This window comes from Lates calcarifer, linkage group LG6, assembly GCF_001640805.2.
Source record: "Lates calcarifer isolate ASB-BC8 linkage group LG6, TLL_Latcal_v3, whole genome shotgun sequence".
Classification (NCBI taxonomy): Eukaryota; Metazoa; Chordata; class Actinopteri; family Centropomidae; genus Lates; species Lates calcarifer.
In genome coordinates this window covers 2275699-2345672 of record NC_066838.1, presented here as the reverse complement: position 1 = coordinate 2345672, position 69974 = coordinate 2275699, and the positions used below count along the sequence as shown (strand labels likewise).

The following is a 69974-nucleotide window of genomic DNA, read 5'->3' as shown; positions in this document are numbered from 1 at the left end:
AATATACTGATTTTTATCCATGGATTACAGCATTGCAATTTGACAGCTGATTCAAAATTACTCTTTGTGGACCCTCACCTTCGTCTTATCATCTTAACATTGAGAATACTCTGATTTATCTTGCAGTGTCATGTTAACTAAAATCAAATCATTTCCTATAAAACAAACCATAAACAAAAGAAATTATGAGCATACTCAAAGTCCACTAGCTGGTAACAAGAGCTGTATACAAACAGTAGTACTATGGTTACTGTTGGATGCCTCAAGCCTGTGAAAAACAACTAGTAGTCTTTTCTTGTCTGATCCTTACCATGGAGTCAAGCAGGTAAAGGTGTTCAGAAAGTCACTCATCCCGTATGGAGGATCAACCATTACCTAGAAGAAACTGGCGACAAGATTTAGCAGTAACGTGTACTTAACCCATTACACAAAAACACATGCACATTCAGCAGTTCTTAAGTAATCTTAAATTCAACAGCGTTCATCTGCCCTCAAGAAGTTCAGCACACTGAGCCATATCAAGTTCAGTCTCAATACCTGGAAACAGAGATGAGTACTTGAGCCTAGGTTTTGAGCGATGCGCTTGCACGCTCTGCACACTTAACACAGAACTCCACTGACACGAGGTCCTTGTCCACATGCAGACACACACCACCAGGTGTCTCTTTCTTCTCCACTTTAGCATGCTTCCTGGGTAAGGCATAGTTGTGGTCGTTTGGGTCAGCACCCTGGAAAAGCGAGGAAGAGATCTTCATCCCATTCACACTGCTCAAACTGGACAAGACCTCAGCTAATGTGCTCTCATTAGCCAGCACAGCTCTCAGGTACCTGGTCTCATCTTCCAATTCTTCCACTCTCTTGGTCAGTTGATCATTTTTCTGTTTGAGGACGTTATTTTCTGTTGACAGGATGCCAACTTTCTTCTCCAGACTGTTGACGTATGCTTTCTTCTTGAGACGGTTCAATCTGGCAGCGATAGCATTTTTGTTTATCACTCTGCTTGACTGGCTTTGTGTGTTCTTGACCCTCAAGTTGGATGATCTCTCTGGAGATGAGACTGTTGAAGCCTCAATCCCAGAATCCTGATCCTTGGCACCATTCACACCAAAATCAGCCAAAGCCATATCTAGCAGCTGCCCATGGTGTCCTGCGGTGTCTTTCGCAAGTGTCCATTTAAAGTCTTCAATTCCAAACAGGTCATCTAGCTCTAGGCCACCAATGTCGATATTGTCAGCTAGGAACTCCATAAAATGACTTGGGAGATTCTCTGCAGTTTCCATTGCATCCACCACTTCAACCTCAGGAGACTCTGTGATGTTGATGACGCGGCTTCTACTTCTGGTTCGCATATTGTAGCTGTAATATTTTCTAATTCCTCACCTGGGGAGACAAAAAAATATACTGTAAATGTGTAATCCCAAAACAATTAACTGCTACATTTCTACACAAAATAAATCAATTTAATATTAACATTAGTCTGGATGGCACAATAAAAGCTGGGTGCACACAGCACACAGGTACTTTTCTCTGTTTAATTATTAAACACACTAAGCAGGAAGCTATGCACTTTCACTTTGGACTTTGAACAAATCTATGATTCTGTGGTAAATTGTAACAAGTATTTGCCACTCTTGTACCCTCTTCTACCCTGTACACATCGGACTTCAGACACAACAGAGACAGTTGCTATCTCAAGAAGTTCTCCGACGACAAAGCCATTGTTGGGTGTGTCTCTCAGGGGAACCATCTGGAGTACAGGGAGGTCATCACTAACTTTGCTGACTGGTGTGGTAAGAACAATCTGCACAACAATCTCCCAGCAAGACAAAGGAGGTGGTGATCGACTTCAGCAGGAAGTCACTTCTCACTGCACCGGTCAACATCCAGGGTTTGGACATCGACAACGTGGAGGAGTACAAATACCTGGGTGTTTACCTCAAAAATAAACTGGACTGTTCTCACAACACCAACGCCCTGTACAAGAAGGGCCAGAGTCGTCTCCACCTGCTGAGAAGACTGAGGTCCTTCGGAGTGTGCAGGTCACTGCTAAGGACCTTTTATAACTCTGTGGTGGCCTCTGCCATCTTGTATGCAGTGGTCTGCTGGAGCAGTGGATCCTCAGAGAGAGACAGGAAGAGACTGAATAAGCTGGTCAGACATGCCGGCTCTGTCCTGGACTGCTCTCTGGACTCCACTAAGGAAGTGGGTGAGAGGAGGATGTTGGCCAAGCTGACATCTATCATGGACGAACTGTTCCACCCCCTGCATGAGACTTTGGGAGACCTGAGTAGCTCCTTCAGTAACAGACTGCTGCATCCACGGTGCAAGAAGGAGCGCTACCACAAGTCATTTATTTACAGCCATCAGACTAACCTACAATAAATCTGCACTCTGGACTCACTGCACATTTATGTTTATTACAGAGTTTTTTAATGCTGATTGCTGCACTTTAATTTTTTTACCCTTCTGTGCCCTTTTTATATTATATTTTTATCTTTTCTTTTTCTATTTTTGTCACTCTTGTTTCTTGCTGCTGTAACATGTAAATTTCCCACAAGTGTGATAAATCAAGTCTGTCTTATCTCTTCCCATTGAATAGAATACATGCACATACACTAACATTTTCACAATTAACTTAGTTCCACTAAATTGTAACCTCACTAGCGTCAGTTACACGTGATATTCTGGCAAAAGTGTTCCCGATGCACGAAACACTGTGTAAACGTGAGTGAATTATTTAGACCGTGTAAGCTACTCAACATAGTATGCTCCCGACATCCTCCATTTCTTCAATGGCGCAGAAATGGCAGAGGTGTGTGTTGGCTAAACGTACTACGAACGTAACTGACTTGTAGCGTAACCCAGGCCCAGTAGCATTAGCATTAGCATTACAACATGTAACGCACCGATTTGGTCTACAATTCGCTCTACCACAAATATTCCTCAGTGTACACGTCTTCCCACCGTTACAATTTATTACAGTTCGATAAGGAATGAAAAAGTTATTTATAACATTAATCGTTCCAAGGCTATCGTTAGCTTGCTAACAAGGCCTTGTTGCGTCACGCTTGCTTTAGCGGCCTGCAAACGTTAGCTGAATGTAAGATGACATTAACTCATATTTAGTTATCCCGCTGGATGTACTTCTTCATTAAAACAGTAAGTCGACGGCTACATTATTAAACTATGGCAGGCGCCCGCTCAGTTTTCGCAAGCGGCAGCTAGAGGAAACAACAGCCATGAGGCGTTAACATAAATCAACAGAGCACATATATGACGCAACAACTTTTAAATACATTTCTTAGGTTTGACACCTGGTTCTAAATCACGTTTTAATCCAACTTACCCTCCTGTAAATAAAGTAGAAAATTAGAGGAATTGAGTCCCTCGCTGGCAGGGACGATTACCGAATGCTTTCTCCACAGCAGAGACCAACGTCGACTTGCAACACCACTTCCGGGAAAAACCTTAAAAATAAAAGTCCTCCTGAACTTTACTCAGTAGACGAGAACTCCATTTTATTATGGCGTAGTTACACCACCCAATAGCTTAGAAATAACCAGAGATAAGTGAACACCTCTAACACTGAGTCAAACATTATTATTTAGTATTTTCACATAAGCAGTATTTGTCACATTATTATTGTGTTGCATTGTATTTCATTTTATACAGGTGTTATAATTTTTCAGGTCGCCATGAAAATGCTGACAATCTCTCCTGTTAAATTGTGCTTTATGCTTGTTTTTTAATCATTTGTACTGTCATTTAACTACTTTGTCCCAATAATCCAATCATAGCTGTGTGCCATTAAAGAGGTGTAATAAACAAAAGATGTATCATTTTTTTAGTGTGTTCTCTTTTACCATTCTCAAAAATTCTACAATTGTGGATGTATTATATTGCATGTACACAGACACTTGTTTTTTGATTGCAGTGCTGCTTTCAGTCTGAGTCAGTCACAGACAAAAACAGAGTGCCTGTTCATGCTGCAAATAGTCATTCTCACATTAGACATCCTTTCCAATTTCCTGCAGTTCAGCTCCATAGATTCTACACTGTAAAAGAACATGATCATCCTTCAGTAGAGGAAAGTTTTTATTGAATACAAGTGCACAAAATAAGAAGCATCTCACAAAATCAGCAAAATATCCCCTTTCCCCAGGTTTGATACCTACTCCAAAACCCTTTGTAGGGACCATCAACTGTATTAATAGAACAAATTAACTTGCATGGCAGGTGTGAGAGAAAAAAAAAATTACTGTACATCAAAATGGTGAATTTATCATATGCCTTGCAATGTGCAGTATATGATGCTCCATAGGATGTGTTAAATGTTTGCGCTAGTTCCACTTTTGTCATAGACACATATTGAAAATATTGTAGACACAGTATACAACCTGAAAAGGCTTTTACAAATGCTTTACATTAGGACTGCAACTAACAGCTATTTTCAATAGCAATAAATCTGCTGATTTAAAAAAAAAATGTATTCACTGCTGAATCTTTCAGGCCTAAAACGTGGACAGACGTGAAAAAACTTTTCAGTCTGTGGACTGTTGGTCTGAAAAAAAAAAAAAAAACTGAAGATGTCACTTTTTGCTCTAATAAATTATAACTAACATTTCTGGCTATTAATTGAGAAAATTAGCAGTAAATTATGATATAACAGAGAAAGAGGAATCTGGAAAAAGTGAATGTTTGGCATTCTTGCCTGATAAATGATTTTTATGTTGCTCAGATAAACCAGTTAATCAACTTACTTTACATACTTGCTTTGTCACACAACAAACTTCAGTATTTAAGTTAAAATGTTTTGAACATTACTGTTTCCCAAGTGTCAAAACAACAGAGCGCACAAGTCTTTTATGTTACAATATTACAATTTGACTCAAAAAAGTTGCAGTCCAGATTTCAGCTTGTTAACATCACTATGGTTCCAAAGGCCATCAGCTGTTCTCATTGGTGCAGAGACTCCTGGAACGCTGTGTGCTGTGTTGCTCTCCAGCTCCACTGGCTGATCAAAGACAGTCATTACTGGAGTAGTTTTCCACCATGAGGCAAGAAGGGTCATCTGACTGTCCAGGGACTTTACCAAGAGGATAGTTCTTCCACAAAACTTTATCAACACACACCTGCCACGGAGAACCTCTGAGCAACTTTGCTTTTTCAGCCTGAACATCTGACCAATTGTACTCCTGCGAGGACTCGCTCCTCTCCGTGTCAGCCCTTGAATGCCAAGGATGGCTGTGGCGCCGTGAATGTTGCAGCTTCTCATGCAAACTCTCCAGTGTGTATATGGGCTGTTGTTTCTGCTCTGGAGAGGGATCAAAGTTTGAATGTGTGTTCTGTGTGTAGATGGAGCAAAGCTGGAGGAGCCTCTGTCTTGTTTCCAGAGGGAGAGGATGCTCCATGTCATCCAGGATTAACTGGACTAAGTGAGGTGTGCTGTTACAGGGAGCATCCAGGCATGCTGAGAGCAGCTGCTGCCACCTCAGCTGAATGCGGTTTACAAAAATCCTGTCCTTCATTCTGGCCTTTTTCTGTCCCTTTGTTTCATAATGGTATTCAAATTTGTTGCTGTTACACAGGATGACTTCTGAAATCCAAGCGGAAAGGTAGAAAGCCCGGTGATTATTCTGCTCTTTGGTGAGCAGCTTCAATTCAACAAAAAGCTTCTCCAGTAGGAGGTGAACAAAAGGTGGTGAATTGAGCATTTTCAGGAGGGGCATCCAAAACCTCAGGAACTTTTGAGGGAGTCTGGGTTCAGTGGGACTGGAACTGGCAGAAGTGTCACAACCCAATGTTTCCAGCTGTTCAACAGTAGGAACCAGAAATCCATCCTCCAACAGCACATCGATCAGCAAATCACTCGACTCCAAGGCAAACTGCTTGATCTCACCTAGTAACCAGCTCATGTCTGCAAAAGGAGCTGGCCACAAGTTTTTGTCTTTGTCCTCAGGAAGCCCATCAAAAGCCTGATACTGCTCCTTTTCAAAAGAAATCAGAAGTTCCCGGGCATTCTTATAGGCTTCCATTTCTTTTTGCTTTGCAATGAGCTCATCATCTTGACGTTTTAAGTCAATCTCCTCATCGTCCTCTCCATCTGACTGTGATTCCCAGTCCTCATTAGGCCCTCCTCCCAACTGCCTGGACCAGTACTCGTGCTGGAGCCACTCCAGAACCACCGTACATCCCTTTCTACACCATTTCAGGGTGGGGAGCTTCCGATGTGTGAAATCGTGCCTCAGGTCTACAACCCACTCCGGGATGTTCAAGTTCCCAGCAAGCCGCCTCAGTGGTCGGGCTGTTCTTCCCTGCTGTCGCTCGGTGATTAAATTGACAAATCTCACCAGAGCCGCTCCATAAAGCAGGACCAGATCACCTCCGTCCAGCTGTCCCGACCGGTCCAGCACCTGGCACCGTACCAGGTCCGCTGTGCAGTCCACCGCCACAGGACAGCTGTTGGCATATCTGCATTTCCAAGCTGATATCCTCTGCAGTGCAAACCTCTGTAAGGCGGAATCCTTGGAGTAAAGATACTCCAGAACCTGGTCCCACTCAGCTTTGTTGACCCATGCTACCACATGGCGTTTTTTCTCTGAGCTCCTTTTCTTCATTTTGGTGGAGGAGGTGTAGGTAGACTTACGTTAACACCTTATACACATAGAAATTACTCTCTCCTGACAGACACTCTCTTAAATCTCTCACAAAAGTAGCTTTAAGTCACAGCGTGGGCAATTACCAAAAGCTACAATTTCGCCAGGTACCGATAGTATCGCATCCCGGAAATTACGTTTCTTCGTCGTCTTCTTCTTCATGTGCGGTTGACAAACAAGGACATGGCGCATTACCGCCACCAATTGGACTGGAGTGTGGATCGGGACTGGACTTCAGTAACACACATTAAATACGTAATAGCAGAGTGTTATCGAAGACAAGTGCACAAAAGAAGTGTTAACACAATCAGCAAAATATCCCCTTTCACCAGGTTTGGTACCCACTCCAAAACCCTTAACATTAACACACGAAACGAGACAAGACCTTAAAGCAATCTTCACAAACAAGCTTGGAAATTCAGTTCAGCATTGAAGGGCGCAGGACTAGAACTACTACAGTTCGCCAAGATAGAAGAAAAAGAGAAGTCAGAGATATGTATTTATTTATTTGTTTGTTGCTACCTGCAACCTCAAGTAGAACCCTGAGAACCCTGATTACACGCTGCGATACGGTAGGTGGCGGTACGTGTATAAAGGCACTGATTTGAGACCCCACTATTACACTCAAAGAAGAAGAGGATCGTTTGGGAAATGGCGGGTGTTTTGGAAGAAAAAGAACGTTTACGACTTGTTTATGCTTCATTGCAGGTAAGAGACGTTAACTGAAGAGTAACGTTAAATGACATTAAATAGGGCGCATTTGGTTATATTGTTGCTTTTTGTCCAAAACTTTTTGTCACATTTATGTTGTCTGTTCATCTCAAACACTCCGCACCAAAACCTTAATGATGATTAATAAGGCTAGCTTAATTTATATTTAGATAAAATCATTAATAAATTTAAATTGAATAGGGTATGGGTTGCTGCATATTTTGTTTTATATTTTTACATGAATCCCTGGCATATTACTGTCGTTACTCTTTGTTATAATATATATATCTAATTAAAAAGATTAAGGTAGTATATATAATCGATTATTCTGTTTGTGTTATGTCTGTGTTGAGGCTGCCTCTTGCCCCTTCGTGGAGGGCCTGAACCTACAGGAGGCAGACAGCATGCTGCAGCTGCTGTGTACTCCCTCTCATCACCGCACCGACATACTGGCATGGATCTGCAGCAGGTAGAATAAACTACATCAGCCCTGTTCTCATCTGTCGTTTATTATTTTTTCTTTAAAAATGAATAAACACCTCTGCCCTGTCTTGACCTGTCACTTTTACAGTATCAACCCAAATTTTGCCACTTCCAAGGCGATGTCAATGATATCCAAAGAACCAGACGTTTTGACTAAAGGTAATATTGTTGTCTTTCCTACACAGTACAGTGTTGCACGTCTTTTGGTAGACCTTGTGGAAGAGAGGAAAACCATCTCTGAAAGTCAGTGTGCATGCACAGAGTAGGTTATATCAATAGCTGATTTTCTCCATCATACTAAAATAACCTCTTACACCACTGTGGCTCTGTGTCTGTTAGAAATGGCTGTGCTTGGGCAGGAGCTGATGCTGTGCAATGCAGGTGACCTGGACCTGATCAGGGTGAGAGGAAAACTTGTATGGATGTAATCAGTTTACAGATATGGACATTAATTGTCACAGTAGACATAAACTCAAATGTCCCTTTTTGTCTGTGTCATTTGTTACACCATTTATCCAGGGCAATGCGAGTCCTCGCCGGCAGCTTCAGTTCATGGAGCAGCTTTTGAGTCTAGTCCCAGGCTGCAAGAAGTCTGCTGAGCACAGAATGGATGAAGAGATGCTAGTTAACAAGATCTTCGCTGCTGAGAATCTGCCTTACCTCGCGCAAATGCTCAAACCCACATTCAACCCCTGGCCCGCACACCTCAAGTATATATGCTGTCTTTGAATATTCTGTGAAACACAAGTATAATCCCTCCTCTGTTTTCATCTGCTGCATGAAAATAGAGGGAATATCTGTCTAATCACGACCTGCCAATTTTATATCTACTTACTTGATTATTCCTGTTGTCTTGATATTTGTCGCCACTCCAGCCTCTCTAACTGCTCTTCTTATCTCACAGGGCTTTATGCAAAGGAACCAAGTCATGTTATAAGCCAAGTAAAGAAGAGGATGCTGATGTTGCCACCCTTCTACAGTTGACTCAGTCAGCACTGAAACAACTAGAGTCAGAGGTATGTGTTGATGTGGCCTCAGTTGAAACAGGATGTCCTTGCCAAATTATGACCACATGAATAAACATGGTCATCATTACTACATGAATGTCAAGGTAGTAACGAGAGCTCTGTTCTCTCCTCAGTGTGAGTTCCTGAATAATGAAGCTCAGAGTCCTGGCATATTCTCTCCAAGTTCATTGCGCGTGGCGGCGTGTGACCTCCAGCAGTTGATGGCTACTTTCTGCCATGTTTACGAAACTGACCTGAGAACTTACTGCGGCAGAGACCCCCCCAGCTTCAGCACAGAGACCGATGTCTTCCGGAGAGTACACCAACTACTGCTGGCCTGTAACACGGTACACACACAACTGTAGGAAATAGGTGCTGACGTACATGTGTAAAAAAAAATATGTCTCAACATGAGCCTGACACTTCTTCCTCCTGTGTGTGTTTTGTTTCTCAGGAGTTGGAAATGCTAAATGAAGTATCAGAAGCTTCTGCGTCCATGAATGAGGAAGTAAACAGGCTACAAACACAGCCTCGCTACTGGAGGAGAGGAGAGAAGCACACGTTGTGTAAGTGAATATTCTTTGACATCCACACTCAACGTAGTTTGTTGCATGCTGTTTATTTGTTTCCTGCTTTTTAAATTGAATTCAATTTTTACCCCAGCAGACCAACTGGAAGAAGTTAGCAGGCGAAGTAGAGAGTTTCTCTCTCTGCTTCATTCCTGATGGCGAGAAGTTCAAACCATCAGGTGAATGCTGATTAACTGCTGATCTGAGTAGAATAATGCAGTAACAATGGAAGGAGAGTCTGACCCATACTTGTGTTATAATATTGAACACAAAAGTGACTGTTGTTTGATTTCACAAATGTTAACCAGTCAGATCCACTGTTGCTCAGATACATTTCAGCAAAACTCACTCATCTCTCTGTACCTGCGTCATAGTGAAAATTTGGATGTTGCTTACTGTGTTTTTTTTTTTTTTTTTAAACTTTAAATTCACTATGTTTAAGATGTTGGGCAAGTTTTGTCCTATCACATAAATTCACATAATACTAGCAACAGTATATTCCATGTAATTATGAGTAGAATGGATGTTTCAGTGGATGGGTTTGTTAGGATGATAACTATATAATCAGAATTAAACATTCATCCTTTTCCACCCTATTGTCCTTTGCAGAAGTCAGTATAAATGTGTATATAGTATTACTAAATAAATATAGATACTATAAATTTCGAGTGTCATTCCAACATGTTTAATACTGTCTAGTGTCATTTATAGTTCTCTTTTTCTTTCATTCATTCTGGGATTATTCTTAAGGGTGCAGACTTGATGACATAAAACTGTCAGCAATTTTAATAAGTGATTAATTGTTTTAATTAGTTTAGCCAGAAAAAAAGCTTAACACATACTGGTTTGGGATTTGCCTATGTAAGGATTTGTAGCTTCTCTGCTGTTTATCATTTTAAATGGAATAGCTTATGGGTGGATAAAGCAGTTTCAGTGCGTCACATGTCAGAGTCCCAGAAAAGCCAAACTATCTCAGATAGAGAGGGAAAAAATCTAAGGACTGCACTGCTGGAGAAAGTTTGACATTGATCTTTAAAACTTTAGATATAAAGTGAAACAAAGCTGGTGTTGTGTGAACATCTGTCCCTGCTGCTCTGACTGGTTCACAGGAGTAATAACACAACAGGAAGTGGGCTAAGCTGTGACATTTAATGTTCCATTCATTACATACAAGTATGTTCAGCATCTAACACTATGTGATCCCATAGCTTCAATATCTCTGGTGTGAAAGAGTTAATTGAAGGCGCAGTAATCAAAAGTTGTAAAGTTGAAACAGCTTTGTAAGTACTGAGAGAGTGTTTCAAGGTTTTGATGAGCCAGCAGATGCTAAGTTGTCCTCTCCATCATCACATGGACAGCTGTCCTGCCCCCAAACTCAATGCTGTGACAGTCCTGGCAGCTCTGTGCCACCTCACCACCCTCCAGTCAGAAGCCTTTGTTGGCCAACCATTCCTTCAGCTCCTTATCGAAGTGACCTTTAACCGTCAGGGTCATGGTGACCTCATTGACCTGTGTGGGCAGCTCCTTCCCTGTCACCTCCTTCAGGTACTGCTTCACGTCCTTCTCCAGAGCCCAAATGTCCCCCTCCACTTTTCGTACGAGCGTTGTCCTGCGGCTTCCGTGGGTCAGGTCGGTGTAGACCGGGATGTTGTGCATGCGGGAGCGGCGGATCATGTACGGCAGAGACGGGAGGAGAATCTGCAGGAGGGGTCCAGCCAGACGGGGTGGGACCGGCGTGTTTAGGAGGAGTGGGAACCCGTGACGGTGGGATGAGCCGCTCTACGAATTTGTATTCCTCCGTAGACTCTAGTATCACCGACTTTTTTTCTTCTGCGGCTGCGTTACAGACCAACCTGAGCCTGGCAGTGGCGTTAGGAAGTCCCGGTGTATGGCCGTGCAGGCTGAGAGCTCCTCGCAGCGCCCTGCGGAGCACGGTGGACCGGAGCGTAAAGCAGGCCGCCATCTTGTGTAATGGTGTAAAGCAAGTGGCCCGGAAGTAGTTAAGGACTTCCTGTAGCGTTAGACAATCTCATTTGATTTTTTTCAAAACGATAATTTCAAAATGATAATTATGCTTGGTATTGGTATATTTAGAGCCACTAAGTCACTTACATTATTTTTTCCTTAATTTATTTATCTAAAGGTCACGGCATAGAAACAGAATAAAATAGAATAAGAATATAAATAAAGTAGCAGTTACAATTACACTATACACACACACACACACACACACACACACAAATAAATAAATTCTAGTAAGTGATGACAACTGGAACAGAAATAATCATCTGTTGAAATAAAAACCTTTTTTTCACCATAGTGTGACTAGGGTGAAGTAATGACATACCAGTAGCAGTCCTGTTACAAGTTGATACTGGAAAACTGAAATGAGAGACAAATTCGTTGTGATTCCTGTGATTGATCATTGTTCCTATCAAACTAATTCTGAACTGTTTTAGTATAAAATGTCTTTTTAATAATATTGTGGAGAAAGACTGTGCTTGTAGATCATTTTCCATACCAGGAGAGCTTCCTGTTGAAATTCAGATAATTTTTACTGAGACTTTTTCTGTTCTGTAATTGCACATCAGTTAGACACTGAGCCCTCTAAATTGATCCAAAATATATTTAAAAATGATTCAGAACTTCCATATGGAGGAACAACACAGATTTTCTAATATCGTGTCTGATTTTTCCGCAGACAGCAAAAGCAGTCCAGCAAACAGTACAGTACATGTAATAAATGCATGCACCAGAGGTTTAGCATTGAGGGTCATTTTTGCACATTAAAAAAGAAATAGCTGCTGACATTTTTTAATGCAAACAACACCACTGGTTGTGCTAAAAACAACAATAAGAATATCAACATTTTAACATTCCAGTTTTGTAAGATTAATTTTGGAATTTTATGCAGAAGTCTGGTAAATAAAAGACTTAGATTTTGCTAGCAAAATAGTTTCACACACATACTACGTAGATTTTATCAGTCACCTGCATTTTAAGCATTTGAAATGTACTAGTGTCTTTATGTAGCATGGAGTATAGTGGCCTCTACTGGAAACCAGAAAAATAATAATAGAATACAAAATACAAAAAAAAAAAGAAATGTTGAAGGTACAAGGCTTAACTTTAATACATTTACTTTTGTGAACTTTGTCAGGATAATTATCACATTAATAATATAATATCCAAGTATTTAGACTTGTAGACATGGAAACTAAAAACACACGTCCAAAACAATTCAGCAATGAAGGAGACCAAGCCTATTGCTGTATTAATGACGTAAGCTATGAAAAAAAGTGCCTCTAAAACAAATATTATGTCAAAGCAAAAACATTTTATGATGATTATGAGTGTTTTTGTATGGTGTCAGACAAGGAGGAAACAAATTCATATTCACTCTTAGCAAAAAACTGAAACCCTAAAAACATAAATATTAACACATTGTTTAGAAGTGAGGAGTAAAGTGAGACATGCTGTAAGTAAAGCACTAGAGAGGGAGGGGTCTTTTTCACTGTCCGTGGAGGAGCTGCCTGACTTGTTAGTCCTGTCTACCTCAGCTTTCACTGTGGCTAGTGCAGCTGTGAACTCAGACTACATCTCAGCACGCGTCATTCATCACATCGAGCACGGAGTTATCAAGAAGAGGAGAATGGACAGATTGCATGGAGAGGGTGCAGCTCTGAATAAATTGGGCAACATAGAGGTATGTAAGACAGACTGACAAACCCTCTCCCTTTACTCTTCTGTTCTGGTTTTGACTGCAGGAGAAGTTAATTGTTGCCATGTATTCCTGCTATCACAGCTCTCTCAGTTGATGGAGACCATTTGTAACATCATTTACATGATTTTTGGGGGGTTTGGAGTTATCATACATATTAGACGTCCAGTACAAAGTAAAATGTCTATGTATATATATAGAAATAATGAATTTTGAAAAATTAATATATATATATATATGGAATGAGATGTGTTATGTTTTTTCCTACTATAAAAAGGGTGTCCCTCTGTTTCTTTGAAACATTATTTTTTGTTTGTTTCTTTGTTTTTCATCTTGTGACCCCCTAAAACAAAGTAGTGTGTTCTGGTGCACCCCTGGAATTAGTTGCATATGTATCAGTGGTGACCAATTCAACTGAAGAGGGATTTTTTTCTCCCTCTTTGTTTTGTTTGATTAATTGTTATTGTAATTATCCACTAATACAGAGAAAAGTCAGAGAAAATCTCACAACCACTTGGATTTAACTTGTGACCCCTCGGGAGGGTCCTGACCCCTTGGTTGGGACTGCTGCTCTAGAGTGTATTTACAGGAATGTCAGTGGTGACAGGACTTCATGTGAAATCAGTGGGCTTTTTTCCATCGTTGTCAGTTGAATGAAAGCTTTCTGACTCACAGAGAGTTGCACCCAGGTGTGACATCTTATGGGTAAAGTCCTGAGAAAATGCCTTTGCCAGCGATGTTACGAAACAGTTCTCTTTCTCTGAGTAGTGCAGGGGGAGATGAAAGTAGAAACATTGTGACCAGGCTGATTTTTCTGTCTACAACAACAGTTTACCTGCTGTCAGATTTTAATGTATAAGAGCACCTCACATACCCCTTCTCACCTACAGAGACAGTTTCAGTTCACTATCTGCATGTGCTTGTATCAGTTCATGTGACAAATTAACATGTTTCTAGATTTGTTTGAGGAGAACATCTCTCACCCACAGTATGTTGTGTCTTGTTGTTTTTCTCTCCAGCCCAGGTGAGTCATTGCCTTTCACTCTGCCACTCCCATTTCTCCTCTTGCAGCCACACCTGAGTACATAGCAACAAATTACATAACGCCTCTCCGTTTTTGGGACATGTGTGGAGAGAACAGCCAGACCTGTGAAAGAGAACAAAAGACAAAACACTGTTCCTTAGTAGGAACCCAAATCATTCTGTCCCTTACTGTCAAAGGTGGATCTGTGTTTCTGCAACAGTGACTTTGTTGTGACTGTTTCTCTAACCTCCCTATACTTGCAGGCACTGACAAGCCCTTCTGGAAAAGTATATCGCCCTATCAACATAAATCACTATGCCACTAAGAAGAGTGCAGCTCAGAGCATGCTGGACGTTGCCTTACTGATGGCCAACTCATCCCAGCTGAAGACCGTTCTCTATGTGGGGCCTCAGTACCGTTTCTACATCCCCCTCATTGTCCTGCTGTCTCTGTCCATCACATTACAGGTCATGGTTGGGCTGCTGCTAATCTTTATTGGCAAGTGACTCAGAATTTTTGCATCTCCTTTGTTATCATTCCTCCTTCTCTGTCTTTTTTGCACACTTCTGTGAGTTTGGAAGGTGCAAAGAATCAAAGCAGAAGAGAACCTGAAGAGGTTTACCGATTTTGATATAGCACAAGAGGACAAGACATCCAAAGTGGAGACAAAATCATTTGGCATTTTCAGTGAAATAAGTAGTTTGATTTATTGTAAATGGAATTGTTTATAATTTTATTTGATATTTGCTCTCTTGTTTTTTCCCTGGATGAAGTAAATTCCAGGAGAAATAACATGTTAAACGCTAATGACGATAATAATAGGCGGATTTTGTCACCTTCGGATATATCCAGACCAACTGTTTCTTTCTGCTTCCTGTCTTTATATTTACCATACAGACATCAGATTAAACCCTTCACTTTTCAGTGAAATCCTGAACTGAACCAAAATTAAACTTCCCCCTGAAGTCCAACATCCTGTACAAAGTTCAATTCTTTCTTCTCCCCATCTTTATGTCTTTCTTGCTTATTTAGCTTATTTTCTTTTTGTTCTTGTGCGACTCTGACCAGCAGTGAAGTACGATCTGAATGATGTGAGGAAACACGCCAAGCTGAACAGGATGAACAACATAGCAACAGTCTGTGTCTTCTTCACAGTCCTCATCAACATCTTCATCACAGCACTCGGCTTTGAGGGACATACTATCAGGTAGGCCAGGACAGAACACACACTTACATACAGCAGGCTCTCTTACCACTGTAAACTCCTGTGACTTTTTTCTTTTTTTATCTTCAGGTCATCATCACCTGTGATAGCAGTATCAGAGCCTCAGCTCTTCCCTCTGCCCGTCGACCTTAATATAACGGGTGGCGTTTAGACCAGACCAAAATAAGACATCTCCTTGTTCACATCATCTTAGCCTTGACATCTACAGACCTGTCATGGGACAGCTACCGTTGTGTAACTTCTGTATAAGCTCCCTGGTCAACTGATGACTGGTATGGCCATAGATTCACCAGCTGGAACAAACCTTTAATTCCAGAATGGATTTAATAGGTATACCATCACATTAGTGATGAGAGACTTTTGCTGAAGAATCACCAAGTAAAACTTCATTCTCAGTGAACATCAACTAATCTTCAACTCAGGATCACAGCTGTTAAATTCAACTGAACCAGACTGACTGCCAAAAAGCCTCAGTTTGAATGCATTACCACTACGGTGAGTTGACCTCTGACCTTTGTAGCGTTGATCTAATCTGTATCTATCAATTTTTTGCCAATATATATATATATATATATATATATATATTTTTTTTATATATATATATATATATATATATATTGTAAATATAACAGTACATGATATTGTTTCTGTACAGATGTTGGTGGAAATAAGCTGGCTTATATCTGTGTAACTAAATAAATTGATTACTTTCACTGCATAACTTTTTAAAAATCCTTTAGGAATTCTCTCATCTCCAGTGTCATCTTTTACAAAAAAAAAAAAAAAAAAAAAGTCTCTTAGGAGCTGGACACCTGATTTCATTTTTATTTATGCATATAGAAAACAGTCTTTGGATTTTGATTGAACATGATGTGGTGGGTAGCATGGACATATGAAAGAACCTCAGTTCACAAATCTGTTGTGCATCATGACATCATCATGTATAGCTCACAAATAAAAACAAATCACATATTAAAGAAAAGCTGCATAACAGAAACCAGATACACAAAACTCTGCATGGCTGACAAACATAGTGCAACATTTTATGAAAGAAAGCAAAGAAATTAAAGAGAGAAATAACATTTTTCTTCATTTTTTCTTACTGTCAATAAATCCCATAAGACTGGTTCCTACTCAAGACAGAAGTCTTCAGTGGCTAATATATATATATATATATATATATATATATATATGTGTATATATATATATATATATATATATTATATATTATATATATATATATATATATATATATATATTTTATTTCTAAAAAAGAATCAGTAATTTCATTAAACACCTGAGCACTGTATTTTCAGCAAATGTTACAAAGTGCATTTGTTGGGGACTATTTTCTGCAGTGGATTAATCCACATTTTGTGCTCTAGTGAATATTTGGGGCAGCAGAGGGTCATCTGTCTGTTTTTAATCTAATTGATTTTTTTTGTCATTTCATGGTATTTGGTGACACTAAGAAAAATAAAATATGGCCAGCCTTTAAAAGTCTGTGGAATGTGGTATTATTAGCGTTTCTAGGGGCCACAATGTTCAAACTGTGAACTGGAATGAGAAAACAACAACAACAACAACAAACAAACAAAACCCCTAGTAATCTCCACTGAAATATTAATGGAGAAGAAATGCCTGATGAAAAAACTCCCTGTCATCCTAACAACAAATCAGATCACTGAATCCCAAAAGGATTTTCTTCACCGTTGATCACGCGGCAGTAGGCGTAGTAGCAGACAGCTGCTAACACAGCCAACAGCAGCAGCAGCCGAATCACCTTCCACATGCTGCGGCCTCCTGACTTTTTGACTGGCTCCTTGGATCGCACTGCACTGTGATTGACTGTTCTGCTGGTCATCTGGATGGGGGGCCTGAATCACAGGGGGATAGTGTAGACTTAGACCAAGTGATGAACTCATTTGATCAAAGACTCCAATAGTTTATACTACAAGACTCACTCTGAATCTGTATCCTGGTCGGATTCATCGTCTTCATCTGGCTCAGTGTTGCCTCTTCGTTTCAGCCTGGGAGGAGACACACACTGCACTTAAATTTCAATCTAACAATGCAGTCAAAGACATTTATACAAATTAACCACCACTAATGACAAATAATGGACCAATGTGCAGTATATTCCCGGTGTTGGAAAGTAGCTAAGTACATTTACTCAAGCACTACTGTTTACAATACTGATGTATTTGTAGGCTACTCTACTTCAATATTTGTTTTGTTACTAGTTACTTAGCAGAAAGTTAAAAAACATTGCCGGTGCACATGTTAATTGGTTGTGTTGCTCATGAAAGGAAAAAAATGAAGCACAAAAGTTTTTTTGCTGCTGAACTGGTTGAAGACAGGACATTTTTGGAACAAATGGCCATTCATCTCACGTTAGACTGTCAGGATTGACACTGTTCTGAGCTATTAAAAATCAGGCAATGTGTGTGTGCGTGTGTAAAATACTGAATCTTTTAATTTGTGTTTCTCTCACACTCTCTCTGCAATAGTCCCTCTCCCTCAGTGTATTTTTTCTGTTCAATGAACATAAAAGGGGATACAAATCCTTAGTGAAACTGGCTTAGTCTTGACAAGTAAAATGAATTCTTCCACATACTGAATATTCCCACACACAGGAAATTAAGCAAAGAACATCTGGGGCCAGATAATCCTGTACCACAGGAGAACTGGTTGTTTCCTGAGTCTCAGCACTGCACTGAATTGGAACATGGATGTGATAAAGTTCTCACACAGAGCGAGTGAACAGGGGCCTGAGAACAAATTTTGCATGCTAACAGTTTCATTGGGGCATTATCTTGTGTCCAACAGTTTATATGCCTCATGCTGTATGTGTGTGTGTGTGTGTGTTAAAACTGTACTCACATGTCTCCATAACCCTCATGTCTAACCTGTGAAAATGAAAGCAAAACGTTTGTGATATTATTTACAGTCACAGAGTTTGGCACACACAGACAGGAATAAGCAGACAATCAGGACTCACTGGATTGTGGTATGTGATGTAAGTAATTTCCTCCTCTGTGAAGAAAACAAAAAACACACAATGAACTTTGGATGTCACTGAAATAAGCATTTATTGACTCTTCTGTGCATTCATTAGAGAATATGCTGAGATGATAATAATAGAAATGAAGTGTCCACAGCTGTTGAAGTTTGTGGGTCACATTTACATGTACACGCCTCAGAGACTTTAACAATCAAAAATATAGGCAACAGAATACAGAATGTGAGTATATTCAGGGTTGGAGTAAAGAATACTCAGCAGTCAGTACCAACTTAGGCATCAAATCAAAGACCACATTATTTTGTGTGGATTTGTGTAGGTGTCAATGCGAGTCATGTAATCACTGAACCTTTATTATTGTTTTTACGAATGGCACAAAATGAGCGATCCAGTGAAGGAAGACAGAAAAGTCAGCAGCAAAAGATTAAGAGTTTCATTTATTACATTTTTCCACTTACTGAATGAGAACTTGCACTACTTGACATGATGTGTTGAATATTCCTCACCACTGCTATTAACCCGCATCTATTTCAGTTCTTTTCTTACATTAAAATTGATTTTTAAATTGTGTGAATTAATTGTTAGTTTATTCTTATTTGCAAGGAAGGAAAGAATTAAATATTTTGAGCTGAACTATAATGATAATTCATGTATTGTTTTTTTTAATAACATCATTAACATCAGAGTCAAACTCTCTAGTTCCACCATCATGTTCATGCAAATTTCCTGTTATTCTCTATCTTATGTGATAATGAATTATCTTTGGGTTTTGGATTGTTGGTTGGGCAAAACAACCTTTTTTAGTCACCTGTCACCTGGAGCTTTGATTGAGAAAATAATTTAGTTTAGTTTAGTCAATAATGGAATTATTACTAAGCTGCAACACAAGATCAGAGCGAGAGCTGTACGTCAGCCAATACATCCCAGTATGTGAGCAGCTATTGCATACAAATTTCAAGTGTGATCTTTGCCAGCAGTGAAACACTGTCAGCTTGTAGTTTGAAATGACACTGAAAAAAATATACTGCCACATGTAGATATAAGACATTTATAGACTCATGGATGAACAATGAACCAAGTGACACAGAGTCTGCAGACTGAAGAGCATCCTACCTTCCTCTCTGTAGTAGGTCTTATCAGAGGAGGCTTTCACTGGAGTGTTCTCCATGGCCTTTTCAAGCTTCTTCTCATATAGCTTTCGAGTAGAGTCTGTGGTCACACAAAAATGTTCATAGTGCTTCAATGACTGAACCACAGTAAACAAAATATATGCAAAGTATGACTTGTCATCTAAGTGTTGGAGGGAATTTGGGGAAATCTATGAATTTAACATGATGGAGCTTCATCATAGGAGATGTTAAAATGAATGACTGTTCAAATCAATTGGTAATGAATAAAAAAGGAAATGAAATGGTAATGATGTTTGATTGTTGTATTAAGGTGCCTCCTAATGATATAAAGTCTAACACAGATTAACTCAGAATACTGAAAAAACAGATGTTGGAGCAAATGTTACCCTGAGTACAGACAAAAGTTAACAACTGCTTCACTCTAAATTAAAATAGTTTTATTTTCTGATTACAGTTCTCACTCAAAGATCTACAGCAGTTTAGATATGTGTTGGTTAGTTCAGTAATCACATTGGCAAAGTGTAGAAAAATGCATTTTGTGTGTGTGCTTTTCTTACCTACTATGGGTCCATGTTTAATGCCATACTCCTCAAGCAACTCACCGATCTCCTCATCACTTTTCTCATTCAAAGACATCTGCAGACAGACAGGAATATTCATAAAAAACAACACAACTTTATATTATTCAATATATTCAGTACACAGGAAGGCTAAGCATATAATTGCAAATACCTCACACCCACTACAGCTGCTCCCGTCTACCTGTCAATTCAGGGCCACAATATAGAAGTCTTTTATTCTTTATGCCATACAGACACTGAGCACAGAGTGACTGAGTATTATTTTATAAGACTTGCTTTGCTATTCTGATGGTTGCACTACTGTATGTTGTATATGTTGCATGATTCTTAAAGGGTGTATTGTGTTATGTATAGTGTGTGTGTTTTTGTTCTTTGGGGAAAAGGCTAATACAAATTTCCACTTTGGCAGACAATAAAATCAACCAACCAATAAATGGACCGAACCGACAGACAGACAGACAGAGAGATAGATAGATAGATAGATAGATAGATAGATAGATAGATAGATAGATAGATAGATAGATAGAAACAACATGGAGAGGGAGAAGGAGGAGGAGACTCGTGAAGTGCAGGCAACTGCCCGCCGAGCTGCAATCCAGCAGGAAAACCTTAAAGAAAGAAGCTCTGTACAAACTGCACTGACCGATCAATAGTAAGAGGAAAATAATTATACGTTAAAGCCCGTATTTAATTGGTACGATACATTTATCGCCTTGTGTCCATAATGTAAAGAATTGGCCCATGGCAGGGCGAGGGCAGAGTAACGACATAAAACGGACTTCGCGGCTTTTTTTTTGATCTCGCGCGAACAATTTAATTGAGTCATTTAAGAAAGAAAATGGTAGATTTTGTCGGTCAAAACTGAAATAAAATTATTACACTTACCTTTGAAAAAGCTATAAGAGTTGTAGGATGGAAATGTGGCTAAAAGCAGGACGAGGTTGAGCAGGCTGAGGCAGGAAAGTAGGCGTAACTTCTGGCAACATCTGGGCGACGTAACTTCTACTACTGGACTACATGTGGGTCAAATTTGTAGGTAGCGCAGTTGTTTAATGAAGGTCGGTGTTTGTTTATTCTGAATACGTAGGGAAATGTCCATCCCCTGAAGAATATACTGTTCAATGTAATATCGCTGCGTATGTAAAACTATAGGAAAGATATTCTAAAAGTGACCAATAAATTGTATGATGGCTGAATTCCATTCAGCTACTTCAGTTTCTGGGTCCTGGTAAAGTGCGTGTTTGGACCTCTGTCATCATTAGTGTTGATGAGTTACACCTGGTGTTACAATGAGTAAAATACTCCAAATTCATGTGAGGTACAGTCAGTGTTCAGGACAGATATTTTGTTACATTGTATCGACACAAAGGATGAAAATGAAATAACAGATACGCCAGGCTGGGAGTAATAACGCTCTTCAATATTAGCTGTCTTGTTTTTCTTTAAAAATTGAAATTCATCAGAAACAAGTTTCCATTTCTTTAATGATTATATTTATGTAAAAGGAAGGAATGATGTATTTGAAGCTCCATGCGTGTGGGACTAAGGTTAATTTCATATTAAAAAACCAAACACCAGTTCAAGCCCTATCAGCTTTTACCAAGTTTTATATTCATTTCATTTATATTTACTGTTCATTTGTTGTTTCTCATAGTCAGTTTTATTTGGTATCAAATCAGATGTTATCTCAGGACACTTTTCACACAGACCAGGTCTAGACTGTACTCTTTATATTGTTTACTGATACACAACAAACCATTTTATCCTTTGTGGTCATGGAGGAGTATAATAAAGCTGGAAAAAGTGCGACTAGCTACCTGCTTCTCCTACTACTAAAATGAATTATTACAATGAAAAAAGTCTGTATCAGCAACAATTTATGTAATCTTGATACTCTCCTTAAAATGTATTTGATAGTTCATATAGTTTCTTCCTGAATCCTTAGTCTTAGCACAAGACTCTGTTGGTCTGAATTAGGCTAGAATTTAAACAAAAGGCTTCATAAATGAGGTAGGCCTGATAGTCAAAGCTTTGCCTAAACAATGGTATGGAGTTATGAAGTAAGACTTTCCATTAGATTCCTTCTGCTGCAGCGGCCTCTTGAGGTAGAGAGTGAGTCAGGCCTAATAAGGAGTTGAAGTTTTCCAGGAAGGGCGTTGGCTGCAGACTCCAGCAATGTACACATTTTCCACTCACTGGAAACTTGTCTGCATATACACTTCCATGCTTACTCTGTGCTTTGTCAAAGTTACTGATGAAGCACAGAGTTAGAGTTAGGGTTAGAGTCATGATTTAGGGACAGGACAAAGGTTACTCTTCAAGGTTTAAAGACACAAAACACATTAGACTGACAGAAAAATACTTAGACAACTTTATTGTGTATCAAAATACTGTCTTAAAAACACTTTTAAAGCCTTTTATTTAGGACAAAATTCATTTTTCTGTTGTTCTGAAATATAGATTACGCATAAAGCGAGCTGAAGGGATGAAGGGAGGGGGTGGGTGGCGGCTGAAGGGGGTGAGATACAAACACTGAGCAGAAAACAAAGCAACATCTGTTCTCTTTTGTTTTTGGTTATCGTGTTTTAAGGACATGACAAACCACAACATCATCTTCAACCCTTCTGACCAGCACAACTTTAGAAACTTCCCTTTTTAAACCTTTTAATTTAAGTGACAAAAGTTCCATAGTCAAAGGTGAACCACTGCAAACACATCACATGCCATATTGATGTTATTCTGAATCAGAGGCTTTCTGTATCTGAAGAGGTTTACAGCCTAATGAACATGCAGAGCACATGTTGGTATCACACACACATTAAAACACACAGAAAGCGTTGTTTCCCAGCAGTGGTGTTGAGAGAGCATGTGTGAGACAAACCACAAGTACTGTGAAATGTGTGTTTCTCTTCTCTGTTCACTTTTGTCACCCTATCTTTAATCTTCTGTATTATTCTCCTACTCTAATCCATATTACGGTTTTAAGAACAGCAGTGGCTAAAACTGGATCACACTAGCAGCAAGTTAAACAACTGGGTTAGTTAAAGAACATCATGAACACCACATGCTGGAGCAGACTGGGCCAGGGCTGAGCATTTATGGGCACCAGCACTACAAAGACTACCGCTGTTTAAGTAACAGACAAGCCGTTCATCTGACTTTTATATGGACAATTAAAACATGTGTCATAGTGTGTAAAAGAGTTCTTTCACACATTCTTACATATAAAGCCACAGGTCAGGAAGGCACATTACTTCTGACACTCTTTGTTCATATAAAAGCTCATATTAACTGAATCCATTATTTTCGTATATAAGAGTAGCTCCTCCAGTGTAAACTGTGACCTTCCATCTGATGCGGGGCTCTGCTGGGCCAAAATCTGCTGCTGCACTATACTAAGCTATCCTAACATCCTACACTAGTTCAGACAAATCTGCTAATGTCCATGACAAAAAAATGTAAAATAGCCTAAGCCACAATTGACTGCTAGCTTACAGTAATGAAGAAGGTGCATCTTTCTCCTCCCTAGATTTACTGAATGATGTGATTAACAGAAGAATGAAACAAAAAATGTATTGAATGACCATAAAGAGAGGAATATTCAGTGTGTATGCATTCATCTTTGGGAGATTCTGGACTGGGTTACAGTGAGGATGATGGTTTTGAAATATTCACTGATGGAAAAACACAGAAATCTGGCTGAGGGTAATCACTGATGTGAGAGTTTGTTGTTTGTTTTCTAGTTGGTTAAATATTATAAAATAAAAAGAAAAAAAGGCCAGAAATCTTAATTTGTCACATGGGAGGGGCTTGGAGCTGTAAACAATGATCGGTTAGGTTCTAAATAGATTTTCAGTTGTTTTAAACAGTGGTATTAGTTTCTGATTGTGGGGCTGGGTTTTAGACCGTGATGTGATAGGGGCTGCCAGGGATGTGTTCGTCTCCCCACTTGACCACCAGGATGTACTCTCCCTTCTCTTTGAGCTGGTAGCTGACATTGTACAAGCGGTTGCCCAAATGTTTCACTAGGATCTCCTCACAGGGAACCTTGGGACCGTCCACACCAACTAAGAGCATGTTACGACCTGTGGATGGAGACAGAACAGATGTGAATGTACATCAATATATAATTATTAACTTAGTACATAACTAGGAATAAATGAGACCACTGAGATGATTTAAAACTTAAACTTCTTGTGCCTTGTTAGCAATTTGTGTATTCTTAGCAGGCAATGGGACAATTTGAGCACAGAAAAATTATTTTGCAATTTTGCATAAATCATATTTTGTATGGAAATTATCATACAGAGTAATTTAATATGCACAAAAAAAATTCTACTAGGTGCACCTTACTTGCACCCACTAACCATTCTCCCAGTTCCTACTTCCTCAGAAACAAATAATCCTACTAGCAATTGGATTGAAGACAAAACAGCCAATCAGAATTATGATTCCAATTTTTGGAAAAACTACCTATTAAGTCACACCAGAGAGGCACAGTGAAATATTTCATTCTAGCTTGGTGATGCAGTAACTGCTCGCAGGGCTAGCTGATAAACCTTTGTAGCTGGCAAGCTAACTGCTAACATGCTAGTCAGCATGGCACATGTTAGTACTTGTCAGGCACATCATCTTCCTTTTATTTTCCTCATATTCTAGAGTTTTTTCTCCCACTGTTTTGTTCTCTGGCTTTTCCTGTAATTTTTATGAACAGGAGGCAACACTAGCTCCATTTACTTTGCTCCACTGATCCACTACATTGCTGATTGAAATGCTGGTGTTCAGGCCTTAACAGTCTATCATTTTGAATGAGCGTGAATGCAAACATGGTAATTTGAGAAATGATTAAATGTTGAGTGAAACAGGTTATTATTGTATGCTTACGTGGATAAAAACAGATATATACACATTTTTTGGTCGTACACACCTGCTTTGCTGCAGTCAACACTGAAGCTATTCTTCTGACCGATGAAGCCCTTGGTCAGGCCCAGGCCCTTGGCCACCACCTTGCTGGCATCTGACTGGGTGGGAGCACCCTGCTGAGAACAGCTGATGGCACGGGTCACAGGGTCAACCATGACCGAAGAGGTTTCATGCATACTGTGGCTGGACACAAGCCTGGAACCTGCAAGATGGAGAAGAGAGTATAATCTTGAACTTAATTCTGCAGAGTTTTTAATCTTTTCTTTTTTTATGGAATTTAGAAATCTTCCTCACCAGTGATCTTGGCCTTAAAGGGGCTTCCAACGATGTGGTACGGGCCACCATATTTGATGGAGATGAGATAGTTGCCAGGGGCCATTGGGGTGTATGTGACCCTGTAGCCCTCAGGGCACTCCACGCAGTCCATCTTCACCTTGGAGGGCCCGTCGATGGTCACAGCTAAAGCGCCAGGGCCTGCGTTGCTTGTGTTCACCACAAATTCACAAGCAGTTCCTGCATGCAGACAGGATAGAATGGGGAGGATTGAGGCAATGATAAAGATAAACGTAAGGTTTAGGAGCATAGGGAAAGAGACTGTTGAGCTGAAATTCACCTACACTCCTATTTCATTATTTCTGTTCTGTTGTGTAGAGCAGCACTTTGTTACCTGTGGTTCCTCCCTCCAGTCCTGGTCCATAGGCAGAGACCATGCCGGGGTCTCCAGCCTGGCCTGTCTCTCCAACTCGGATCTTAAATGGACTACCAGGAATGTGACTTCCGTTGAATTTCACATCAATTAGATAGAGACCGTTCTCTCTGGGGATGAACCGAACTGCGTACTTATCTAGACAAACAGAGAGAGGGTGAAAGGTAAGGCACATGTAAATCTGTTCTCATGTCCTTCACATTCTCCCCAAAATGTGACATCACTTCAGAAGATGTTCACATGAGTTTGGATGCTCTTCCTCCAGTTACCTTGATCAATCTCAGTGACACAACACTCCTCCAGAGCTCCAGATGGACTGTGGACCTTTGCATCAATCACACCCTTTGCTCCGTTAAGGCTGACGGCAAATGATGCTGGCTGGTTGACCTTCAAACCCGACTCCTGCTCAACAACACATACTAACACACTCAACACTGTGTCGCCATCATTTAACACTCACTTAAAAAAAACCCATCTTACTCCCCCCCCGCTGAACATGACAACTCTCAAACTGTTACTCGACAATGTCTGCTTTATAGCATCACAATTACTACAGTATCACATTCAGACAACTTATGCTACTTTTTACCTTACCTGGAGGTCGCTAACAAGGCTAAAGAGGAGGGCTGTGTGGTGAAAAGACAGGGGAAGCAGAAACAGAAACGCTCAAGAACAGAGAAAGAAAAAGTGACAGATTTCTTGCAAAAAGAGCCAGTGTAAAAAGTTTGACAGTTTATCTGTGAATATATTTGCTTGGCCATGTGTGAGCATGTCTGTACTTGTGGGGGGATGGGTCTGCATGCCAGTGAAGATACAGATTAATGTCTGAAAGTCAATGTTGTATGGAAGCCAATTTCTGACAGAAAAGAAGAAGGATAAACCTAAGAATCCCGACGGAAAGTCCACATTATGAAACAAATTTCTAATCTAATCTCAACCTTTTCCCTTAGTATCTCATTTACTTAGTAGCTTATAATCTCGACCATGAGTATTTGTCATTTTATCCTGCTTAACTTTTCTTCTATTTTCTTTGTCTGTCAGAAATGGGATTTTATAGTATTGTGTGTGCTTTTGAGTAGCAACAGAGACAGAGAGGAGAAACAGCCCATGTCAGACCTCTTTAACCCTTTAGCGCCCCATTTCACTTTTAGAGGTGGGTTGCTGTTGGGAGCCTTTAGAATGAGGCACGAGAAACACACACAGTCCTCTAGTATCCCAGAAGCCCTCACACTGCCCAACAATGCAGCAGCAGCTGAACCTACACCTGCTAAAACATTCACTACTCTGCTATATATTTACCTTAAAACAAACTATTACACTTAACTTGTGAAACTATTAAATATGAGTGTCATCTGCCTTTGTTACCAACTCCACACTGTCAAAGTCCTCATGAGCTGAAAATGTGTTAATTGTGTAAAACCAGAAAAACTGAAAAAAAAAAAAAACTGTTTAAAATTCCATCAATCTGACAGAACAATAAACAAACAAATAAATACATAAATTAATTTAAAAGAAAAAATTAAAAAGTCAAAACTACAAACTGCTGCTGCATTGTGGGCAGTGTACTGCGGTCTGGTGTGTGGGCACACGGATGTGTGTGTGTCTCAGAGCCTCACCTGAAGACTGGCAACAGTGAGACGACGGGCGTCATCTGATGGTGAGGCCACGGGGACGATGAAGGGGCTGTCAGGGATGTGCTCATCGTTGAAACGAATGGACACCTCATAGTCTCCTACAGGGGAATGGATTTCACATCAGAAAGCCACAAAAACAGTCACACGAATTCAAGAACAGTGACAGACCTGCACAGCACACATGTATAGATTTGTTTTCTTCATAAAACAACATCTATGTCAAAAAAGGAGGGAAACAAAAGAACATTGCATTGAAAAATTCATTTTTTATACATCCTGCAAATTTCTCTACAGCACAAGTTCATTTCTCAACCATTCAACCTTTCCCTGTCACTTCTCTCACCAGGCTCCTGCACGATGTAAGACACTCCACTGGAGCCATCTTTGCGATCCTCAAAGGCAATTTCAGCCTTGCTTGGCCCCTCAACAGCAATACTGAGACCTCCGGCTCCAGCCTCCCTCGTCCAGATACTGAACTCAGCTACACACAACACAGGGGCCAAAACAAAGTCAGGTACACTGTGTAAAACACTACACAAACACACAGACATACAGACACACACTCTAATAATCCAGCCACCAAACTAACCTGGTACTCCTGCTTCTGCTCTCTCCAGGCCTGGCCCTCCAGCACGAACTTTATGAGCCCCACCTTCACCCAGAGGGCCGACGGTAAACTGGAACGGGCTTCCCGGCACATGCATGCCGTTGTATTTCACACACACGGTGTGCACACCCGTCTCGGTGGGGACGAAACGAATGCAGTAGGTGTTGTTCTCTCCCTCCATAATGTCAGCCTTGTGAATCTGGCCAGATGGGCTGGTCACCTGAGCAGTCATGTCTGCTATGCTGATCTCTGAAGAGACAAATGTTTGAATCATTGAAACCACACAGATAAAGTGAGTCTGTCATTATCAACTTTGATATGATAATGGAACAGTAAAACCGTCTCGAGCAGATCAACACTTTGGGAAATATGCTTCACTTTCTTGCTGAGTCATCATGTCTCTGTTATGTCTGTACAGTAAATATGAGGCTAGATCCTGCAGGTAGTCAGTGCAAAGGTAACAAAATCCACAAACCAGCCAAAGCCATTTACTGTGATAGCACAAGTGGAAAGGAGTCATGAAGGATTGGACTCTGATTTCCACCATGACCATAGAGAGATGTCATTTCCTGTTTTAGTTACCTGGAATCTTGAGGCTGAGGTCGCACTGGCTGCCTACATTGGCGACTGATGCTGCTCTCCTCTTCCTGGTGATGCTCTCCTTCATCCTGCCCTCGCCTGTTACCTTCACCGTGAATGCGCTCCCTGTGCACACACACACACACACACACACAATGACTGATTCAGTTAAACAGTTCAGACCAAAACTGCTCTGCTCTGTCACTGGCTATTCTAAGGTGAGCACCTGGCACATGTTGGTCTGCAAACTTGATGTTGATGATGTAATTGCCAGGTTCAGTGGGGCAGTAGGTGACCTTACAGGTACCATCCTCCTGGTCCTCAGTGTTGATGTCCACTTTACTGGGTCCCTCAATGGACAAGCTCAGGCCACCGTAGCCTGTGTGAAAGAAATGTGACAGAGTTATATAGATATAAAATCTGGATGTAAATTAATTATGTACCAAACTATAACATTTTTATCGAGCGTGTACCTGCATCACGAGTGTCGATGATGAACTCAGCGGGCTCAAAGGTCCTAGCCTCACTAAGTCCCTGGCCACTCACACGCACACGGCTGGCATCACCTATCTCTGATTGGTTGATCATAACAGCAATGGGGCTGCTTGGAATATGGCGACCATTCTTCTTGATGTTTACCAGGTGCTCTCCAATCTCCTTAGGAACAAATGAGATGCCTGTGACAGTCACAAGCATAAAAACAGGAGGGGAGAGGGTTAAAACAAAGAATAAAGAGGTAATTACTGATTCTGTCGATTCTTCCTAGCTTACATCAGACACACACTCACCGACATGTCCGTTACGCAGCATCTTCAGCAGGCAGGGCTCCTCGCGGCCTGAGGGTGTGGTGAGGGAGGCGGTCAGCTGACTCAGGTCAAGCTCTCCAATGTCCAGTGGGATATCCGCAGCTGAGCCCACCTTCAGATGGGACATCCTCATGGAGTCATCACCTGGAGACATGGCAGTTACAGGCCAGTTAGGGTGCATGCTGATGACATTAACACACTCGGGGGAGAGAAGGTAGGATGGGGCAATGGTTCTCAAACTTTTTCTGTCATGGCCACCTGATGTGCAATTGTCTATATTTTTTATCATTTTTCACAGCAAAAGTCAACCTCTGTTTGTTTCTATACACAAAAGACACAAGTAATATAGGCTTGCTCATCTTTTCTTGACTGAGGTGTTTTCTTGGTGAGCACAATCATTTCTTATTTTTGCCTCCTTCAGGCTAGCATCAGAGCATTCCCCATGTTCTCAAATGAATCAGATTCAAAAAGTTTTTCCACAGCCGACATTTTGACTTGTCACAATACTGGAGAAGCAGAGGAGGAGCTGGTAAAATTAACGAGGGCTGATTTCAGCCAGCAATTACTGCGATTAATATCAATATTTATATTGTGTGAGAATAGATGATATTACCAGTAATCCTAGCAGAGAAGGGGCTGCCAGGGATGTGCTTGTCATTGTATTTGACCAGTATGCTGTAGTCTCCTGGGAGGACAGGCAGGTAGGACACAGTGCATGTCCCATCCTGGTTGTCCACACAGCTGATGTCTGCCTTGGATGGACCCTCAATGGCCAGAGACAGACCACCTACAAAGGCATAATATGAACAAGTGATTCAATTTGTCCCTGTATTACCAATTTTAGCCCTCTCTTCTGTTGTCTCTATCTTTGGTCTGTGGTGGTAAAGTTTGAGTGTGGTTTTGCTGCAAAATTAGGTACAGTGAAAAATACATATAAATGATGGTAGAATGAGAGTTGCAGGTAATTAATATGTATACATCTCTATGGCTCCTGTAGGACTTCCACATACCCTCTCCAGCGTCTTTAGTGTTGACAGTGAAGACAGCAGGCTTGTTGACTGTCCCATGGATGAGGCCAGGACCGTAGGCACTGACATTACCACTGTTCATGTAGTCCACATAGAACTGCAAGGGACTTCCTGTGAATGACAACAGAGAGAACAAGAGGAGAGCGAGAGAGAGCAAGCGAACGTTGATTGGTGATGCCATTCTGAAAAATTATTGACTTATTTTTCATGCACCTCTGAGGTTAGAAATTTCTCTTGTATTTCTGCAAACACTTCAGAGGTAAGTTATACCAGGGATGTGGATGCCATCGTATTTGATGTCCATCTCGTGCAGACCAGCCTCAGTGGGAGCGTACTTGACAGTTACAGTGCCATCCTTGTTGTCTGTGATGTCAGGCTTGGCCACCTTGCCTGATGGCATTCGGACCTCACCTTCAGCAGGAGACAGACACATATTGAGACACATGCAACATGGCAATCATCACGCAAGCCTGCGGTCCAATCTGTGTGCGCTCATTACAGATTGTTTATGTTACCTGTGATCTCTCCCTTCTGGATGGTGAATGGGATGACCAGGTCAAATGGTCTCAGCCCTGCCACATCCAGACCATTCATTCCCATTGGTCTGTCTGTTGCCTGGGAGAAAGAGGTCAGAGGTCAGATATGCTGTCTGTGACTGGTGATGGTGTGGCTAGTGTGATGGTATATGTCATAGATATAATCAACACAGTGCAGGACAGAGGGGTAAAAGCTTCCAAACACCAACAAACAAAATAGGATGAGATAATCATGAGATGAAATGATTGACAATGGAGGTGACAATGGTGATCATGGTCAGGATGATGACACCGACACAAACTGTGAGAGAGAATGAGATGAAGATAAAAACACTGGCAGGTCAGGGGAAAATGAAGACGCACAGTTAGCCATTTTGTAAAATGTGGAGCAGCTGATTTGCCCACATTGATGATTCTCAAAATGGCTGCTTTTGTTGACATGGAGCACTGCTGAACAGATTGGCTGCTGAATGATTTATGGAAAATACCTAATTCCCAAATTGAAAGGGAAATATTTCCTATGTTGCTGAATAAAAACTGTGAGCATGTGTATTAGAAACACAGCTCTCAGGAAAAGAGCATTCATGTGCTTTTTTAATATTACAGCTCTGTTGCATTGTCCATGTGTTTGAGGCATCCTGTTTCTGAGATGGAGGGAGTGAAATAAGAGAAAAAGCCCCGTCAGAGACGAAACACCTGCAATGAGAGGCAGCAGACACTGATGCAGGCTGATGAAGGGCAGGGGCATGTATGATGATGTAGATGACAGAAAGAAGGAGAGAAAAGGGGGATAGTGGAAGCTGAGCAAAAAATGAGTTGACAAGGATGAGAGAGGCTGGAGACAGAGGTTTTAGGTACCCAGGGCTGTTGAGCGTAGTACTGGGGCATTTGGCTCTGCTGCATGAGCTGGTCTGATGGAGCTCCTTCCAGTGCCTGACAGGGGTGGGAGGTGGTGAGGGGGTAGGCGGGGGTGGTGTAGGGGACGGAGAGGGTAAAAAGGATGGAAGGGGTTGGAGGGGAATAAAACAGTTGTCAGACTGATTTAAAAACGTCTGGTGCCACTAGGACCCAATCACGAAGCTTCTGTGGGGAGAAACAGTGCCAGGGATCTTTGGTCCATGCAACATCTCTTACTCACACTTTTACACCAAACACAAACAGAGCTTAGTGTGTGTTGGTTGCTCTGTTTGTTGTCCTAATATAGCCAACTATCCTGCCTGGAATTGCTGGCTGATACACAGTTGAAGGCATTCCCTGTAAAGCACTGCATCCTATGTCAATCAGTCTGATTTTAAAGGACTCAAAAAGCCTTTGATACTGCTGCCTGTAACTGTTCATCAAACTAGTGTCAGTGTGTGAAAGCAGGAAAGGCCAATCTGAATTCCCCCTGGTTACTAAGGTTGTGCTGCAGTGATCCACATTGGGCACTGTCCTGTTCACCAGAGCTGTAAACTTGAGACTTGAACTTGATCCAGTATTGTAAATAAGGACTTTGTCTTTATGCAAATGATGCAGATTTATACTGTGTTGCTGATTGTGTCCACTGAGCCAGTGAGAAATTACTACAATATTATTACATTTCAAAATCTATGTATTCTTCAATTAGTAGTTAATGAAATAAAATTCATACTATCCCCCAGAATGGGAGATATAGATTACAATAATATGCTCATCTCCACTCTGTCTCAGCTTCATACTGTATTGAGAGAGTCACATATACAAATATCAATACCTGCCTTAGTTAGATTTTTATTTAAATATGATGGGAGCCCGATCTACTCTGAGCTCCCTAGGTTCCATTTACCACCCTTCCCTCTACTAACACTAACCACTACATTTTATATGATGAAGCACCTCTGCTTTTGCCCTCTGCAGTCTCATGGAAAAGTCTGGAATCACCTGAGAATCAAAACACTTCTGCCTCTTTGTAACATCAAGACCATTCTTCATTGCTCTCTACCTGTGACTGCTTTGACTGAGCCTGCACTGTTCCACTAAACAGTCAACAGGGCAGTGCAGTAAATAAACACATATGCTCAGCCAACCTATCCTATAAACAAAAGTTGAAAAGCACATCACTCACCGTGACTTGGAAGGGACTGTTGGGGATGTGCTCCCCTCCGAAACGGACGCAGATGACATACTCGCCAGGCTGTGGCGCTGTGTAGAAGATGTCGAATGTGCCATCTTCATTTTCAACAACATCCACATCAAGCTCTGCCCCCTCAGGCGTGCACACGCTGCACGTCACCTTGCCTTTTCCAGCAGCCTTGGCATCCACTGTGATGACTGTCTGCTCGCCAATCTGGATAGTTGGGCCAACACCGGCACCTTAAGAATTGTGAAGAAAAGGTCAGAGGTGGGATGTAACTTGTTATGATTTCTGTCTTATAGAGACACAACAACAATACAAACAGACACACACTCCCTTTCACACACACATTCAGCATGCACATTCCACAACCATGAGACCAGGTTAAAGTTGGATAAGATCTAGCATGTTATTTCCATCAAATGTATGTTGTTACCATTGACTCATATTATCATACAGTTTCCATGTAGAACTGAAGGCTAGATTGCCAAAGTGCCATTCCACCATGCCATCCTACCTACTCTGTTAGTCCATTAGTCTGTCCAGTAAAAATATGAGAGGGAAACTTAGACAAACAGTTATAAGAGAAGAATAGTAGATTGGAAGGGAGGAACAAATGAGAGAGAAAAATAGAGAAGAAAAAGTAGAAAAAGCAAGACAGAGAGATGGGATATCCTGTTGAAAGCTGGTGCCACTATCCACCATGCTGACAGAAAAGAAAGAAAAGGTAAAGTAGTTCCTCTACATTACAAAGTTGTTCAGTAGGCTTACCTAAACCGTGACCGCCGATTGAGACTGATAATAGGAACAGTGAGAAGCAGGGGAGCGAGAAAAAAAAAAGTGACAAATAAAAGACAGTCAGGTGGGGGTGGGGGTGGTGGGAGGCAATAACTGTGCTCCAAACACTTGGATGAAAACAAACGGTGATGGTGGAGTGTGAAGCAGGGAGGGGGAGGAGTGGTGTGTATGTGTGTGTGTACAGCGGGGTACCTGGGTGAGGGGGAGTGTAACTGAGGATCACAGCGTGAGGAGCACAACATACCAATGCATGAAAAATAATGAGATATGAGCAGCAGATACGCTGAGAGATGAAATCTCATTATGTGTGTTTATTTTAAAGGAATAGCTTGACATTTTAGGAAATATGCATTCTTTTTGTCCAGAGTTAGCTGAGACAATCAATAGAGCTCATGTCAAGCTCAAGTTGTGGCTTCTGTATGGATTAACAACATATAATGACTAGCCATTTCCCCTTGCCTCCAGTCAGTTATGCTAACTTAACCATCTCCTTGCATAGATAAAGATGGGGTCAATGTTCAAGTAACTAAAGTGACTAAGAAACATAAATACCCCAACACTGCAGTTTCTTGTTTTGCTAACCAGCATTTAATTTGTGTTTTGTGTTCTGAATTGGAACCTCTGAGCTGTCTGGGCTTGCAAAAGTACATTGTTTCCTATAAAATGTGGTAAACAGCAGCAGGAAGCAACATTTGGTCATGTAAAGACATAACATCCTGCCTCTGAAAATTTGTATGTTGGATTTTGAGTCAGACTATTGCTCCAGACTGTTCTTCACAATAAAAAGTAAATATATGGGTATGACCTGTTTGTAACATGCCCACTATATGAAAACAAATCTGCAGTGCTCAAACCATCTCATAGGTACCTGTGACAGTGCACTTGCTGGCATCGCCGGTGGGCAGGGCCCTGATACGGTATGGTGAATATGGAATCTCGTCCCCTCCATACTTAATGAGGATGGTGTATCTGCCAGTCATGTCCGGCACATAGGACACCAGGTAGGTGCCGTCATGGTTGTCACGTATGTTGGCCTTCTTGGGTTTCCCCTCTGGGTCCTGTGGAGGAGGTTGGCAAAGTTTTAGAACAGTTACAAAAATATATATATTTTTTATGTGCATTACGTATGAGCACTCACAGTGATCTGCACTGCCAGCAGTCCCTCGCCTGCGTCTTTGGCATCAATGGTGAACTCAACAGGCAGAGAGGCGGGAACCCCAGTGGTGTTGAGGCCGGGTCCGCTGGCACGCACCTTACTGGCATCATGGGTGGGTAGCACCTTCACCTTGTAGGGGCTGACAGAGGGAGCATGAGGAGAGACTGGCTTAACACAAACACAAAAATATAGAGATTTTTGAAAAACAAAAATCTGTGTTTCATTTTGTGTGTTACCTGCGTGGGATCTCCTCATCAGCATACAATACATTGATAGAATAGGGTCCCTCTCTGGTGGGAACATAGTTGACTGTGTGAGTCTGGTCACCATTATCCACCACCTCCACAGGCTCCACCACACCTAAACATTACACACAAGACACAAAAGTTACACACTTAGTGTTTAGAGTGTTTTAGTACTTACTCTCTTCTTTGTGTGTGACTATCAACATACACAAGCTTTATAAAGATCCATTAGAACATACACTTACCTTTTGGTCCTTGTACGCGGACCTGCAGTGGGGCCACTCCAGCTTTGGAGGCGTCCACTGTGAATGCCTGAGGAATGTTGGCTCTAACATTGTTGCCCAGACCTGGACCCTGGCATTTCACCTTGGTGCTGTCCACTGTGTCACTGACTGGCACAGAGAATGGGCTGCCTGCACAGACAAAACATCACAACAGTTAGAACATAGTACAACCAGATCAGTGCTAACTTAGTTTGCTTGTATTTAGAATCTTAATTAATACTACATGGAATACATTATACATCATGACAGTGGTATGGGTATGTTTTTTGACACAACTGTAACATTGCAGTACCTGTGATGGGCTGTCCTCCATAGGTGATGTTGAGGTTGTATGTGCCAGGCTCGTATGGGATGTACTCAACACTGCAGCTGCCATCCTTGTTGTCAGTGCAGGACATTTTGGCCTCTGATGGACCCTCCATTGCAAGACCAAGACCACCAGTACCTGCTCCTCTGTAGAGGGAAGATGATGGACCTCAGTCACATTTGCATTTTCCATCTTGAACTTGAATTCTAAGTGAATGTTTTGCTCAGTTACCGTGTTTCCACTGTGAATTTGTTGGGCTTGTTGGTAGTGCCGCCCTTCAGGCCAGGACCATGCACACGAACACGAGCTGGATCACAGCCTTCAGTGACACCAACACGGAATGGACTCTTAGGTACTGGAGAGCCATCATAGCAAACCTCCACACTGTGTGGCCCTGAAATACACACAGAATATAAGGACAGTGTCAAACTCACATATCAGAGAATCCAAAAACAAACCTACAAAGTCTGCGCACAGTATTACATTTGAACTCACCCTCCTCATAGGGAGTGTACTCTACGTTGTAGGTTCCATCTCCAAGGTCAGTGATCAGGGCGTCCGTGCGGCTGCCAGATGGGTTGCTGATGAGGGTTTTGATGTGGTCGCCTCCGGTCTGTGTGAGAGCACGAGCATCCACAGTGAAATCTGTGGTCGCCTCACGGAAAACACCTAAAAACACAGGACAGGGAAGATACAGCATGTTGGTTTAGGTTTAGATTACATTTTTCAAACAACATTTAAAATCAGAGTATGTGGCGCTCATTGAAATCAGCTTCAGCATCATTCACATCTGGCTGATATCAAGTCTGCTTTATGATATATATCAGTAATCAATCAAGCAATATGCCAATCTGGCTGATCAATCCAATGTAAATAAACAAATGGAAAAAGGATGGAAATGACACAGGGGAGGTTCTAAATACAAAATACAAAAATTCAATCCAGAGCGTAAAAAATACATTTCCAGTACAATAAGTATGCAGAATACGAACCACAACACTAAATAACATGAACATAAAATCACATGTAAAGTATTTAAATCTTCTGCAGCAGGTTATCTTACCTTTGCCCTCCACTCCGGGTCCAAACACACGGACTCCACTGGCATCGACCGCAGGCTCAACATTGAGCCGAGCAGGGAAGTTGGGAACATCCTGGCCACCGTAACGGATGGTGAGAGTGTACGAGCCGGGGTAGAGAGGGATGTAGGTGATGGTGTAGGTCCCATCTCCGTTGTCCTGGATGTGAACTTCGGCTTCAGTGCCGCTGTCCGAGATGATCTCAATGGTCAGCTCAGCTGGGCCGGCGTTGGTACAGTCCACAATGAACTCCCCTGTCTCCCCGACCTTGGCACGCTCCAAGCCTGGGCCAGAGCAGCGTACCTAAGAGAAGAGGAGGGACGGTGCATCAGCAACAAAACTCCTTACATTTAATCTTCCTGTTGTACATATTGATGTAATAGTACCATCTGCCATTAATTGTGGCTAACCTTGGAGGGGTCTGTGGCAGGGTAAGCTGTGGGGGTGAAGGGTGATCCAGGAATCAGCACTCCATCGTAGGTCAGTTCAACTTGGTATGGCCCTGCCTCGCGGGGGATGAACTTCACCTGACTGGTCTCTGGGCTCAGCCCTGGCTCAACCTGGAACAAAACATTTGAGCAGGATTTTACTATTTAAAAAAACAAACAACAAAAACATTAACTGTACGAGAGCATCATATGCTGAGAGGACCTCATATGGTCTTATCTTGGACATGGACTCTAAGCCTCTGGAGACTTTTTTTCATAAGAAAAATCATGTGCCATACCTTGCTGGCCACTGGCTTCCCTGATGGTGCGGTCACCTTGGCACCGACCTTGCCCTGTCCACCAGCACCCTTCGATTTGACAGTCACTTCCTGGTCTTTGCCTACAGTCATCTCTACAGTGACACACAGAGCAGAGAAAGCACTGTAGATCTGAAAACACAGCAACACTCCTGACCTAGCTGGGAAAAGACTGTTCTAGATTCTGAATATTATAAGCAGGTGTTGTATATGGGACACCACAAAAAGAAACAAAAGAAAAAAGATGAATAGACATGCTAAAAATTATTACTGGGAAAATGTTTTGTCTATCAAGTCACAAGTCTGAGACAACTATTTAGTACGTACTGTCTCCAAGGCCAGTGACGTTGATCTTGCTGAGGTCCAGTGTGGGTGCCACAGCAACGTTGAAGGGGCTCTTGGGAATGTGATCTCCACCGTAGGTCACAGCAACTCCCAGAGGACCCTGGGGCAGGAATGGGAGCAGAGACACAGATGTGATCACACAAATTATTAGGTAGGAAAGGGCAAACAGAATAATAATAAATCTGCCTTGAATAATAACATAATGTAACATATATAACAAAAAAGTGTCAGCTGGCAAAAATTTCTGATGAACCAATTTGAACAGATGCAAAAAATGATAGAGTAACCATACTCAAAACACTCTCACACTGGACTATAATTTAGCGAACTATTCTGAGACTCTTTATCCATGACTGCCATAAAAACATGTCCTCGATTGATCCAGCTAAAGGAATAGTTTGACATGTTTGGAAATGTGCTTCCTCACTTTCATGCCAAGAGCTGGATTTGAAGATCGATATCACCCAGGAGTGATTATCTTAACTTAGCATAGAAACCATCTAGCTAAGTTAAAAAAAAAAAAAAGCCTACCAGCATTTACACAGAGCCAGACTAGCTTTTCCCCCATTTTAAGTTTTTATGCTAAGCTAACTCTCCTCTAGCTCTAGCTTCATGCTTAGTGCACATATGAGAGTGGCATCAGTGTCAGTCTGTAGAGAGACTTATGGAAGCTACACTGTATAAAGGTGTCTGACAGTAGCTGTTCATCATATTTTTTCAGATGTGTGAGGCCTTTTCCCATCCTACCTGCTGCACAGGTGTGTATTTCACAGTGTGTGTGTTGTCATGGTTGTTGATGATTTCAAAGTCCTTGACAGCCTCTCCTTTGGTTGGGCCACTGAAGTTGCAGTCCAGGTTTGCCTTTCCTGCTCCTTTAGTGCTCACAGTGAAATGAGTGGGTTTGTTTAATTCAACACCTGAGAGACAAAGAGACATAATCTTAGTTAATGTGAGTCTGGATTAAAGTTAAGAAATAATTCACAACATTTTCAGTAGTTCATAAACTATACTGGTATATGGTACAGGTGCTCTTACCACTGCGGCTGAGTCCTGGTCCCTCTGCTTTGACTTTGCTGGCATCATGAGAAGGATCCACTTTGACCCTGATGGGCGTCATTGGAATAGCCTAAACAACAAACACAAGCACTACAGTATTCACACACACATTTTAACACACACAGTATACTCTTCAATCATCAATCCTACATATGCACATTCTGCTCTCATTCAACTCATAGAACACACAATTCAGACTCACCTGGTCAGCAAACAGAACCATGATGGTGTAGCTGCCTGCTCCAGGAGGAGTGTATTTGACAGTGAATGTGTCGTTGTCGTTCCTAATGATGTCAAAGTCGATGTCGGCCTCTGCAGGTCCCACCACTCCAGGGGCGCACTTGATTCCAATGCTGATGTCACCTGAGGAGAGGAGACAAAAGTCATCATCGACACACTGATCATTTCAGCTGAGGCTTGACAGCTGTCGCTGCAGCTGTTTTTCCTCTATTGTCTGAATTTAACTAATGAGTAAATAAAAACACAACCTAGAAACAGAAAATGAAGTCTGCTGCATTAATTAATTTTTTTGACCACAACAGTGCCATATTAACATCCTTATACAGTTGTTATTAGCAGTTGCCTATTCACAAGACACAAAGCAACATTAGCATATAAATCATAAAAGACACTAAAATGTTGTGTAAAACAGAAATGCAGAGTTGTGCGACAGTTATCGTTTTATGTAGTTTTACCTTGACCAGCCTCTGAGCAGTCCACGGTGAAGTATGTGGGCTCGAAGGCCTTGAGGCCAGTCTTAGCCACCCCAGGTCCTGACACCTTCACCTTGTTTGGATGACAGCCTGCTCCAATATTCATCTGTGGTTAAAAAAAAAAAAGACCAACCGCTAAAGAGACTTTTCCGTGATATAATGTGGTTGTGTAAGCAACAAAGAGAAACAAGCCGTCTGTCTGTGTGTGTAAACTCACCCTGAATGGGCTGTCAGGTATGTTGACTCCTCCCCAGGAGACCATGACAGTGTGTTTTACAGGTTTACGTGGGGTGTAGGTACAGGTGTATGTGCCATTTCCATTATCCTTAACCTGGACATCCACAGGAGTGCCTTCACCATCCTGTGTAGGGTTAAAAAGACAATACCAAGAAAATATCTGAGTGGAACAGATCGACAGTATAAAGGTGTGAAAAGCATGAAGACAGAGGTGTTTGAGGGGCCGAGACAGATGATACCACACATGCAGTAAATTTCTGGTCATATGCTGAAATACACACCTGAGCCACGATCTTCAGAGGAGCTTTTCCTCCTTGCTTGGCATCAACTGTGAACTCAGTGGGCTTTCCAACAGCCAAACCACTGCTCTGAAGGCCTGGACCATACGCCTTAACCTGGAATGAAGTATACAGTACAGTTCTAGACTTAAAAAGCTATGATATAAATGATGTAAACATTAAAACAAATAACTTTTTTGCACGATATAAGTGCACATGCCCCTGGGTGTGCGCATACCTTGTCAGGGTAGAAGTCTTTGCCTGGTGGGCTGACAATCTCAGCCATGAAGGGAGAGTGCTGGATGTCTTCGTTGTTGCAGAGTACATGCACAGCATACTCTCCAGCCTCTGTGGGCCAGTAGCGCACGTCACAGGATCCATCGCCCTTATCGTCACATTCAATTTTGGCCTGAGATGGACCTTCCACAGAGAAACCTGAACACGGAAAATAACAAACACAGCAAGCTTAGCAGAGCTATCAGTGCATGACTGAGGTTCAACTCTAACATACTTACAAGAACACATAGATGTGTGTAATCTATGTTGTCTCTCTGGCTCACTTACCCAGTGTACCGACGTTGTCTCCAACAGCCTCCACCACAAAGTCAGCAGACTTGCCAACAACTCCACCCTCCAGGCCCGGACCCCAGGCCCTCACCTTCTGCTGGCCGGCCTCAGCGCCGATCTTGACCTCAATGGGACTAAAGAGAGCAGAGAGTGATCAGTCACAATGACAAGATACAGTAGTCCAGTTGTAGTGTTTGTTTTTTATGTACGAGTATGTGTACCTGCGGGGGATGTGCTGTCCTCCCCAGGTGATGGTGATGGTGTATGTCCCAGGTGTGGTGGGGTAATACTCAAATCCATACACACCATCTCCAAGATCTTTTCTTTTACACGGCTCCTCAAGACCCTCTGTACACACAGTGATGCATGTTAGGATCACAGGCTATAATAACTAACAGCATGCAAAAATGTATGATTCTTTGGCCACCTGGGGGCAATGTAGCAAGCTTTAAACAGCATATCATAACTTATTCTTTTTCTTATCATTATTATTATTATTACACTTTTTGGGAGTTTTTCCTCATGTGAACTGAGGGTCTATGGATGCACAATGTTATATGTGTACACACTTGAAGCTTTGATTTTTTTGCCAAGTTCCTGATTTTGCAGCAAGGCTTGGTGACTTTCAAACTCCTTTATCTCTTCTTTTCCAAAAAATTAAAATATCCTGCAGCTTTTTAGGCAGATCTTAGGCAGAATTATCAACCAATGATAACTGCTTAAATGATGATAATAACAACAGCTAAAGATTGAGTTAAACAAGAGTGTGCTGCCATGCAGTGCTTTAAACTAAATGCAAACTTAACTAATATGCTCACAGTGACCGTGCTAACATGCTTTTAATCAGGTACAATGTTTACCATGCTCACCATCTGAGTTTAGAATGTTAGCTGGCTAACATTTGCTGATTAGCACTAAATACAAGTAGCTAACTTTGTCCTCACTTTGCTGTTGCTGGAAATAAAGCTGATGAGAATGAGCAAAGTTGAGTGCCATTAAACAATCCATCCAAAACAAGGAGTTGAAAGATGCTCATACTCCACAGACCTGTGGTGTACTGTTGAATCCTGTGATAATTCTCTGTGGGCTCATTGTAAGATATCATTGCCTCAGACTGGTTTACAATCTACTTGCAGTATAAGAGACCTTGCCTGATGGTGATGTTACCACAGACTTGTCCATAAATCAAATGGCAAAGTAAAATTGCAGTGTAACTCACTGGGGCCCTTGATGGAGACCTTGAGCTCTCCAGTGCCGGCTCCCTTGGTGTAAACCTTAAAGTCTGCAGTCTCCTTCACCCTCAGGCCCTTTGGCTGCAGACCACGACCCTTAGCTCTGCAGAGGCTGGGGTTACATGCTGTGGAGAGACACACACAGTGAAAGAGTGAGAAAGGAACAGACACAGAGACAGTGCTCAGTATCATTACTTCAACATTATGACCACAGTTCAGTGGCAGTTTCAGTGGGGAGAGGAGGAATGAGGTGCGGGGTGAATGATATGAAACCAAAACAATTTCCATCCGAATGGTACATCCATCACAATGAAGGGTTGCTGGAAAGCTCTCTGTGCTTTTCAGTTGCCATTTCCCGCCTTCCTTTTACCCCACAAACCCCTCTGTGTCTCTTATCCATCTATCTTATCCCGCAGAGTGAAATCATAGCCCACAGTGGAGGAAGTGAGCCTTTATCCCCACACAGGAAGTGGCGTATCCTTCATATCTCCTAATTAAAAGAGTTGAAAATAGAAGCTGCTAAGTCACAGTTGGACAGCGTGCAGGAAGCAAAGGAAACCCCACAGGAACAGAGACTACTGAAGGGAGCACAAGATATTTTACAGGGAGTGGACTACTTGGCATTCTCTGAAATTATATTTTATTATATGAAAAATTATATATAAAAATCTATTTTGATGTCAGTGGGTCATGTGTACAGGTCTGGTATGCTTGGCAGAACCACTATAATTACAATTCATTACAAATAGAGAAATATTTGTATTAATAAGAGGGTTTATCTGCTAGGTTAATCAACCCAAAATGTTTTCACATTAAGTAAATAATATTTATGACATATGAAGCATTTTAAAATGATTTATCAGCAATTAATTTCATTAGTTGTAGTTTATTAGAAAGCGGTACAGAAATATTCCAGTGTTTCAATTGTCTGGGTTGGACACACCCAGTGCAATTTAAAGGCTATGTTATCTGTTCGAGCGTGAAAATTAATTACAGGACTAGCACATACTCTGTTATTTTAATTCCAAGGAAACATGAATTGTTGTGCCAGAAGCTATATTTTAAACAATGCTGGCCATGCAATACAAATACAATTCTTTGTGAATTGTGTCACTGTGTAAACCTCAGACCACTAGTGAGCTGAAAGAAATGAGGCACCCATTTCGTGGGCAAATACAAACTGCAGCTTACTGGTGGTATGCTTCCATCTAAATGTGAACATATGTTGGTGAATTTCTTTGTAGAGTATTTCCTCATGGATATGCTGAAATCTCCTAATAAGGAGACAAAGTACTGTGGATGCCTGAGTCACTTTGAGTTTAGAGCTTTACAAGCAGATGACACACACACACACACACACACACAACACAACACACGAATAATGCTAGTCTGTGCAGGGAAATTAGTTGCAAGTAAAGACATGCAATTCCACGAAAACACAGTAAAGGATAACGCAATCAAATATCTACGCAGACACACGCCTCACCCACTCATGCATGCAATCGCGCGCGCACACACACACACACACACACACACACACACACACACGTGCACACACACACACAGTGGGTACCCAAGAGAGATCCCAGGAAGCAGGAAATGACAGCAGAAGGAAGAGGCCGTTCCAGAGAGAGGACAGATACCACCAGGCCTCTATCAAAGAGAAGAAGGGAAGGAGGGAGGGGAAGAGAAGGGGACACAACATCCAGTAGAGTGGCAGGAAGAGACAGTGAAGCATTAAAGAAACAAAACAGCAGAGAGGGCAAATATTTAAGGTTTTAAAATGGTTGTCTCTTGTTGCCTTTAAGATTCACAGAGGACTTTCTTATTAAGGCTGGACTTCCACTGATGTAATTTACAGAGAAAAAAAGTTGTAGTAATATGACATATACAGGACGAGCACCGCTAAAGAATCTAATCTGTATCTTTTACCCTCTCCCACGTTGACGGTGAAGGGACTCTTGCTGATCTGACCGCCAGCAAATGTGACGTAGATGGTGTGCTGGCCCTCCTGGGTGGGTTTGTAGGTGCAGCGGTAACTACTGTTGCCCTTGTCCTCGATGTTGCAAGTCACTGTATTCTTCTTGCCAGCAGGGTCCATGATCACCACCTCCACCTCACCAACACCGGCACCTGAGAGATGAGGGGATACAAGAGCAGGGAAAAGTTAGTATAATGCAGGTTAAGACACACAGTAAAACTCATCCATGCAGACATCTTCAGTTTGATGACAGTGAAGAAACCAATCCTCCATCAGACTGTCCGTGTTATTACCTGCTGTGTAGACGTCAAAGTAGGTGGCCTTGTTGGCAATGTTTCCTGAGGGCTCCAGGCCTGGTCCCTGGGCAGTGGCCTTGCTGGAGTCTCCCTGAGCCATGCCAATCTCCACCTCAAAGGGGCTCTTAGAGATATGCTGCCCTGCAAACAGCACTGTCACCTACAAAGCAGAAAGGAGAGAATGAAAATTGTGTTTCAAACCCTCAGGTCCCATTTACACAGTCGATGCAGGTCTTGAAAAGTCTCAAAAAAGAATTGAATTAATAAAGAAAAGATTTGGTAATGTTTTCTCTTGCCTGCTGCAGGCAGCAATCTTCTTTATAAAATGTTTTTGTATCTAATTGCGATTATGTAATAAAAATAAACTCTTTGCTTACCTTGTGCATGCCTGTGACTTTAGGGATGTAGAAGACAGAGTAGGTGCGGTTCTTATCATTGTTGGCCGTCACCTTAGCCTGGAGGAAGTTTTTAGAAAGTTAAGAAAAAAAACTATGATGCCATGATTACCAAAAAAGAAAGCTAAAATAACCAGTGGCTCACCTCCTCTCTGTGTCCTGCAGGGTCCTCCACATAAACCAGCACCTCACCCATTCCTGCACTGATGGTCTCGACGGTGAACACGGCTTTCTTCATCACAACATTGCCTACAGGCTCAATACCTGCACACAGAAGACATGGCAGAAGAGTTGGGACAGTGCATTAAAAAAGTCCTGTGTATGTATCATATATGATCCTGGATTGACACAGAAAAGGCTTTGGGCACCTACTTAATGTATGCAATTGAACATCTATGTCAAATTTAAGGCAGCATCCAGAGGAATCTACAGAAAATGGATGAGTCTAAATTTCCTCTCGGTGCCAGAGTCCAACCTCTTGGACTAGCTCGCAGTTTTTGGGCCTGTGGCTGTAAACATGTAAATCCTCCCTGCTCTAAACTGATCCAGCTGCTCGGCTCAATACAACTGCATATGTTTACTTGCTGAAGTTGCTGCAGATGTGAGTGTGTGTATATACCTGGTCCATAAGCACGGGCCTTCTTGGGGTTGAGTTTGGGTCGGAGAGGTGCACCAGGCTTAAGTTTGGCCTTGGGGAACTGGGACAGGTAGGTCATGACTGAATGTTCATCCACATTGGGGTCAACAATCTCCTCAGGGGTTATCACCTTAGAGACAAAGACAAGAAGAAAAAAGGTTTCCAAATGAGAGGGTCGTCTTTTCCTTGTTTGCATATTTGCTAATGAAAGAGAAGTGAGACTACATCTGTACAGCCTGAGGCTGCACTTGAATAGTTGCCATAGAGACAATTACCCGCATAAGTCAACTGAGTTTTGTTGTGATTTAGAAATCATACCACACACCAACATCTACCTCACTCAGAAAGTACCTGTGGCAAACTCACACGCAACCCAGCTGGCACCCAGTCATACAGACACGCTCATTGTCTGTTTACAACCCACAAAGACGACAGGGGAAGGGACAGAGCCAGTTTCTTAGCAGAAGCAGAGCCAAAGGCGGAAACGTCAGCGACCACAGAGCCAACTGTCAGCACGCTATACTGTGCCAACTGCCAACACTGTGAGACATTCACCAGAGCAACCCAACCCACCAACCAGCACAGTAAAACTAAATTTGGTGAATTCAGTTTAAAATCTCCCTATCAAATGTTGACCTTTTCACTCTGGGAAAACACTACAGGAGATGAAAAGGTTTTAGGTGAGGCTGTGTTGATTCCATTCTACATGATGTGTATGTTCCACCAACAAATCCAATGAAAAAGAGCATGACTGAACACTTACCTAAACACAACAAATAGGGCTTTTATTTTGCACATCTGCCAATACTGAGTCTGATACGATACTTGATTACATATGTGACACACTAAGCTGTAAACAACTTTATCTGACATCTTATTTGTCATGAACTAATTGATTCAAGCAATGAAGCTCCTGGTTCAAAAATATGAATTTATAAGCTTAAATTACTGATGTGATATTAAGGAAGGTTGAACTGGGAGAATGGATTTGTTGAAACCACAACAACACACAGCTCGCTTGCAATTGTACAGTGATGTTACTGAGCAGAGGTTCTTTCCTCACAAACAATCTCTGGTTGAATACAGATGCTGGAAAGCTGCCAGTCTTTCTAACAACACACACCTGTTTGCAGAGAAAACAGAAAATTGTCAACAGCCACATTTAATTTTGGCCTGCTGTCAAGTTCACCAAAGAATGAATATAAATTACCTCAAGCTGATACTATCTACTGCTAGTGATGTACATCATTTTAACCAGAGGTCGGGACTGTCCACACCAGCTAAAAATAACATATGTTGCTACCTGAATGTTTTGTACACTGTGATGATAACTGCCATTGTATCTTAGGGAAATGATGTATTTTGCCAAACTCAGTGTCTGAACTCAAGAGTCAGTCACCGTGCACATAAATAATTTGACATATTCACATTCCACTTTTCATTTTCATATGCAGCGACATGCTGCGCTGTAGAGCCTGGCTGTGGTAAAGGACGGCAACACAAGCACAGTGGAGTGCAATAAGAAGGGATTCTGATTGGCTTTATTTTAGCCAATATGATCCATTAAATCCTTTAGGATGAACTCAGGCCATCTACTAGCTTGTGCCCAGTTGTTTTAGGAAATGACTGAACGTTTTTAAAAACTATACATTTGTGACCATTTCTACATCTTCAGTGGGAACCAGATGGCTCTGAGCTGAGTGCAACAGACAGGGTAGAGAAGTCAGGAAATATTGTTACACACTGTTGGTTTTAGCCTTTTCATGAGATATGTTGATGACAGAATATCACACATCTGCTCATTTAGTTAAGCTTATCTTTTACCTGGTTTGTCCTTGTCTAGTCTGGCAAAACTGAAGGTAAACCAAGGCTAAGTTAACACAAGGCCACAGCATGCTAACCATGGTGCAAAGCGAAGTTCAGTCCTATTCATTTTGTATAAGACACAAGTAATTTATCTCCTACAGCACTGTGAAATAATGGGCAACGCAGGACTGACCAAAGTCCTGGTTCACTGCATGTCCTCATGCTGAAAAAGGACTGATGAGATCAAGTGGTGAAGGACAGTATGGCTTTCATGCCGTGGAGGATTATCTGGCTAACACCTCTCTTAAAAAGTGAAGCTGTGGTGGACCAGTAAGTGGACTGGACCTTCACAGCTATAGATACTGACAAAAATAAGCTGTTTGGCACAAAGTCAAATTTATTTACACAGTGTTCAGTAACACCCAAGCTATTTGCCAGCGTGTGATTGTTAACACAACCCCAATGACTGAGACGTGGTGGAGGCAAAGTTGTGCAATTCGTTCACGTGTGAGTCTTCACCATTAACAGTAACTTCAATGAAGAGCAAACAAGATCATTTACACAAAAATATACCATGAGCTTCTGATCATACAGCACCATATAAAGCTGCAGCAGCATGATAAAGACTCTGAAGGAATTTAAGAAAAGTATTAAGTGTATTTTGCCATAATTAATACAGTTATGGCAAAAAATGTGTTTTGTGAGGTCACAGTTACCCTGACCTTTGACACCATATTCTAATTACTTGCCAATTACATCCTTGAGTCCAAGTGAATGTGAATGTGCAAAATTTCATGTTCAGGAGAATGAGACAGAGGATGGACAGGCAAACTGAAAACATAGCGTCTCTTGCCATAGACATTCAAACGTTTCTTGGTTCACTGTAATGGCATCTTATTTTACCTGTGGGATGCCAAGCCAGTCGTCAGCTTGCTGCATGGCCTCACGGGCGTTGTCCACTGGTTTGGTCTGGTCCCACTGGTCCCAGTCAGGACACAGACCTGCAGGAAAGAAATGAGGCGAGGTGGATTTACTATGGGAAGCAGTGGGACAATAACTCATTATTTAATGTATTTAGGTAGAAACATGTTATGATATATAGAGATTCTTTAAGATAACAGGCAATTATATGGTGCACATTTATTACTGGTGTACTAATTGTATTAAAAGCTGACAACATTACCATTATTACCATACCATTAACACTGTTTGGCAAATGTCAGCCAAGGCAAATCATGAAACATAATGACAATAAAACTCACAGTATGACAATATTATCTTGTTAAGTGAGTGCAAGAGAGGGAGCATGAGGACCTAAGTTGCAACACTTTGTTGTTACTAAAAGACGTGTCAGTGTGTGAAGTACCCTCAGTATAACATAGAGACACGGTATTTCTCTTGTGTTAAGGGACATTCTCGTGAGCTTCTTGTGTTACAGCCAATCTGTCTAATTATGGCCAACATGTTGACCCCAAAGAGACAGCCTTGACAACATCCAGCTGATAAAGGGAGAATGCAAAAAATGCCTAATCAGCGTTTGAGAGTAGAGTGTTTGTAGAGTCGTGTATCTGTCTCTGTGGCTCCTCATGATGTCTGCCCTTGAATTTATCAAATGGATGTTATGATATTCCTTCATGATCACACAAACGTATCCTGGTAACGTGTCTGTGTGCTACTGTTACTTCTCTACTTCCTAATAACTGACTCTACCGTCTGTGGGTTGTTATTTTGTTGAATCCTTATCTCTGACTTGAGGCTACTGGTGATCCACAGGTATGCCAAACATCCTGAGTATGTAAACAGAAACCTCCTTTATGCCTCACTTTCCCTCACCTATATCCCTTCTCCCCTCCGGCTCCTCTTCTCCCTCCCTGCTCCCCCTCTCTCCCCGCTCCTAATCTAACAGGACTGTAATGAGGTTCAGTACTCCCCCTCCTCTCCACTCTGATCAGCTCTTCATCACCCCTGCTCTCAGTTTTTTCTATCACCCAGATGAGAATTACGCACTTATGCTTTCCCTGACCTGACCTCAGATCTGCAGCTGTCAATCACTGTTGTACACAGACAGTAAATGTTTCTAGCATTCAGGACATGGCTGATGTTAAATTCAGCTCCTGGCTTTGGGGGATACACATGCTCATCACACACACCTACACACTCTAATTCTTCATCTCCACTGACCCCTGAAAGACACAAAACATGTCCCCACCCTCTGCACAGAGAAATATGTCTGCAGACACAGGATCATAAAGATGTTCTCACACACACACACACACACACACACACACACACACACACACACACACACACACACACACACTCCCTTACCTGGAGCACAGCTGTCAACCAGGGCTCCCAGGGCCCGGCCAGTCTGCCAGTCTCTGTTGAAGTTGGTGATTGGAAGCTCTGGCAGTTTGTTCTGGATCCATCCCAGCAGCCTCTGCTTGGGTGTCTTCTGCTTTCCATCATCTGCTTCCTCCTCCTCGTCCCACATGGGCATGGAGATGGAGTAGTGCAGGATCAAGGTCCAGATCAGACCCAGGATCAGCTTCAGGTTCCCATCCACGATGGCTTTAGAGTCTAGAGTCAAGAGGGAGAGAGAGGGGGCAGGTTTGAAGTCATGTTACCATGCTAAAACATTCATACAAACCTGAAAAACTGGGGAAAGGTAATCTGAAAATTTCCAAAAATAATTATAAAATGAGGTTCCTCCTTCAAAATACAGCCAGGTCATAATGACCACAAATAATGTAGAGAAGAGAAAAAACTATATGAAAAACCGTTGGCCAGGGGAGGGACTCCTGTCTTTTGAGCTTCTACTTTACCCTCAGGGTTTCAGTAGTGAGAATCTGTAATGATGTGTGCTTCAAAATCTCATTGCTGTTAAACAAGCATTTAGATTTTTTTTTTTTTTTTACAATGTACCATGTTTTTGAGTGTAAATGACTGATGCTGCAGTGTAATCCACCGAGCAATTGTCCAGGTCAATGTACATCCACTAAAGTGCTTGTTGGTACCAACAGGGCTCAAGTTGTTATTATAAATGTCTGACAACATTATAGATAGAATTCCTAGATAGAACTTTTCATTAAAGAGTAAGATCATGTTTGTTTAACCAGAAACAGACCAGACTCCATTGACAAAAACAGTGATTTTACAGAGGAGAACAAAAGTTGCTGGAATACCACTGCCTCACTCTGTTAGTTAGGTTTTTAAAATATGAATTTAATCAGAATCATTCATCACTAATGTTAAACATAGCTACATGAATGACACCATGGTCTAGTTTGCGCTCTCTCTCTGACTGATTCACTGTACTAATGCAATTCAATTTACTTCATTTAAATATAGTGTCTGTACTTTAGTAACACACCCTCCATTAAAAACAGGAAACTTTAAAAATGAGTCAAACTTTCTCAGTGTGACACAATTTAAGTAATCAGTGGAAGGGGATGAATTGTGAAAGACAGACAATCGTGACAAGTGTAGAGGGAATTTTCTGGATGAATCATATCACAAGGGTTATATAAATGTTCACAAGGGAACATCTGAGCAGAAATGTAAACAGTTTTATTACAAAATATGATACATGCCTGTGCTACCTGTTATTTTAGTACATTCTCTGCAAAAATGTTGTTTTCTGTATTGCCATGAGTTGTGTTGAGGGAAAAGGTTGTGGATGATTCATACATTTACAAACTAAATCAATAATTATAATAATTTGATCACTCACACACCAGTCCAGTTTGCAACATAATGACACAACAGTACCTCCAGTAAACTGTGTGGTTGTTCTACTGTGAATTACATCTGAGGCATCTGCCTGTGTTCAGACAGAGCCACACACACCACTGCAAGCACAGGAGAAAGTGATGCAACTACAAGCTAGCCTGGGCATGACAAAGATACCCCCACACCACCACCACCACACACACACACACACTTACTTCACTTAACATAAACACCGTGCACACACTGTTGCACAAGAAGCAGTTGATCAGGAGGGATGATTACTCTGGTCCAGCCTTGAGGAAAGGGTGGAGCCGTGTGTTTGTGTGTCTCCTACTGGGTGGTGGTTAGAGCATAGTTAAGGAGGAAAACTGGGGTTAAAGTTCTGGCTCTTGTAAAGATCTGTGGGTAGGTTCTGATGACTATCAAGAATGCAGAGACAGGGCCTGCTCTCTGTGGTGTGTCTGGAAAGTTTGGGGTCTGTTAATAGAGACATGCGTGTGAATTCCACTTCTGACAGCAACTGTGTCCGGTTAGCAGCTTCTCTGATTAAGACTTTCTAATACTCTGATAAGGGCTGCAGAAAGTATGAAAAAAAACATCAACATCTTTGGACAGGAGAGCTTCAGGCTATGCTGATTCCAGTACTAAACACATAGCTGTCAACTTAATTTGTTTTGTTATTGTTGTCTAGACTGGAATAATTGCTGGTAACAGCAGCTCAACCTCAACAACGAGATCTTGAATGACTGTTTTTTTTATCCTGGATATTTTTGCATAAGAGAGCTGGGGCTGCGGTTGGGGGCTGGGGCTACTGAAAAGGCTGAATATTTAAAGCCTGCAGTAGGAGGGCCTGAAAGCTGCAGCAAGAGTTTGAGGATGGGGTCAGGAGGGATGGGGGTCTAAACCAAAGGGGGGGGTGGTGGAATTTGATGCATAATGAAGATGCGGAGCAGAGCACAAGCTTGTCAGGAAATGAAGGCTGTTTAGTCATGAAAAAAGAAAATGTAATGCACAGAAACACATGTGCAGTTTGCATCAGATGGCTTTAAATTAGAGGAGTTTGTTGCCTACATGCAGAGGTACATCTAGGACATCTCCCAGTCTATCTCAGCTGGCTGCCTGCATGAATTTATGTTCCAACACAGAGATGTGTTCGAAGGCTGCCAACCCTGCTGTATATGACATGTCAGCTGCTCCCAGTGGAAAAATATATTCAGCACAGTGGTAAAACAGAGTGGGGTCAGATGAAAGGCCTGTTTGGATGACCCATCACCATGGGAACTTTAAGAGCTGGATCATTATAGCAACAGAGTGGCAACTCAGTCAGCTTTGGAATGATAGGAAAGAAAAAGAAGAGGCAAACCAAGAGGCTATACGACTAGAGAGGCAGGAAAGAGTGACTGTAAAGGAGAGACAGAGAGCGGGGGGGGTGTTGCCTGAAGACAGAGATAAAACTCACTGACAGCTATAAATTATCATTTGTGCTGATAGGAAGGGGTGAATGGTGCGTGCATGTGTACCACAGGTTAGTACTTGCATCAGGAATGCAGATCAGGGGTGTGTCACATAACAGGCTGTCAGCCACCACAGCAGAAACAAGACAGGACCACAACACAACCAGGACATGTGCAGAAAAATCCAAAGTGTTCAACCAATGAGTTTATTTTTTACAGTTAGCTGAATAATCATTTGTCTATAAATAAGTCAAAATTACTGAAAAGCTGCCACGTTTGAATTTTCTTCCATTTTCAGTGTTGTAGAGAGACCTTGCCTCTGCCCACAGTTTCAGTCCCTGACTGTGGGTCAACAGTAATCAAAAGTGTCCAGTGTCATCTCAGGTTTGGACAGCAGACAGCAACAATGAGATCTTGAATGCCCTCTTCCTCTCAGATATTGTTAGGACATAAATTCGCTCACCCGGCCTGATAATGTGTGGTTATGTGTTGTTCTTTGATTCATGCCTCTCACACACAAAGCCACTAAACATGCAAGGAATCTGCCAGCATTCCCGGCAGACCACAGTGCACTAAGCCTGACGGAGCCCATATACGGACACAGACTGCCGCAGACTCCCCCTATGCTGACTCATACCCCCAACCCCACCCCCCCACTCCCCCCACCCTTTCGTACTAACGTGTGTGTTTGTGTGCGAGAGAGAGATGGAGTGTGGAGGTTACCATATAGAGAGCGTGTGTGTCTGTGGATTCTGTTTGCCCCAAAAACTCCCATGACTCATGTGTTTGGCTCATTGCTGGAGCCCCCCCCCCCCACAAAGTGACATTGCAATGACATCATCACCACCCCTGACCCAAAGCCTGACCTGGTCCCAGCCTCTCCAGGAGGAAGAGGGAGGGGGAGAGGAAAAAGCACAGAGAAGAGCCACAACAGAGAGAACAGTTCTGCACAAAATTCAAGTTGTACTGCAACATCTGGAGCAGATTAGTCCTGAGATCTTGTAAGGCGAAGGACGAAACAGCACAGCAGATCTGGATAGTCCTGAGGTCTCTCTCTCTCACCTGTCAATCGCTCATGGTATCTTTATTTTTGATTCATGTATGACATATGATAAAATCCTATAAGAAAGAATCAGAAGACTATCAGAAGAATGAATTAATCTTTCTGCAAATAAAACTAACCTAAATTCAATCACACCTTTGCAAAATATGCAGTCCTAGTAGTTTGGTGATGTAGTAACAACTCATAGGACCAGTTGGTGAACTATTATAGCGTATGACCTCATCAGAAGTGCTACTGTTAGTCAACTGCAATATTGTTATTGAAGAGATTAGGTCTCAGAGCCAATGAGCTTGGTAGCATCCTTCTCCCTCTCCAGACATTAAAAAGCTTGGTCATTAAGTTGACACAGTTTATTGAAGAGATGTATTCATACTGTGGACCCCTGTCTCAAAACTGTCCTGTACTGTACAAACCAGTCCTCTTTTGTGGAAGCAGTTTCAACTCCATCAGAGGAGGTTATATAAAACTGAATGGTGCAACACAGCTAATAAGCTATGACAGTTTCTATTTGGTCAACGGTGTCAATTTGTGAGTCAGTTTGCAAAAACTGAACTAGGAAAATTCACACAGACTTAGTTCACATTCACCAACTGTGGTGATTACAGTGAATTTAACCTTTAATAAAATCTTTTAAGATTTTGCCACGATCATTTTACTTTTCAAATGCATGAATAACTGGGCCTTTACTGTACGTGCTGTGCAACTAGACTGATAAAATCAGTTAGTTAGTTAAATATATTTGTCTGTGTATATGTCGGCCCATAAGTAACAAGAGACTGCAGTGTATAACAATATGCTAGTCAAACAAACATGAGTTTGTCCACAAATTAACATATCAGTTGGACTGTATTCTAAAAAAAAGATGACTGATTTTTAACACAATAGCAAATGTAAACATACATTTCCTGAAGTTTGTAAAACTGGAATAAGTGACATTACATTGCATCTTGTAATAAACTCTATTACTGATTACAACTGGGGTGAGCTGACTGGCTATTAGGATGGAATTAATGTTGTAGCCAGCTCTATTACTTTCTAAATATTCTCTATAGAATATTTGCCTTAAGCCTGCTATGTAAAATGTCCTGTGCTGAGTGGGACTCGGAGCTGTACATGTCGTACATATTAAACAAATTTACTTGGTATTTACCTGGCAGACTTCTCAGACATTAAAAGTGCAGCAGTAGCAGTACATGCACACACATTAAAAGAATAAGTCATGTCTGGAAAAAGCGAGAGAGAAAACCCAGTCAGACAGAACACAGTGAGGAAATGTTACACATTCCAAACTGCCCTTATCTCTCTCACACACACACATTTAACTGAGGAGCCTGTACAGTGTTGGCCTTAGTATTATGCTCCTGTTATACAAAATAAAATGAACTACAGGACACAAGACTTACAAATATTAAAAAAACAGACTCCTAGAAACCTCTCTGAAACATTTGCTTTACAACTGTGACATGAGTTCAGCTTGTAGCCTCTAACATCCAAAAGCTGAAAGTCTTTGACCTGGAGCTCCCTTTTCTTTCCCTCCCACCTCTCCTCCCTCCCGCTTCTAACTCCATGCAACAAGCCACACTGGAGCTACTACACTTCCTCTTCTTCCTTTCTACTCCTTCCAGTCATTCTCCCTCCCTCCCTCCACTCTCCTTCTCTTCACTCCCTCCGCTGGAAAAAAAGTTCCTCCTGGTTTTTTAGCCTTAAAAGGGCAGAAGCAAACTGGATCTTGGCAGCCCTCCCATTCCCTGGGCTCTGGTTACAGACAGAGGGAGGAGGGAGGACAGGAGAGGGGAAGGGAAGGGAGGCAGAGGGGGTGGAGGGCCAAGAAAGAAAAAGAGTAAAAGTCAGGGAAAAGTGCTGTGTGTGGACATTTTTAAAGCCTGCACTGACAACAGCACCCGCTAAGGATGGGCTGAGATATGTTCATTTGAGTGATGAGACCAGAGGCGCTGAGAGAAAGTGAAGTTAGAAGGGGATAGGCAAGGACAGAAAAATGAAAAACATGAGGAGAACGGGGAGCGGCGACAGGCTAAGATAGAGGCTGAGGAGGTGAGAGGAGGACACAGGCACCGCATAAAATGATGAATGGGAAGGTTTAATAAATACCATGCGGCTTTAATCAACTGTTTGTTTCCTGGAAACATCTGAGAACTATGATCAACCATAAGAGCAGAGTCTGGGTTTCCAAGTAATTGATAGTTCTTGGCCTGGCAAAAATGATTCAGGTCTGGAAAAGTAGATCCCCTCCAGACGTGTTTCTGGCATGAGAACCTGGGCTGTGTCTGTTTGTAGGTAAAATCTTGTAACATAATAACAGTATGCAAAGCACACAGCAAAACTCAAACAACAGCTATCATCCAGTGCAGTTTTCTTGGTTTAATATTGAACATTTTATATTAAAAAAGTAGGTTATTGCATTACAGAAGGGACAACTTCTTTAAATATCTCACCTAACAACTACAGATTTTTGTGAGTAAGGTAAAGAATATGTTGCTTTATGTCTGCTTGTTCAGTCTGAACATAAGGCTTGGGGTGCTGGGGCAGGTTTCCAACTCTGATGTAATGCAATAGACTGAATACCACTGTGTTGAATGCGAATGTGCACTCTGCTAATCCCCAGTATCCACTTGACCAGTCCCCTTTCCGCCTGTGCAGACAGGAAGCTATGCTAATGATAATGAGTTGGCAGGAAGTGATCCATTTTGACCTAACAGGGTGGCTAAACTCTCCGTTATCTCACTCTCTGGCCAACATTCCTCTCCGCCCTGCACCACCATAGTCACTCTCTTACTTCTATCTCCTTTCTGAAAATGAAACATTACACTTGATGCTATGTGACGTCCCTAACACAAGCATGCTCTTGTTGAAGAAACTATTTAGATTTCCCACTGGATCCATATTTTGCTCTCTCATTATGTGACGACTGCAGTTATAGGAGCCTTGGGGGATGCCTTAGCATTATTGCTGTAATTACTCAAGGACATTTGGTTTGGTTTTCCATCTGCATTAACTCATGTTTTGGCCACTTTGGGGAAGCGGAAACGACACTGACATATTATCACCTTATAAAGCTGATAAAAGTGGGCTTGTTAGCAAACAGTGGCTTATTTACATACCCTGCAGAAACGTAGTGACATCAGCATTCATTCACAGTCATGTTTCTAGTAATTTGATGAATGGAAGTTCAATATTCATTCTCCATTTGACTTGTGTCCGTCTCAATGAACTCCTGTACACAATATCTTGAGTACAATGGATTTTAAAGTTACATATTGCCACTCCAACATGGAATCATTAATTTGTGCAGCGATAACATCATAGGATCATATTATGATTCAACTGAAAGTCAAACATTGAATAATCATCAACACCAAGCCTGAACAAATGCAGAAGATGTGTTTGAGGTCGTTCAGAGACAGTGTCACCATTACATTCGTGCTGAACAAGCCAAGCAGTGGACTGTGGAAGGATTTAAATACCAGATATAAATCTGTGTGTTGGAATGTGACCCTACTGGACTTTTTATACAAAAACACATGCAACTGATAATCATGTTCATGTGGAGATGGTACCATCCAGAGCCAGAGAGAGAAGTGAGACACTTCTTCAGGCAGGTGTCCTTGTGCGCTCTGTCTAACTCTAACAAACCATGGTAAGTCAATGCAGGTAGACACAGTCTCAGTGAATCAGTCATCCCCACCCACTTTGATTGTGCTACTGTACTGCTTTTAAGAACATACTGCGTTGACCTGTTGTTTTACTGCAGTGGAATGCTAATCTGTGACAGCAGATTACTGGTAACATTAGAAAGTGACTCAGTAATGTCAGTTAAACAGCAAAATTTAAAGTTTACTAAGATTAGCCAACATTAGCCACTAAAGCTACAACTCGTTTCATTGTAAATTACTCTGCCAATTATTATTTTATATTAATAGTTTGCTCTATAAAACATCAGAAAACAGTGAAAATGACCCATTACAATGTCACAGAGCGAGGGTGGTTCAACAACAGTCCAGAAAATATTTCGTTTACTGTCATGTAAGACAAAGAGCAGCAGCAGGATATTCTCATATTTTAAAACCTAGAATAAAAAATGACTTTAACAATCAATTATCAAAATAGTGAGCAAAGAATTTTCTTCGGCTCATCATTGCAGCTCTGTTAGCCACCATTAGCTGCTGGTCAAGCCAGGCCAAGTGAGACTGCAGCAGTGCTGCAGAGTATACAGAGAGGGGTGTGCTTTATTGCTTAAGAACTCATTTTTTCAGTTGTTGCAGAAAAATTACATTATTCACTCACTAAATGTTACATAGTCTGACTTTAAGCCTTAAAAGAGCACGTCTAAATTTAAGTGCTAGTTTTTCAACAGCACAAGGAGAACTTCTGCTAAACAGTTTGAATGTTAATCTTCTTTTATCAATAATATGAAGCACATTTTATTATTACATAACAGTGTAAGAGGCGGAGCCTGGTTGTTGCCACACAGGCGTCTGTCTCAACCTGCATGTCTCTGCTCCCAGGCAAAGACAGGGGAGCAGCCAGGTAAGTTACACCACAGCTCTATTTATTTCACGTCCTGCCTGTGTGGATGACGGGAAGAGTTTGGCACCATTGTTGCCATCTTACCGTTTCGACAAACTCCACACAGGCTCAGTCAAGTAAAGAGTCAGGTAAAGAAGTGTTTTGAAAGGTTTTAAAAATCTGGGCTGGGCTGCTGATGGACTGAAGCAAAGATGCTGCAGACAAGAAGCTGACGAAGAATGAACATCTGCACAAAGAGCACATTGTCTAATCAATGAACATCACCATGCCTTAATCTAACAGCTAGTGTGTGTTAAAGCCTCATTGCACACAGATAAACAAGATGATGCCGAGTGAAATGATTGAGCTTGCTCAAACATGGGTGTGATGAACACAGAGGAAAAAGCATAAGCAGTCTCTCTACATGCACGACAGGAACATCACTGAACTTGAGATGTGAAGATAAAAAGATGACTAGATAACTGTAAAAATATAATCACAAAAAACAAATCTACTGATCCATGCAAATCACACGGAGAGTTTACCATTTAGCAACTTGGTAGTTTGAGACATAATGGAGAGCATGATTGTGTTTGATCAGTGCCTCAGTCAGTGTGTCTCTCCCTCGTTCACTCCACTGGCTGCTAGGTGGCAGCCTCGTCACTCTTACGCTGCACTCCTGACTGAATACATGTAAGTTCTCCTCTGAATTTAACAGTAGTCATGTGTCTGCTGTCGGTGCCAGATCATGTGGGGGTTTGTCAGAACTGCAGAAAGAGAGATTACCTGTTGGGCTGAAACCTCATTAGAGCCAACACTAAACTGCAGCCTGTGCTGGGAATGGGAGGACATACCGCAGCTGATATTCACCAAGTTCATAAACCTCTAAAAGATCCAACATGGTAACAAGAGTGGATCCATTTCAAATAACAGCCCTCATCTCAGTGATTCTAATGACACATGTCAGGGCACTGAGATTACAGCTGGTGGAGCAGACCACAGATAATGATAAACAAGAGTTTGGCAGGGTGAGTACTCAGTGGCTGCCTTGTTACAGTAGCTCTGCAGTTTAGCTTCAGGCTGAAACTGCTGAGTAACTGATTCATTTACATGAAATTAATCTCCAACCATTTTGATATTAAATCAATAATTCAAAACAACAGTTTTACATTTATGAAACTTGTTCATTTAATTTGATGAAAAATTGATGTGTAAAAAACAAGATAGAAAATAGTAACTGGTGAGCTTTGGAGGCTCTGCTAAGCTAACTTTTTAACCTTTTGACAGAGCCAAGCTAGTGGTTTCCCCCAGTTTCTTGTCTTTATGCTAACCTAAGCCAACGAGCTGGCTCCAGTTTCTGCTAACTGGGAAAATACCATTTGAAGATGTCACCTCAGGCTTTAGGAGTTTTTGACTTTTTAGTCTTTCCAAAACTTTTATAGAATTAACGACACCATTGATTGATTGTTATTTGCAGTCATTGTCCTGTTCTTGTCCTTTGGGTGGAGCAAATTACTGGTTTGTCTTGAGTAACTGATGATGACAGTTACAGTGGGTGCTCTTGTGTATCAATACTTGTCCATTTTTAGCGAGCAAGCAAAAGATACGTAAAAAGGAGAAATGAAAGAGGTGTGGACATCAACACAAATGTGGAGCAAACATAAAAAATGGAAGACATCAATTAGGGAAATAAGTAAAAGTGTAGAAAAGGTTGCAAGAAAAAAAATCAAGTTTGAAGTAAAAAAAAAAAATGCTGAGAGAAAACAGAAAGATGGCAAGAGCTTCAGACCAAAGAACGAAGGAGAGACTGTGTGCATCATGCTGAGCAGTGATGGCAGTTTGGTAATTTGTGGTAAGGGTTGCTAGCTGGGTGTGTCCATTTTCTGCAATGAAAGGAGGAAGTAAAAGAGGAGAGCGGGCTCCTCTCTCATCTTCAGATTAAATGACTCAGAAGGAGCAGCTAGAGATGAGGATGAGTCAGCTGGAGGCACAGACAGACCGACAGACAGACAGAGCTGATGGCTCACTGGTGCCTGGTACTGCGCCCTGAATACCAGCAGTGCATTGTTTAATTTAACACAACAATCAGCTGACATCAAGATCAGAAAAAGACAACATTTCTGAGGCACACTGTGTAAAATGGAACTCTTATAGCTCTTGCTTTGGCATTGATGGTATCTTTTAGCACAAACCACAACCCTGATAAAGATAATGTGATCTGACAACAGCTGCCCCACCTCTTCCTCTTTGCTCAAATGAAGTTTAGGGTCCTATTGAATTTGGCTTGGTGTTGCATCAGTGCCACCACCTCACCTGTTGGCTGCAGCAGGAAGCAGTAATGTGTGTGGAAACCATGAGGTGAGCCAGACATTCCCCCAGGGATGACAGGGACTCACTCATGTCTGATTCACAAAGACTCACAGTCACAAACCTCTTCCTCTCTTTCCAACCACAGACTTTCTGTTGATAAAGGTTTTGTGTCAGAGAGAATAGTGTTGTTGTCTGTCTTCACTCCAGGTGTGGGGAGAGTGAAACATCTGATAGGATTAGTCCGTTTTAGACATTCTCAGCTATGGACTGAATTAACAATGAGATTAAATTAGGACCAAGTTAATCATGGACCCCTGAGCCTCTCTGAGAGCCACTTACAAACACAAAACAGCTACTTTTTCCTAGTGCTGTATCACAGCTCAGCAGAAAATGACTTTAATTCACCCGCAGTCAAATACACAACTGCAAAATCATCAGTGTTGTAAGCAGGCAAGCAGCTGCATGTAGGCAAAGCCCATTAAACCCAGTTTTATGTCACTGAGTGTGAGCCAAGTCCTGTCTAATGCTGTAGAGACCCAGCCCCAGCCCACTGCACGACATGAACACAGACAATAGCCCTGTGTCTCCCTGTGTGTGTGTGTCTGGGTGTGTGTGTGTGTGTGTGTGTACAGGATCAGCTCTTCTATCCTACTAGGCCTGAATTACATCCCGGCCCACAAAGTTTGGCTGGGACCGGCCCAGCCCGGCTCAGGCGGCAGGGGAACAGAGAAAGCCTGGGGGCCCTCTGCAGAGTCAGACCCCCTCCTCCAAACCAACCCGCCTCAAATCTGGACAGCCAGAGACAAAAGCGCTGCGCCCCTGGACACCGGGGAAACGCCTGCTTTCTCACACACTCTCAGTAATGTTGCCAGCACTGGAAACTTTCCTGTAGACTTCTTTGGCAATTCTTCTCAGGACTAAAGTGAAACTCAAGTGTGTTTTCACCACGTCTTACTAACAGAATGACAGTTTTTCTCTGCTGGGCAGCAACATGCTCACGTTTATTGTGTCACACACCCTGCGGGCCTGCACACATGCTCTGTTCTTTTAAATATCACCTTTATGTGTCAGTAGCTGTTGTTAACACCGCCCAAGTTCATTTCTTCAAGAAAACCGAACATGCATGCACACACAACAGAATCGAGAGGAGACGCCACCTGAATGAAGGTGATGTGTCTCAGGACAGTGGCCGATGCAAAGCGCGCATACTGGCACCCATTCATTACCTCAGCACTGTTTCTGCGCTGTGCAGAGACATGTCTGACCTACCTATGGACACCAGCTTGATGTTCTCCTTGTCCAAGAACTCCAGAGCCACCGACACGTTCTCCAGCTGCATCTGGCGGAAGGTGGGCCTCTGGTTGTACTTTCTGAACATCTTCTTCTGGGACAGGACCTCCAGGAGCCCGATGAGCCGCAGCCCATCGCTGAGGTCCGTCTGCAAGTTGCCGATCCGCTTGTTGACGCATTTCAGGTGCTCGTTACACCAGCGGGTGAAGGTGTTCTGCTGGATCTTCTTCCACGGCGCATCCTCGGCCAGGTCCTTCTCCGTGGCGGGCATTTCTGCGTCCTTGTCCGTGGAGAGAGCGTTGGGAGCGGGCGCGGCGCTCTGGTGAAGCCGGGGGTGGGAACCACTCATTTTTATGGTCTCGGCTGTCTCTCGGTTCGCTGGCTTTTTTCTGGGTGGAGTCTGCTCAACTTTGCGTGGCCGCTCCCTCTTTCCCTTCTCTCTCTCTCTCTCTCTCTCTCTTTCTAGCTTGTCTGTTTGAGAGAAAAGAAAAAGAAAGAAAGGAGTTAACACGAGAGAGTGACTTATAGCCTGGAGATAGAGTTTTTGCAAAGAAAGGAGGCGTCTGTGGCACCGGAAAGCAGAAAAGGGAGTTGTTTTAGATGAAACTGATGGCATGAGTGATACACTCATCCAATGAGGTAGCTCCGGGGCAATGATACACTTTGACATATACAGGACCCCCAGCTTAAGAATAAAGTGTTAGCTGATCATAGCACTCATTAAAGTAAAACTGAAGCTGTGGGGGAGGCAGAGAAAAGCAGAATCAGCATATTTCTCAACCCATTTCCCAATAAATAACATCAGCTAAGATTGTCCAGATATTGGGTATTGGGCTAATGAATTTGAACTTCACAGTCACTGGAAACAGATATATTAAATACAGAAAACTGATTTAAACCTACTTCTTCATAACACGACCTCAGTGGTTAGACTGTGTTTTAGGATTTCTCTATTTGTCTGACAGATAAAGAAGCTGCAGTCTCAAGAGGTTCCAAACAAGGTCAAACCTTTAACAGCAGTACAGTGGAAAAACTTGATCAGCACTCATTTCCAAAACACAACATTCTCCTTCATTCATAGCCCTGATTTATCCCTGTTCATTTGCCAGTGGTCTTATCCCTCGTCCTCCTGGGGAAACAAAGCGATATGCTGCCAGATGTACAGAACCAGCTCTACTGGCCAAGTATGTGATGTGTATACATACAAGGAATCTGACTTTGTTTTTTGTTGTTCTCAATGTGCTCACACACAGTTCCAAGAACAATTTCACAGAGATGAAGGGCCCACGTTCAGGGTCCCTGTGAGAATATGAGCTCATCTGAGATCTCCAGGGGGGTGAGGATCAGTGACTCCTCATAACGTTGCAGAGATATGTTTGTTTGTGTCTGTTGGCCAGCATGCAGCTTTGTTCAACTTTCCATTTCTGTGTAGCTGTTTGTGTCTGCGAGCATGGACAGTGTGCTTATTTGTGCATATATTTTCAGAATACAGAGCCTACATTTCTTCTTTTGACTGAGCATATGTGTGTATTAGTGTGAGCAGCCTTATATTTACAGTGGCTACAGTGTGGATGGACCAGACACTGAGTGTCTAGACACCAGCCTTACCCACCTCCTCTGTTTGTCTTCACTCTACTGACCAAACAACCAGATGAGATCACAGACCAAGTATGCACTATATGATGCACTAATGATAGCCTGAGTATTTTAGTGCCTGAGTGTAACGAGGGTAGGCAGGTTCACTAAAAATTCAACAGTTTCCTCATCTGTGTTAAAAACATCTCTCTTGAGGTTTTGCTCAGTGAATTAGAGACATTTTGATTATTCCTCTGGTTTGTCACAGAACATGTAGAGTGACAGTGCAGAGAGCAGATAAAGAGGACAGCAGGTGGCAAATATTAACCAGAAAGTTTGCAAATCATGTTCCCATTGTCGAAGTTGATAGCAGATATTACACTTTACCTTTACTGAAATGGATCAAACCAAGTGATGATGATGAACTGCCTGTGCTGCCATGCCTGTAGTTTATTGTAATGGGAGCTGCAGTTTTTTCTGTGCTCACTTAGTAATTGTTCTATAATGTATGTTAAAATCACAAACATTTCAATGACTGAGAGATTGTTTGAGTTACAGAAACTAATGGAACAGATTAACAGACTATTGAACTGTATTATGGGAATTGTATGATCTAGAAATTTTGAAGCTTGACTCATTCTAGGAACTACAAATCTGGTTATCTTGATCTCTGCTGCTTCAATTTTTACCTTTTGATCTTTTTCTAATCTGTTATTTATAAGTCTTCCAACTTTATGAAAGTGCAATACTCAATCTCTGGAGTTCTGCTTTAATATGACTAACTCAGTTGATAAAATTTGCAAATCTCACACACACGTTCATGTCTTCTGATTCATTTTCTGTCTCTGAGTAGCAGAACAGCAGTGGCTATAAAGACAGAGTGAGAGATGTGACTCTGCAGCTTTTTTGACTAAATAAGGAGCTCAGTGCCAGGAGCCACAGTGTGGCCAGCAGCCATCAAGAATGCTTTGCCTTTGTGTGTGTGTCTGTGTGTGTCTGGTCAAGGGAGAATCTCAAGAATGCCCCTCACCCCCATAACAACCCTGGAACCCCCAGTCTTAATAACAGCCCAATAAAAAGGCCCTATTACTGTAACACACACACACACACACACAATCTGGCACCAGCAGGCTTTCACATTCACTGGTCCATTTAAAACAATAGAACAATAGATTCAGGCAGTTAAAGCAGTTCAGCTCTGGTCCCTCTAGGTGCTTAATTTGCTCCATTTCACAGTCTTTATTACATATTAAGTTGTCACAAACATTTACAGGCTTTGGCCACAATTAAAATCTAAAACTATGGCTGTGACAGTGGGTACTGATTGTGGCAGAGCAGGGCAGATTAATTAAGATTAACTCAGAATTTATTTAAAAGGAGAAGTGACGCATTTAAGACAGCAAAAGGCTTTAGGTGAATGGATACACAAACAGAAATGTTATGAGGGATCATCCATAGATTCAATTCATACTGAACTTTATAAAGTACAACAAAGTGTTGCCTGGAAATAAGTGAGAGCTATGAAAACTGGTGAGATATTTGCTGCGTAGTGGACTATTGTTTCACTGGAATTCACCAAATAAACAGGAGACAAAACACAGGGCGGGGACAGAGAGAGCTGAGCAAGACACACTAAAATGTCTCAGAATCTGAAAACCAAAGTGACCTCTCTGCTTTGTCATTTGCCTCCCTCTAGTGGATATTTATGGCACTACATTTTTCAGTCTTTGAACTGGCTCCCTCTCTATTATCTCTTGCTTCACTGTCTTGGATCACACTTTTCTCATGTTTTCTTCACAGCTTTTCTTTTCTAAATTCATCCACTCCTTCTTTGGCTTTCCTTCAGACCTCTCTCCTTTGTCTGTAATCTGCAATCATTCTGGACAACACTGCAATTTTCATGGAATTCAAGTCAAATGCTTAGGTTGCATTTTATTTGCTAATCATCACTGACATGTTTTCATATATTTTCATGTGTCTGTTCATATATCAGATAATAGCTGATGTATAGATGTTTGCATTTATTTGAGTTTAGGGAAGCTTCACACTGACTAATCGTTTCATTTCATATTGGGACGTCCTATGAGCCACCAACCCCACAACCCAGCCAGGGACGTTTTTGCATGTAATACCCAAACTACTCACTGTATTGAAGTATATATTTATGGTATTTTAGTTAAATATTTTCATTAACACATTTACACTTGTACTCTAGACACTATATTTCAGAGGAAAATACTGTACTTTTTATAGTGCTACATTTCATTGATAGCTATAGCCACATTTTACATGCAAAGTATATCAGACTACCCAGTAGTGTTAACTGTCTGCACAGAGAAAAAAACAACACTGAATAATAACATCTAGTAATATATTATAACACACATTGAATGCAGGAGCTTTAGTTATAGGGTACCTATAACTACAGCAAAGTACATAAAAGAAGTTCAACTTTTTTTCAATGAAAGTATGTTTTCAAGTAAGATCTGAAAGGTCAGCTCTTCAGCCAAGTTGCTCCAAAGCTTTAAGGTCCTGACTGCAAAGACAAATCCATGGGTGAGCTGAGTAATGGAGCTAAATCCTGCACTGTTATTTCACATTTGACTTACACGTTAGGCTTTTGGCCAAAGCTGACGATGAGTGCAGAAGCAGTATAAGCTTCATTTCCTGGATCAACAGAATTACATGAAACCAAAAGGGTGGAGCAAGTGTTCCCTCAGTATTTCTGTGTCAGGTGAGAATGAATATACTGAGAAAATAAATACAGCCTGAGAGATACAGAGCTTCCTTTAGGGCAGAATAGTTAGAGCAAATACAGTGAGAGGAAAGCTAGATTGATGCTAGAGCATGATCATACTACAGCTCAGATAAACTGCTGAATATTTTAAGTGCTGAGGGCCTGTAGTGTACACAAAGCATTAAATTAGACAGTTAAATTGTAATAAATTATTGAGATAAAATGTGTCGGCTTCTCTACCAAGTGATTCTGGTGTTATTACAGTACCAGCCTGCAATGCCAACAGCTTCACATTGTCACTCACCACACCCAATCAGCCACAAGTCGAGCAGAGCAGAACTCAGCAAAGGAAGTTTGATGTACGCTGCATGCAACAACGCCAACCACTTGACACACGCACCCAGAGTGGTGTGGAGAGAGCAAGTCAGATGCACAGATTACAGCAAAGTTATGGCTTTCCCCTTAATTTCCTGCCAACTGTGTGTGTCTGTGTGTGTGTGTGTGGGCATGCGTGTGTCTTTTGGTGGCACTTGTCGGGTGAAAGTAGGCTGAGATGTGTCAAATGAGGACAGGTCTGGTTCACATGTTTATGTCTCACACCTTCTATGCCAGCACGCTCTTCTTTTTCTCCTCTGGGCTACAGTAAACAGCCAAGGCCTACAATCTGAAAGCACATTTTTCTCAACTGTATTTTAGATGAAGGGTGTACAGGAATGTTATGACCTCAGTGTGAAAACACCTGCCAGAAAAGGTTGGAAACAACTGCTTACATTGACTTTGAGAATAAAAGAGGCACATTCCAGTCTTTCAATCTCCAAGGACTCACCAAAGACAATTAAAGAGAAGAGAAACATATGAGGGGGGCAGATGATGAGGAATGTGATGGTATCATCACTTCCATCTGAGACATTTTGACTGGCAATAGCTCTGTTGCAATCATGTTAATGAAATAATAGTTATCTTATTAGATTTGCCTGATGCAGTGATTGGTCCAGTCACATAAACACATTAATCCTCAAACTATTAAACATAATTCTTGACGTCGCTCTTAACACTCTACTGCATGAATTATGGTTTTTGAATGAAACATATTTCACCACATTCTTTCTGATTACCTCCACACTCCCAGCATGATGTTGTTTTTTGTAGAACTATCATTAGGTGAAAAAGTAACATCTGCATTAAATAGCTGTATGAAAAATACATGTATGAAATAACACGTATTATTCCAAAAATCGTTTGAACACTTGCCTTTATTTTATGGTTTTTCGCTCTGTGTGGAACTTCAGAAAACTTTTGGTTTGGTGGAGAAACAGTCTACGTTATGGTTAAATGTTATTCTCTCATATATCTCCACACAGGTGCACCCAGCAGTTCACAAAATACAGTCTGTACTGTCATAAATAGCAGATATAGATCACTCTTGGTTTTTAGAAACATCACATTCTATATGGACCATGGCTGTGTGGTTTCTGCCTGTTGGCACCAGACTGGTGGAACCAACAGAACAGCCTCTCCAACCTGATCATTTGATATTTTCTGTCCCCACATGAGCCACTCAGATCCAAAAACTGCACCTGTGTCCACCTGTGTGTTTTACAGCAAAACATTTAGTATACATAAGTGTGTGTGTGTGTCATCAATTGCAAGCAGCTGTTAATTTAAAGGAATTAAATCAGTCCTGACAGAGTGCCACATGTGCTCTGCTTACTGAAAAGGTGTCCCTACGCCCAAAATGCAACATCATTCAGCTCCTCATCAGCGACATGCTATATAGCGCAGCATATGAAATATTTATAAATGGGAGGATGTGAAGCGCTGCTGCTTCACTTCCATAAGCACTAACAGTGAAAGTAAATTAAGCTCCTTTTATGATTAAGGAGTCACAATTAAATATGTGCAAACGTCCTGCGCATGGACCAAGCCCGCCTACTCTTGTGAGACCCGCTCTCGGCGGCGGAGGGCGCAAGTGGTCACCACTCTCCCCCCGCAGTAAAAAGCTCCAGTGCAGTCAGTGTCCGTGTATTACCTTATTTGGTGTGGAGCCCCTAATTGTAACACCGGGGAGATGCTTCACTCCGACGGTACTGCTGCTGCCGCTGCGATGCACGCGGAGGGGCGTGCTCGTGCGCGAAATCCCATAAACCAACTATAGGCTATGTGTAGGAATGAAGAGAGACGGAGGGATGAGCTGCGGCGCTGTACATCCAGGTTTACATCATCTGCTGGGACACTCTGACTGACCGCCGCGAGGTCAAAAACACTACAGCTAAAGCACCGAAGTGTGCGTGACGGCACCAAAACCATAAACACACTGCGTAAAGCGCCAAAGCCTCAGAGTGGAAAAGTTAGTAAGGCGCGAGGCGTGGCGCACCGCTAAGCAGCAGCAGCCCACCCGGTGAGAGCAGCCGACCCTCCGGTACTGTCTCCCTGTCACTCCGCTCTCACCGGTTCAAACAGACTCACAGTGTCTCTCACGACCCTACATGAAGGAAAACTTTATGGCAGCCTTTCACAGCAACAACCTGGACCGAGTCCACACTGCAGCGACTTTAACCACATAAAGATTTTAGTCAAGACAAACGTGTGAAAGAAAACGTCCCATATTAACTTGTCAAGCAGCAACACTTTCACTCACAGCAGCAAGTTTACAGCGGGACAGAACTTACATGAGTTGTAGCCTGTGATCCTGAAGTGTGTGTCTCCGGTGTCTCTGGTCCGCTCAGTCAGTGCGCGCAGCAGCCAGTAGTTACTGTGGTCACAGAGGGTGTGTTTGTGTGTAAACGTGTATGTGTGTGTGTGTGTGTGTGCGCGCGCGCGCTGTGCACCGAGGTCCCGGACCTCCCTCCCCACGAGCAGTCCCACTGAGGGGGTAATGGGTGTATTGGTTGTACTGGTGGCGTGAAGGAGAGAAAGAGATAGTCCCTCCGCTCTTTTGCTCTTTTCTACCTCTGCGTCTCCTCGATCCCTCTCTCTCTCTCTGTCCTCCACACTGAGAGCCTTAATTGGTAAACGGGTAAAGCATCAGAGGTGCTGGGGGTGTTACTCTCTCCCTGTTTCTACTCTGTGCCTCTTTTTTTAAAAATGAGGGTGACGTCATGACCGCGCCTTCGGGATTTTAAAGGTATGATGTCACCGGCCCGTGAAGTGCACCTATCTCTCCATCTTTTTTATTTTAACCCAGGGGTGGGAGTGGATAGATTCTCATTATTAGTGTCTTCCTGTAGGTGTGTGTGTGTGTGTGTGTGTGTGTGTGAGAGAGAGAGAGAGAGAGAGAGAGAGAGAGAGACACCCACACATCTCTCTGCACCCTCTGTCCTCTCTTTCCTGTTATCTGTTATTGTTCAGGCAAACTGGTGAACAACATGGAGAGTTGTGTTTCTCTCTGTCAAACCCTGCTCTGACTCAACATGGTGGCGGGAGGCGTGTGTGTGTGCGTGCGCGTGCGCGCGGGCGTGCGCGCATTTGTGTGTTTGAGTGCTCTCCAGCTGAGCATTGGCTCAGGAAACAAGAATGTTCAGCCTCTGCTGTGCCCTCTACTTACAGTTCATCAGTCTGGTGGGAGGATGGAGGGAGGAAAGGAGGAGGAGAAGGGAGGCAGTGGGGGAAGAGGAGGTGGAAGTGGGGTGGGGTGGTGGAGAGGTTTAAGTGAGAGTGAAGCAGAAAAACAGAAACATTACAGATTGAAGAAGACATTAGAAAAATAGCTCGAAAATCGCTGTAATTATTTTATGATATTTGTTAATGAACTTTTAATGTGGCTGTGATTGTGGGTTTATAGAAACCTAATAACCTCAAAGGAATAGTTCAACATTTTGGAAACCAGCCTGCACTTTCTTTCCAAGAGTTAAATGAGATTCATGGACTCCTTGGTAAAAATTAGAGGCGCTGGTAGGCAGATGTTTGAACTTTGGACAGAGCCAGGCTAACTCTACCCTTGTTTCCAGTGTCGGTGTTAAGCTAAGCTAATCACTCACCAGACCTAGTTTGATATTTAGGTGCAAACATGGAGCAGTATCGATCATCTCACCTAACTCTGGACAACAGAGCAAATATGTTTATAAACCTGTTTGAAATTCAGACTAATTCAAA

General features: G+C 42.0%; 7 protein-coding genes across 13 annotated transcripts in view; 2 read left to right on the top strand and 5 right to left on the bottom strand.

Annotated features, from left to right (window-relative positions):
- crebzf (CREB/ATF bZIP transcription factor) overlaps positions 1 to 3498 on the bottom strand; it is a 3972-nt gene extending 474 nt beyond the window's left edge. The window contains exons 1-3 of one of the 2 annotated variants that reach the window (XM_018700160.2): positions 3347 to 3498; positions 538 to 1380; positions 1 to 385 (exon numbers count right to left, since the gene is read on the bottom strand). The exon at positions 1 to 385 is cut by the window's left edge and continues 474 nt beyond it. In XM_018700160.2, coding sequence (XP_018555676.1) covers positions 564 to 1349 — 786 coding nt within the window. In that variant the 5' untranslated portion in view covers positions 1350 to 1380; positions 3347 to 3498 and the 3' untranslated portion in view covers positions 1 to 385; positions 538 to 563. Of the gene's footprint in view, positions 1381 to 3346 lie in introns of both variants that reach the window. The other variant, XR_001963583.2, reaches the window with a different exon arrangement.
- Positions 3499 to 4077: 579 nt separating this feature from the next.
- Positions 4078 to 7157, bottom strand: las1l (LAS1 like ribosome biogenesis factor). The gene is given in 2 exon segments (XM_051071016.1): positions 4078 to 5032; positions 5034 to 7157. Coding segments are annotated over 2 exon segments (1728 nt in total). The 5' UTR covers positions 6618 to 7157; the 3' UTR covers positions 4078 to 4888.
- A 92-nt stretch (positions 7158 to 7249) lies between these two features.
- On the top strand, positions 7250 to 10108 carry haus7 (HAUS augmin-like complex, subunit 7). Of its 3 annotated transcripts, none has more exons than XM_018700158.2 (9): positions 7250 to 7364; positions 7721 to 7836; positions 7939 to 8009; positions 8190 to 8251; positions 8370 to 8560; positions 8755 to 8866; positions 8992 to 9204; positions 9312 to 9423; positions 9524 to 10108. In XM_018700158.2, exons 1-9 carry the CDS (start codon positions 7308 to 7310, stop codon positions 9580 to 9582), a joined length of 993 nt encoding a protein of 330 aa, XP_018555674.1. In that variant the 5' UTR covers positions 7250 to 7307; the 3' UTR covers positions 9583 to 10108. The 3 variants fall into 3 exon arrangements, with proteins under 3 accessions (XP_018555674.1, XP_018555673.1, XP_050926974.1); XM_018700157.2 differs by having other exon boundaries at positions 9521 to 10108; XM_051071017.1 differs by lacking the exon at positions 7939 to 8009 and adding an exon at positions 8036 to 8093 and having other exon boundaries at positions 7261 to 7364; positions 9521 to 10108.
- Positions 10109 to 10556: 448 nt separating this feature from the next.
- Positions 10557 to 11422, bottom strand: mrpl49 (mitochondrial ribosomal protein L49). Its single transcript, XM_018700162.2, is given in 2 exon segments — positions 10557 to 11121; positions 11123 to 11422. Coding segments are annotated over 2 exon segments (537 nt in total). The 5' UTR covers positions 11390 to 11422; the 3' UTR covers positions 10557 to 10851.
- An 846-nt stretch (positions 11423 to 12268) lies between these two features.
- si:dkey-93l1.9 (uncharacterized protein LOC562339 homolog) lies at positions 12269 to 15981 on the top strand. Of its 2 annotated transcripts, none has more exons than XM_051071018.1 (4): positions 12269 to 13132; positions 14435 to 14669; positions 15240 to 15378; positions 15466 to 15981. In XM_051071018.1, exons 1-4 carry the CDS (start codon positions 13079 to 13081, stop codon positions 15545 to 15547), a joined length of 510 nt encoding a protein of 169 aa, XP_050926975.1. In that variant the 5' UTR covers positions 12269 to 13078; the 3' UTR covers positions 15548 to 15981. The 2 variants fall into 2 exon arrangements, with proteins under 2 accessions (XP_050926975.1, XP_018555679.1); XM_018700163.2 differs by having other exon boundaries at positions 12634 to 13132; positions 15243 to 15378; positions 15466 to 15977.
- A 226-nt stretch (positions 15982 to 16207) lies between these two features.
- On the bottom strand, positions 16208 to 21154 carry emd (emerin). Its single transcript, XM_018700150.2, has 7 exons — positions 21015 to 21154; positions 20106 to 20184; positions 19532 to 19627; positions 18398 to 18432; positions 18280 to 18305; positions 17361 to 17426; positions 16208 to 17273 (listed from the first exon to the last, which is right to left on the bottom strand). Exons 2-7 carry the CDS (start codon positions 20182 to 20184, stop codon positions 17078 to 17080), a joined length of 498 nt encoding a protein of 165 aa, XP_018555666.1. The 5' UTR covers positions 21015 to 21154; the 3' UTR covers positions 16208 to 17077.
- A 1323-nt stretch (positions 21155 to 22477) lies between these two features.
- Positions 22478 to 68872, bottom strand: flna (filamin A, alpha (actin binding protein 280)). 3 transcript variants are annotated; one of them, XM_018700145.2, is made up of 49 exons: positions 68552 to 68872; positions 61550 to 62041; positions 49526 to 49777; positions 48101 to 48198; positions 45374 to 45521; positions 44900 to 45018; positions 44737 to 44814; positions 44357 to 44519; positions 44015 to 44215; positions 42070 to 42207; positions 41072 to 41198; positions 40848 to 40984; positions 40522 to 40718; positions 40287 to 40400; positions 39986 to 40129; positions 39751 to 39874; positions 39258 to 39418; positions 39035 to 39125; positions 38747 to 38916; positions 37982 to 38099; positions 37637 to 37749; positions 37320 to 37469; positions 36894 to 37212; positions 36326 to 36499; positions 36062 to 36224; positions 35816 to 35976; positions 35485 to 35652; positions 35231 to 35354; positions 34977 to 35133; positions 34707 to 34896; positions 33812 to 33835; positions 33032 to 33279; positions 31807 to 31881; positions 30928 to 31027; positions 30683 to 30823; positions 30395 to 30523; positions 29998 to 30171; positions 29367 to 29528; positions 29052 to 29255; positions 28805 to 28957; positions 28582 to 28704; positions 27982 to 28248; positions 27736 to 27873; positions 27375 to 27490; positions 26028 to 26160; positions 25720 to 25896; positions 25347 to 25565; positions 25057 to 25254; positions 22478 to 24214 (listed from the first exon to the last, which is right to left on the bottom strand). In XM_018700145.2, the coding sequence occupies exons 2-49, from the start codon at positions 61917 to 61919 to the stop codon at positions 24030 to 24032; spliced, it is 7635 nt and encodes a 2544-aa protein (XP_018555661.1). In that variant the 5' UTR covers positions 61920 to 62041; positions 68552 to 68872; the 3' UTR covers positions 22478 to 24029. The 3 variants fall into 3 exon arrangements, with proteins under 3 accessions (XP_018555661.1, XP_018555663.1, XP_018555662.1); XM_018700147.2 differs by lacking the exon at positions 31807 to 31881; XM_018700146.2 differs by lacking the exon at positions 33812 to 33835.
- Positions 68873 to 69974: the final 1102 nt, after the last annotated feature.

Excerpts from the sequence above, each read along its gene's own strand:
- haus7 (XM_018700157.2), top strand. The coding sequence starts at position 7,308 with ATGGCGGGTGTTTTGGAAGAAAAAGAACGTTTACGACTTGTTTATGCT. Across the intron at positions 8,252-8,369 it reads GTGACCTGGACCTGATCAGG|GGCAATGCGAGTCCTCGCCG; the intron begins GTGAGAGGAAAA and ends CCATTTATCCAG. Across the intron at positions 9,424-9,520 it reads AGGAGAGAAGCACACGTTGT|CAGACCAACTGGAAGAAGTT; the intron begins GTAAGTGAATAT and ends TTTTTACCCCAG.
- si:dkey-93l1.9 (XM_051071018.1), top strand. The coding sequence starts at position 13,079 with ATGGACAGATTGCATGGAGAGGGTGCAGCTCTGAATAAATTGGGCAAC. Across the intron at positions 13,133-14,434 it reads ATAAATTGGGCAACATAGAG|GCACTGACAAGCCCTTCTGG; the intron begins GTATGTAAGACA and ends CTATACTTGCAG. Across the intron at positions 14,670-15,239 it reads GCTGCTGCTAATCTTTATTG|CAGTGAAGTACGATCTGAAT; the intron begins GCAAGTGACTCA and ends GACTCTGACCAG.
- emd (XM_018700150.2), bottom strand. The coding sequence starts at position 20,184 with ATGTCTTTGAATGAGAAAAGTGATGAGGAGATCGGTGAGTTGCTTGAG. Across the intron at positions 19,628-20,105 it reads TAAACATGGACCCATAGTAG|ACTCTACTCGAAAGCTATAT; the intron begins GTAAGAAAAGCA and ends GTGTGACCACAG. Across the intron at positions 18,306-18,397 it reads ACATCACATACCACAATCCA|GTTAGACATGAGGGTTATGG; the intron begins GTGAGTCCTGAT and ends TCATTTTCACAG.
- flna (XM_018700145.2), bottom strand. The coding sequence starts at position 61,919 with ATGAGTGGTTCCCACCCCCGGCTTCACCAGAGCGCCGCGCCCGCTCCC. Across the intron at positions 44,815-44,899 it reads CTGCAGGACACAGAGAGGAG|GCTAAGGTGACGGCCAACAA; the intron begins GTGAGCCACTGG and ends AACTTCCTCCAG. Across the intron at positions 25,897-26,027 it reads TGTCACTGAGATTGATCAAG|ATAAGTACGCAGTTCGGTTC; the intron begins GTAACTGGAGGA and ends CTGTTTGTCTAG.